Below are 72,089 nucleotides of genomic sequence, written 5' to 3' on the forward strand. Positions count from 1 at the left end.
GAAGGCCTCACAGATGGAAGCCAGTGGGGAAGCTGTCAGCCCTTGTCCTGGTGGTCTTCGAGAATGGGCCTGGCCTGGGTCCTGCCTTACTCTTTCTGACCATTTGGGACGGGGACATCATTGGAAGTCTGGATGTGGGGAGGTGGTTTTATGAGCAGAGAGAATCGGGCCTGTCTTCCTGAGCCCTGACCCAGAGTAGAAGCAGCAGAACATGCAGCTGAGTTGAGGAATGGGTTCCCTGTACCTGTGTCACCCACATCATCGAGAAGGACTTAAAGGCGGCTGAGGGATCCCCAGGATGGAATGGGACTTGTGGGTGGCAGCAGTAATCTTAGAGGAAATGTCCAAGACCACATGGGTCAATGATCACTTTGGCAAAAGTCAGTGTAGACTGATGACACTGAGGGCCACTGTTTTGACCCCTTGTAACCAAGTGGTGCCAGGTAACCCCACCTCTGCCCTCGCCACCTCCATACCGTGACTTCCAGGGAACAAGTTTATGTGTAGGCTCCTGCCATTTTCACAAGGTGAGAACTAAAAGCAGTTCTGTTAAGGAACAACGTATTTCTTTTCATATCTGATTTTGTGGAATAAAATTCACGCTTGCTACATGCTCGCTATATTCATGCTTTTAAAGATTCTGTTTTTTTTTTTTTTTTATGCTGACTTAGGAACAAAGCAGATATGCACAAGGACAACTTCTAGCCATATACTTGCAGATTCTCCTTTCTCCCGCCCTCCCATTTTACAGAAAAGGAAACTGAGGCCCCTTCAACTTCTGGTAGCACAAAGCAAAGTAAGGAAAGGGGTGTGCAAGACAGTGTGTTTGAAATGAGGTGAGGATCGGGGTGACTGTGGTTGTCTGTTAGTCTGGAACCCACACATTGTGCAAGCCACGGATCCCACCATCCAGGGAAGACTGCCTTTAGCTCATCCTTGGTGTGTAAGTAAGTCCAAGCTGGCCACCTTTGCTTCATTCCTGACCACCAGTCAACTTGTGGAACAGGTCCTCATCAAGCGTTTCATTCTGGTCCTTGGAGCGGGTGGACAAGAAAATGTAACCACCGATGTATTCATGCACGACTTTGCAATCTGCACTCAGGCAGGTGAACGCAATGGAGACGTTCTGGTCAAACTCGATCGCCACCTGGAAGGGAAGGCACAGGTAAGCTTAACCTCTGATCAGGAAACATGAAAAAGAAGCGGCTTTTCTTCCCAGAGCTGAGGACTGCTGAGGTGGCTGATAGATGCTCCCCCAACACCCCCCCCCCCAAAGACCACAAAAAAACCATCTTTTCCATTAAACACTTACAGAAAACATGTTTTTGCTCTCTTTGTGCTCTTGTGTTAGCCACTTTGCTGCACACCTGGCAAAACATCCTAACTCCCAACACACAGAGATACTTTCTATCTCTTGTTCAGATGCAGAACTTTCTAAGCACTCTCTGTGTCAAAGGGCAGAGTACTTTACAGACTTTTTTTTTTTTTTTAGGTGAGGCAATCCTTGGTTGACCTCACAGATTGCAAGGACTTTATCAGTTTACAATCCCTTATTTTTATTTTTATTTTTTTTACGCCTACAGCACCTTTACGGACTTTTTAATGGAGAATAAAAGACCCACCTGAAATTTCCTGTGGTCACTGCCCCTTACCCCTTCCCAGCTGAAAGTCATAAAGAAGAAACTGAGGCATTACCAGTTCTCAACCTTGGTTGTCCATTGCAATCACCTGCGGACCTTTAAATACTACTAATGCCCAGCAACCACCCTGGAAATTCAGCTTTAATTGGTCTTGGGAGTGGCCTGGGCAGTGGTACTTTAAAACTCTCCAGGTGATCCTCATATGCAACAAGGTTTTAAAGCCGCTCCCTTAAATATCATCTAATTTCAGACCTTCATTCTATAAATGGGTGCTGAGATAGTTAACAGCCCTACTGACAGGAATCCCTGGTTCTTAAAAAAAAGTTTGAGTCTCTTATCATGCCTTTATGTTGATGGTTTTCTATCGGAAAAAATGAAGAAACAAGGGAAGAGAGATTCCACACCAGCCACATCAGAATGTTTTAAATCAATAGGACACTAAGGTACCCCTAACGTCCCCTAAATTTCCCATGATGTAGCCTTGGTCTGAACTTGGTTCCCAGGGTGCAAGTGATGAGTGGCTGAGAATTTGAGGATTCCTACTCAAGAGGCCAAACTTTTTTCAGTTATCCCTGTGTACTTTAATTGCTCCTCAAGCAGTTTTTCCTTTCGGGGACTGGAATGCTCTCCAGGTGGGCAGTGGAGCCTCTGAGTCCTCCACCAGTTAGACCTTTTGGCAGCCAGTCAGATGAGGCCTTTCTTGGATTTATTTTGAGTGGCAGTTACGTCTCAGGTAGTTTCTGCTAAGTAATTATCAGCCTAAGTCTTACATAATCCTATGCTGAGTCAAAGGAAATTAATCAAAACGTTCAGCAGTTTCAGAGTCTGCATGGGAAGTCTGTATGGAGACTAAGCCAACTTGTGGGGTTAATTCAAAAGTACTTTTGGTCTGTACTTGTTAGGAAACTGCCCAGAATTGTATGTGATTATTTTAGCAGACAATTACCACATGCTTGTGGTTTCTGAGTTCTAAATATAAGAACAGCTTTTAAAATCAGAATAATCTGCAATTTTGAGGGGAACATGCATTTACAGGCTCGACACTGAATATATCCAAAACTTTCACTTTACCTGCCGGATTTCCCAATTTACATTCCACTGTTTCATATTTGTGAATCTCCATGTTGTAATTGGAATTCCAGTGGCTGCATCGATTCTAATCAACCTATTATATGAAACTCCAAGAATGTCATCTTTCTTGCTTCCTTTAAATCTGAAAAACAATTTTATTAATAGAAGCAACTGCTTCCTGTAACATGATGTTCATTCACATACAACTTCTTAAAGATAATATCAACCTTTCTAAATCATTTCCAAAGAATGGACAATGAGGGACTGACTTTCTACAGAAGGGCATTTCTGTTGTGATACAGAGAATAGAGAGGTTAAGGCTGTCCTGCGGACATTCTTTAAGTGAAATTTGACATCAGAAGAAATCAAAATAAGAGGAAGTCAAGTCGATTAATTCAAAATCAGCACCAACTGTGTATGTCAGGCACTGAGAATATAGTAGTGACCTAAAAGGAGAAAAAATTCCTGACTTCATGGAGCTCACAGATTTCAGAAAATCAATGTAATTTCTCTCTCTGGTTTTGCAAATACTGTTATCTTAAAATAACTGAATTTCCTTTTAATATTTCTTTTTCCACCTCGACTAAGATTCAAGGGTGTTGGCACTTTGAACAGAGGTATGGAAGATCTTTATGAGCAGCCAAAAGTTCTGGGCCATTGGTGAAAGGATAGCATTCTAAAATAAAAAAAAAAAAACCAGTTCTATGTTCTCGTCTAGGAGAGAATTAACTGGGCTCCAAAAAAGCTACTTAAAATGGAATGGAAAGTGAGAGAGGCAAGTGAACACTGCAATCACCTGACAAGGTAATAGGTGAGACCAAATTCAGGTAGAGACTGCCATGCCTGAATGAACTGCAGCTTGGCTTCGACCAGGGACATCTGGGACACGTTCTGGTGGGCTTCCAGAATCCGGGCTGCTAGCTAAACAGAAACAGGAGACATCAAACTCTCCTTAGCAATCATCCCGTTAGCTCCAGATTCCTGATGAGAAAAGTAAATGCAGGATCCAACTGCGGCTTTACAAAGACAATTCATTCTTGTTTGCATTGTCTCCCTCTCCTCCTCTCAGACGTGGAAATCGCTGGGGAGAAGCAAAAACAAGATCGGCCCACACAAAAGCTGCTGGGGTTCATGTAAATGAAGAGTTGTGGTTCCCTTTTTCAGGAGTCTGTGGAGTGTCCATGAACAATGTGTCTGCTTAAATCAGTTCATCTGTTTAACTTTTAAACCATGCTTACGGAAGCATAATTTAAAATTTTAATTTGTAGGGACTAAATCATTTTATTGTTAATTAAATTATATAAGGGCACAATGCCATGTTCTGTTAGCAGTAGTATAGTCACCTCTAAGGTAATTAACTTCTTAATGTCATCTAATACCGAGTCCATTTTCAAATTTCTCCATCAACTGATTTTTCATGATGACTGCCTTAATCATTTTAATGCCTCATTTTATTTCAGAAAATACAGGATTCACTGCAAATAATCACTCCAACAAGAACAGTAGTACCTGTTTAGACTTGTGTTTTTTTGCACACCGAGGTGACACAAAACATTCTGGGTTCATATCCATGTTTTCAAGACTGGAAGTCACTGAAGATGTTGAGTTCCGGTTTTTCATCCTCAGAAATGAGAGGATGTTCAGGACCTCTGGCTGGTAGGAGCTGTCTGCCATGGTTTTGCCCTTTGATGCCAAGATGCAGGCAGCCATCCATTGGGCATACTGATTCTCCTGCAGTAAACACCAGAGGGCTAAGAAGCAAGTTCAAGTGCAGAGCCATCCTGCTGAGAATAGGACTTGGGCTTTCATCTCTATAATAAAACACCACTGCCTTCCAAGAATGGGAAGATGGAAAGTGGCACATGTTCTGAGTGGCTCTTAATCACCTAACTTAACACCCAACAAAAGCGTTTGAGTCTCATACTGAGTTTCTAGATGATAAAGGGCTAGAGAACAGGAATGTCAGCTTTAATAAATTCCATGAATTTAAAGATGAACCAAGGACGTGTGCCAGGGAGCAAAGACAGGTTAAAAACCCAAACAATCAAAGAGCCTTCCTTGATATATATTTCCATTTTTATATCACGTCTGATCTCTATGACAGAAAAAAATGAAAAAAATCGTAAACTGATTTCCCCTATTATTTCTACCCTGGCTTATCTTCAGTCAAGATTCTAATCCCTCTGTAGGAATCAAGTCCACTGATGGGTCTTGAACCACCTACTGGTGGCTTCTATTGTTCTTTAATGTTCGTGCTGATTTTTTACCTCAGCTACCAAAGAGGAGTGGTCCCAGAAGCTGAGGGGAGGCAACTGAGAAACAGAATTCTTCAGAGCAACAGTAGGCGTGGTACATTCAATTACTGACTTCAATCTTCACCCTCCTGGTATCCAAACCCACTGCCGTGTAATTTTATAGTCCCTCCCACCAAGCCAGAGTATAATTTTCACTTCTGACTTTGGGCCCAGCTAGACTTGCTTTGGCCAATGGAATGTAGGTGGAAGTAGCAGTGCATCAACTGACTACAAGCCTAAGAGTCAAGAGGTCTCACGCACTTCCAGTCGCCCTCTTACACTTCTGCCATCACTATGAGAACAGTCTCCCAGGAAACCTGGGACCCATAATAAATACAGTGAGTTCAACCTGCAGCAAGGAGCCAAGCCTCAGCAGATCAGATTGAAGCAGATGTGCCCAGCTGACACCAGCCTGGATCATCCAACTCCCTGCCTACCTGCAGATGTTTCAGAAACAAATGCTTATTGATATACATCATTGTAATTTTTGTGGCTGTTCGTTACAAAGCAAGAGCTGACTGATACAACGGTGCTCTGATTTGTGAAAACACCTCAGATGGTTTGTCCTTAGGCTTACTAAAGGTGAAGTGAATGAACGTTTTTGTGGTTTTACTTACATGGTCACATCTCAAATACATTTCGTTCATGCCATCAGCGACAGGAATTAATAACTTGATTCCAAATTTTCTTCCTGCTACATTCACATCTGGCACAACTTCACAGCCTAAATAATAAAAGGCAGGGACACAACTGAGTTATGAAAAATCTGTTACATAAATATCAGGTGTGCATCTAAAATAAACACTTTGAACATAAGCCCCTCAGATTTGGTTCTGTTCTGGAAAATGCAGTAGCAAGCTGATAACATTAATTACAGGACAACTAATTAAGACTTAGGAACAATTAACATGCATAGAGAAAAATATTTTATGATTTTCTTAAATATATCAATTGAATTCATTTTTAAGGTTGTTTTGGCTATCCTAACCCATAGGAATGATTATGAATATGAACTAAAATAAATCAAAGCACAGGAAATTCTCTAATCATCACAATGATAAGGAAATTGAGTATACTGGTTAACAAAATGTTTCAATTCATACGGTTACCAGTAAACTCACAGTCACAGAAATTAGAACAGGCACTAAAGCAATACTGAATTAAACATAATTGTTCTGGAATTCAGAAAGCCTTTCAGGATCTTACAGTGCCTCATGTACTACACTTATGACACCAATTAGACTTGGGCACACAGGGAAAGAAGAGACTGCAGGAGGGAAACGAACACATTTACTGAACCACATTCTAGTTCCATGCTCCACGGGGAAGAGGAGCTGCCATTTCAAACACAGTGACACACTGGAATTCGACCTTGCTTCAGTGGGTAAGAATCCTGGCTTTCATGACAAGCCACAGCAAGATACAGAACCCTCTTACCTCTAAGATTTAGTTTTTCTACTGGTTCTCCTTGTTCAAGTTCCTTATTTTTAAAGTAGGCTATAGATGTGTCTTTAAAGACAAACCAGTATTGTTTGAAAGCTTTTAATATTAGCTTCTTGGGCCTGCAAATTAAAGTACAGTAAGCATTTAAACAGCCATTCAGAAATCTAAGACACATTGCAAATTTTAAATGGATCTAGATGCTTTTACAAATAACACATGCTTTATTTTTAAAAACAACTTGCAAATTGCCGACTCATTTCTAAGAACTAGAAATGGAGTTTTGCTATGACATATAGAAGTTAATACAAAAGCTCAGGAGTTAGACCACTTGGGGCCACATTCTGGCTCTGCTACTGCCTAAATGAGTGACCCATTGGAAAGATACTTCAACTGCCCAGGCCACATGCACTCTCTCTGAGCGATGGGGAGAGAAACAGCCTCCAACTCACAGGGCTCTTGTGAAGATGGAAAGAAGTAATCTCTGTAAAGTGCTTATCACAATACCTGGCACAACGGAAGTGCTCAATAAATTATTATGATGTATGTGAGAAACATCCGTGAATCTGGTGACATCTGAAATGTCCACAGGCTCTTTAGATCTGAAAAAGCTGTCCATATGGACAGCATGACCTTCAAGTTATCAGACATAAAAATCAGATATAAAAGTGAGCAACCTTTTCTGTGGTTTCCTCTTGATTCTTAATAGAAACCACCAGAGAATTCCCAGCGAGCCATGGAAATCACCCAAATCTACAGCGAATCTATACAGACTCTACTGCTATTAAAAATATTTTGGGGTAAGATCTCCAACAGTGAGATCTTTGCACTTTGGGCTAAACAAGGTCAGTGGGGCCATTGGCAGGACTCAGTTGGATCACTGAAAATAGAAAATGTGAGAGAGAGCTAGGGAGTAGGAAAGGGGTACAGATGGGCAGAGAAAATATGAGTTGCATGAGGTGCAGTGGAACAATCCTGGCCCTGGGGGTGGATCAGTCTACTCATGGCAGAGGAGTGGATTTCTGTATTAAAAAATGTAAGAGAGGGAGGTTGGTGTTAACATCACTCACATATAATTTTGGGCAAGTCTTTTAACACAGCAGTACTAGTTATCCCTTCGCTAAATATGTGTTATCCTTAACACAAGAATAAGGGAGAAGATGTTCATTAAAAAACCAATGTATTACAGGAAAATATTACATAAAAATTATAAAATAAACCGATATGAAGTTAACATTTCCAGGATTTAGAAAACTACTGCACAAAACTACCACAATAATATTCATCACGTTGAGACTTGTAGTTGATATTATTCTAAGGAATATATTTAAAAGGTTATTTGTCTAAGAATCAGATTATCCAAAATTAACAGTCCTTTCGAAATAAAATCTAAAGACTAAGCTTATAACCAAAGGTAGTAAGGTCTCAGTTGAGTCCTGGCATCTAAAGATTTCTATTGAGAATAAAGAATGAAATCCTGCTTCTCTGTTTTAACTGGATTTCGAAAGTATCGAAAGATCTCAAATTCCTTCTACTATCTTTTTCTAGTTTGGTTGAATCAGGCTGTTTCTATACATCCCCAAAGCTAACAGTTATTGCTTCTATTCCATGTTCCAGAGGCTGGGGCGGGAGAGGATAGGGGAAGGAGAGGTAGAGAAGATGGCTAGGCAGGAATGATGTACATAACAATGAGACAATTTCTTGAAACCTCCTGGAGCTCACAGTTTAAAGAGAGAAATGCAGAAAATAAATAAATACAATAAAATATGGTAAGTCACATAAAAAGAGTGTGGGAAGTGATGAATCACAGAGGACACAGCATTTAAACTAGAATGATGAATAAGAATTTGATTGGAGCAACAGGGAAAAAATTTTCAGAAGGTGGCAACTGCGCATGCAAAATGCAGTTACCTTGTTAACAAGAGTTGGGTAGAGCATTTCTTGAACATGGGGGAAGTGGTAGTTTCTATGGCCACAGCCTTTTTATGAGTGGGGGATGATGCAGATAAGAATGGCAAGGTACGGAGGGGTTAGGGTGGTACTGAATATCCTGCTAAGGAGTTGGACTTTATTTTCTAGAAGAATGGTTCTCAAACTCTAGTGTTCATCAGAATTAGAAAGGAGCTTGTTAGAGATACCCAAGCATGGCCCCCATCCCAGAGATTGAGATTCAGCAGGCCCAGGTAGGGTCCACGCATCTGCATCGTAAGTAAGTTTGTAAGTAAGCTTTCCTAAGGAGGTTCCCCAGAGTTTGAAAACACTGATCTAGACTAGTAATTTCCAAACTAAAAATGGGCACAACCTATCTTTAAAATACCTATCCCTTAATATATTTACAATAGTTTATTTGTGTTATTTGCGTATTTGTAACATATATTAAATACATTATAGAACTCACATAAACATGTAGATTAAAAAAGAATGAATGTGAAAGTTCAGTTTTTTAAAGAAGGGAGGATATTACTAAGTCACATAAATCCTTGTTGAGGAAGTATACTGTTGGCTGTGCTTACTAAATCACAACATTCCTATTTTAGTGCCATCTACCTGTCTGTGAAGATTTTCATTGACCCAAAGCTACTAATTTCCATCTTTCCTTAGGTCAATCCACCCATGCATATTAATCAGAATATGCTGCATTTTTATATTTTTAATAAATGGGTTTAAAACATACTACAACTCTTAATTTGGATAGTGTTTTCGAAAAATTCTGTTTCCAAGTTTGAAAGCTATGCCAATACTAGTGTTTTAATAGGCATTGTTATTATTGGCAAGACTTCGACAAAACATTTCCAAATAACTGTTTTCAAAATGCTCTCTTTAAGATGAAGTGCATTTATTATCTTCAAAGTAGCTGAATGCTTACTACTTATGGCCACTTATCTCAGAAGGTCATAAATTTGGAACACTTATTTTTTGAAAAAATGTATAACTGTATTTCAAGTACTTTTCTATTTGACAATCAGTGAGCCTTAATGTGGGACCAAAAATTTCTGTGGTTATTCTCCATCTCTTTAAAAAGTATAAGAAAGATTTGACTATAGTTTAAGAGTTTTGTATCTATAAAATGAATTTTATTCCAAATCTATTGTGCATTGTGTACATATGAATGGAACTTCTTTGCTACAGTAACTTTCCTGCTTGCCTACAGGAACTTGGCTAATGATACAACGAATGTACTTTATGTGTAGCCTCTCTCTAAAACCCTGTTGTGGAGCCATTTTATTTATTCCAAAGGACCTCTCCAACAGTGGTTACACCTTATGGTTTGGGCACAAATTGTTTTTGTTAAATATATAATTTACTAGTAGAACTGTATCATGTCTGGTTTATATTTAGAGGTTTGCAAAAAGTAGAATCTTGAAAAATTAGTTGGGCATAAAATTCTGGATTGAATGTTATCTTCTCTTAGCACTTTCAAGATATCTCCCAGTCAGTGAGAAGTCTGCTGCCCACCTAATTGTTTCTTTTGTAGAAAGTCTGATTTTTCTCTTTGATTTTAAAGACTTTCTCTTATCAGTGGTTGACTAGTACCAACATGTATAATTATACTGATTTATTTTTGTTGGGATTTGTTATTACTGAATTTCAGATTTTTGTCTTTAACAATTACATAAAATTTTCAAGCATTCCCTTTTAAATGCTTGCTTCTCCCCCATATTTTTTTTCCTGAAACTCCATTTCTACCTGAGTCCTCTCTTCAATTGTTTTTAAACTTGATGTTTAATGAACCTATCCAATATTAAATTTCTATGACTATGTTTTTCATTTCTAGAATTTCTAATTTGTTCCTTTTCAATATTGCCTGTGCTCTTTCATTATGATTTTTATTTTTTATTACTTAATAATTCTAAATATAGTCATTTATAGTTTCTTCAAATTTTTCTATTACCTAAAATTATTGAAACTGTTAATCCTCTTGTTGGTTGGGTCTGCTGTTTTTCCTTTATGGTAGTTCATGAACTCAAATGGTTAGTAATTTTTATTGGGAACTCTTTCTTTTTATTAAGGGAGTTATTGTTTTATGTAGAAGGCCCAGGCGTGCTAGATTATGAATATTTCCCTCCAAGGATTTTTGCAATTACATTTGCTAGGGCTTTATAGATTTTTTTTGGTCCTGGACCAGTTTCTATTTTACTTTTTCAGGATCCGTTTATTATATAAAACTCTAAATTTAGATCTACATCTGTGTGTGGTAGAAACCTTGCCTTTGATTGCTTGAGAGATTTTTCATTTTCCCACAGAGAACCCTATGCTAGGATGAACTTCCTTACTGCTTCCTTTGGCTGATGGGTAGTTTCTCTACTCCCTGGTAAACAGAGGAGGCAGCTCTTTTAGGTTTCTACCTTTAGACAAGAGTTTCAGTGCTAGCTCACTGCCTTACATGAAGGACATCCACCTTAAAGCTCCATCTTTGATCCCTGCATGGGGATCAAAGCCCCAGTCCCAAGCCATGAGAATCTATGTTCACAGCCCAACTCCCTCTGTGCAGCTGAGTCTTCGCTTGGAGAGCTAGGTTCCCTCTTTATTTCTTGCAAGCTGGGATTTCCCAGTCTCACTTCAAGATCAATTGTGTATTTACAATTCTTTGATTTTTATTTAATCCAAGACTCATATGTATTTATGAAAAAATTTGGATTTGGGTGAGATCAAATGCCGTGTTGTTGGAAACGGAAGTCCACTATTTATATAATAAATTCAATAGATTTTTTTCAGAAAAAAAACCGTTAAAGGAAAAAACCATTAAAAATCAAAGGGTTAGTTCAATTCCATTTTATCGATAAGGAAAGGAGGCTCAAGAAATGAAGGCCATGTTCAAGGTCCCACAACCACTAGGAACAGAGCTCCATTCTCCAATATCCTTCCTCCTCCCTTTCCTTCTCTTTACTTCTTTGCTTCCTCCCTCCTACCTTTCCTCCTTCCTTTCTTTCATGAACTATACTATGTATTAAATTCAATATCTTGAGACCTTCAGTAGGTAAAGTGTCCACTGGCCAAACATGAGAATGATTTTATAAATGTGAACATATCAATGACACTAAAGTGAGACAGATGTGGGTCTTAATTCCAGAATATCATCTCCTTCATTGAAAACATCTATAGGAAGAGAACTGTCATTATTTGGTTTGTGAAGAGCTGGATTTACTCTATACAGAGAATATGGCAACCTAGTTTCCTTGTAGAACAATTATCAATAATTTATACAGATGTATCTGTGGATTCAAATAACTATATTTTTTTCTGTAACTCTGGCTATAACAATATATGTGATTACAACTATTTATGCCATAAATGTTAAATTAATGACCCTATTGTTTGAGACCACATCCTAAGATTACATTAAAAAAAAAAAAATCTGTAGAAACCCAGTGACAAATATTGTTACCTTTGGACTCTTGTTTCTCATTTATACCTGACTGACTGTTCATTTTTTTCAAGTCTTTCTTTGTATTATGTGTTATCAAAAGCAACCTGTGTTTCTTTTCAAGCCAACCGACCTAGCGAAGTGTTGGTCTAAGAAAAGTCAACAGACCATAAAGTGGCATGGTATAAGTAACTGATAGAACTTCAGAGGGACCTTATTCCTTTCATGCTAACACACCTTGGTATCATCACAAACGTGGCAGTTTTTGCAAATGAAATGGAAAACTTCTTTCCTTTTTACCAGTTTTAGGTTGACCTGAGGTGACTAGGGAATTTATCAGAAACACTTTAACAGGCAAAAGGTGAATAACTGAAGTTATCTCGCTATAAGCCCAGGATCCAAGTTCTAGTGACAATTGATTTTTAAACTGTGAAAGAGCCTTGAAATGGTGTCAGAGTCCTGAGCCTCCCAGATGGACTGTAATAGAAACTCCAGTCTGGTATATATGTTCATTCTTGCTGACACCAGCCATGTTTACAACATGTTTACACCCATTTATGGAGCATGAATTATGAACCAGGTACCATGCTTGATGCTCCATATGCATTATTTTATCTGATCCTCCCAACAAACCCAAGAGGGGGTATATTGCCACTTTACAGATCAGGAAACTGAGGCTCAGATGTTTAAGGACAATGCCTGATGGGGTCACTGTCTACCTGATGCCAAAGCTAGTACTTTTACCTTTGAACCATGAACCTGCCCAATAAATGTTTAATTTAAACTCCTGGACTCTACCTACGAGGCTTTGTTATGACTAATCTTTTTCTCCTTTAAGGGTGACTTACCTAAATAATTTGAGAGTATCTGCAAGTTTAGGGATATCAGTAATGTCCTCCTAAGGAAAAACAGAAAACATTTCATAAGCAGTGATTAGACAGGTATGCTGACAATCTAAACCTGTATGGTCCAATACTGTAGGCACTTGCTACTTGCAGCTATTTAAATTTGAATTACTATTACGTACAATAAAAAAACTCAGCTCCTCAGTCATACCAGCCTCATATTCTGGGGCGGGGTAGGTGAGGGGAAGGCTGGGAGTGGGATGAAGCACATGCAGGGCTTCTGTGGTGGCTGCAAAGTTTTGCTTCTTGATTTGGGTGGTGACTTGGGTGATAATTTAACACTAATTTGTTAAACTGTACATTTTTTTTTCACTTTTCTCTATCTGTCATATAGCTCACAAATCAGAAAAAGATTAAAAATTTGACTAAGCATTCCTGTACCTGCCATTCGAGTCAAACACCTGAGTTAAAAACAAGTACTTTTATGTACAAACAAAATTATTTTATAACTTATACATCAGAGTAACTCCAGGCATATCTAGTTCACTGATTAAACTCTAAAAAGGAAGCGGGTTCAAAGTCCATTCTACAGGATAAGTTGGTGCTTATTTTCAAACTGAAAAGCCTATTGTTTGACATCAGAAAGTCTTGACATGAAAATATTGAGGGAGGGAGGAAGGTATTTTTATCTGTCTTAAGAAGGAACATTGTCTTACTGTATGTATTTAGTTATGGAAGTAAACAAAAGGAAACTAATCTCATGGGGGTTGTGTCTCCTATAAATGTGAGAAAGGGCTCTGAATCTCTAAAGAATCATGACATTTAGTTTGACTTATTTGCTTTTGTATGATACCAATTTCCTATTTTAAGGAATTTAATCATAAGAGAACACATATTAAATATATAAGGATATAGTGACTCATTTTTATCTATTACTTTGTAAAAATCCAATTACAATGGATCCACCCTTCTGATTCAATGTGATTAAGCTAATAATTACTCCCATGATTAAAGAGGTTAAACAAAAGAGTGGCACCCAACAAATGAATCAAACAGGAAGAACATTCCAATGATAAAGCTAACATTTAGCCACATTTCATGGATAAAGGGCAAGAAACGATAAACTCTTTGTTTTACTGGGTGTGTGTGTGTGTGTGTGTGTGTGTGTGTGTGTGTGTTTATTTCCTGAAGACAAAAGGGTTTAGGAACTTTTTATAATGTTCTAGAAAAAGGCCCTCAGTTCTGTCAACCTTGCCCAGTGGAAATGTATATCTAGGTAAATACATAATAAGGCTTTGTTTTCTGTAAAGTATTTTCTCTATTCTCACAACTAGACTTCAGGGACCAATTCCATACGGCATGTTAGTGAAATGGAGTCCTCAGCAGTCTTTCCCTCATACCATACCAACTCCTCCAGAGGGAGAAACTTGATACAAAAGTATTATCATTAGTAGTGATGAAAATATATTACAGTCCCTTACAGAGCTGACCTGAGAAAAGCTAGTCAGTTCTTGCTAGATTTAAACTTGTCAGATGACGGGTATGTTTTCTGTTTTCAAAATCAGACAAAATAGTTTCTTATTTCTAATTTTAAGAAAGCTCATCTATATTTGTCAATAAGTCAGAACAAAGCCACAATTCTAAGTAATTAGAAAAGTTCATACCAACGTGTTGTCTGCTTTTGCACCTTCTAGGGTCACTTCCAAATTAGAAAGTGCTGCTTCTACTTCATCGACCTCAGACTCATTTGTAAAATCATGTATTTCGGCTGATGATGATAGTTTGCTAATGTGATACTACAAAGAAATAGAGGTTTTAGAAATGTTATAAGCGTAAACGAGTCCATTAGCCAGTTCTTTTTCAGAGGCAACTCCCCTTGTAATACCAAACATCTATAAGGAAATCTTTAATTAATTCAGATTAAAATGACATTTTAATCTGAATCGTTCTGAGATTTATGGTTAGTCATGTTCAAACTCGGTTCCTCTCCATCAGTGGTTGAGCTTGTAGGGGGAAAGAGATAAGAACGGTTAAGACTAATACTTTACATAAGATGTACACGTGTGTGGGTTATGAGGAGCATTTTAAATTTTAATTTACTGCCCTCATTTCCAGCGCTTTCTTCAAAGAACAAAACACTAGGAAGAAAATGAAACTTGAAGCAGAACTCCCTCCAGAAAAAAGGTACTGAAGTTCACATACCTGCAGAGCTGCAAAGATCAACATTTCCTCCTCTGTGCAGTCGATTTCTTCTAGGACAATGGCCCACCTGGCTTGTTCATAGAGTTGGTTTATTCGGACAGCGTCGTACTACAGAAAGAAACAGGTGTGCATGTGTGTGTGTGTAATTTATATTCCACAATACAAAAATCTCAGAATGACTAAGGCCATTCCTTGTTAATCAGATGCAATAAACTCCAGTTCAGGTAACTGAAAGAAATACCCCTCTACTTTTCCACTGCCCCAGCATTTTTTATTCCTGAATTTAGAACTTCCTCAAAATATTTTTCGGAATTTAAGGGTCCACACTGACCCATCTTAGATTCCATTATTTTGCCTCTTTTTCATCACACTTTTTCTATTGGTAGGAAAAACAGGTAGTAAAAATGGTTTATGTAATAAGTAATATAAAGGAAAGGGATCCCCAAGCTGATCTGCAAACTCAGTGCAATCCTGATCAGAATGTGATAGAGATTCTTAAGTGCAACTCTATACAGGCTGATGTCTCTACGCAAGAGATAATGTTCAAATATCGTCAAAAACAAAGTTGGGAGAAATTTGTCCTCTCTAAAATAGAAACATATCACAAAGGTGGAATAACTAAAATGGTGTGGCATTGGTACAGTGATAGACAAAATATCCATAACACTATCTCTAGAAAAAGACCTATTTATGTATATAAATATAAAATAAAAATGGCACTTTCTATCGGTAGGGGAAGAAAGAATTTAACACTATAAATAGTCTTAAAAATGTCTAGCCATTTAGAAAACAAAAATTCCAACTCAAAAGACAATTTTACATCATTCAAGAAAATAAATTGCAGATAGCTCAAAGGATCTCAACATCCAAAACCACAATGAGATACCACTTCATACCCACTACGATGGCTCTAATTTAAAAGATAGATAATAACAAATGTTGGTGAGGATGTGGAAAAATTGGAACCCTTGTTCATTGTTGGTGGGAATGTAAAATGGTGCAGCCTCGGTGGGAAACAATTTGGCAGTTCCTCAAAAAGTTAAACATAGAATATGATCCAGCAATTCCAATTGTAAGAATATACTGAAAAAAATTAAAAAGAGGGATTCAAACAGATACTGTACACCAATGTTCATAGCAGCATCATTCACAATAGCTAAAAGGTAGAAACAACCTAAATGCTCATCAACAGATGAATCAGAAAACCAAAAAAAAAGTACACACACACACACACACACACACACACACACGCACACACAATGGAATATTATTCAGCCATAAAAAGGAAGGAAATTCTGATGTGTACTACAACATATATGAACCTTGAAGACATCATGCTAAGTGAAATAAGCCAGACACAAAAAGACAAATATTGTCTGATTCCACTTACATGAGGTATTTAGAAAAGGCAAATGCACAGAGACAGGAAGTAGAATAGAGGTTACCAGTGTCTGGGGGGAGGGGTTAAATGAGGAATTATTGTTTAATGGGTACAGAGTTTCTGTATAGAATGATGAAAAAGTTCTGGAAATAAATAGCAGTGATAGTTGCAGAATATGTGAATGTACTTAATGCCACTGAATTATGAACCTAAAAATGGAAAAAATGGCAAATGTTATATTGTGCATACCTTACCACAATAAAAAAAATCAAAATTGTACATGAATGTTCATAGCAGCATTATTCGTAATAGCCAAAAAGGAGGAACAATCTACATATCCATCAATAGATGAATGGATAATAAAATGTGGTATATACATATAATGGGATATTATTTGGCAATAAAATGAAATACTGGTACATGCTACAATATGGATGGACCTTGAAAGTATTATGCTAAGTGAAAGAAACTAGTCACAAAGTACTACATATTGCATAACTCCATTATATGAAATGTCTAGGATAGGCAAATCCACAGAGACAGGAAGTAGACTGATGGTTTCCTAGGGTTGTGAGGGTGGGAGGCAAATGGGGAGCAACTCCTAATAGATAATGAGTTTCTTGTTAAGATGATAAAAATATTCTGAAATTAGACAGGGGCATAGTTTGCACTACTCTATGAATACACTAAAAACCACTCACTTGTACATGTTATATAAGTAAAATGTATGGTATATGAATCATACCTCAAAAAAGTTATAAAGCATCTAAACATAACAACCAAAACTACTAGACAGAAACATGAGAGAACACTCTTTGTTGTCTTTGAAAGTGAAAAGCTTTTCTAAGCAAGAGAGGAAGCCTAAAAATTATGATGCATATGACTGACTTGATAATCGAAAATTAAGCATTTTTAATGGTGAAAAATACCCTATTGAAGATTATACTTTTATAAGACCACACACAGACTGGAAAATAACATTTGTAATAAATGTAAAAGATAATATCCACTATATACAAAGTGCTCCTATAAATCGGCATGAAAAAAACAATTCAAAAAAAAAATGGGGCAAATATATAAATAGGCAACTCATAGAAGAAAGCAAAATGGGCATGTAAACATTGGAAAGGATGTTCAGCTTCACTAATAAACAGAGGATTCAAACTGAAAACAGAGATGACAGAGTTTCTATTTTCCTATTAGATTTACCCACATTGTTTAAGGATTGATAATGACTGGTATTGGCGAGGATGTGGTACAATCGGCACTTTCACATATGAGGTTAGTCGGAAGGCAATTTGGCAGCATCTTTTAATGTCTTTTTGCCTTTTGATGAGCATATCTATGATTACTATACTAAAGAAATGCAAGCACTTATCAAAGATAATTATATAAGAATGTGCACCACATTTTTTGAAAGAGCGAAAATTGCAAGCATCCCAGGGTCCTGATAAATTATAGTTTAGCCTTTCCTTTGATTATTTTGTAGTCATAAAAAAAAAAAAGTCAAACATATATACACTGACATGAAAAGACGGCCAGGATATATTATGAAAAAGGAGCGAACACATGATCTCATTTGTATAGGGAAAAAAGATCTTGAAAATTTGTTCAAAAATGTTATAACTGAAAAAATCTGCAAGTATTGTTAATCATCAAGCTGTTATATGTGGCTGCTTCTTGGGGAAAAAAGTCATGGTAAAGAACTATTTTCCATTTTTACTCTATGTAATTCCTTTTTCTTTTATTAAAAAATTGTGGTAAAATACATATAAAATTTACCTTGTTAACCATTTTTTACGTGCACAGTTCAGTGGCATTCTACAGAACTCTTTTCATCTTGCAAAACTGAAACTCCGTATCTGTTAAACAATAACTCCTATGTTTGGTTTTCTTTCTTTTTTTTTTTCAACACCAAGTTTACATTTTACTATATCCTTTAAAAAATAAAAATGTTGAAGGAAATATGGAGGAGGAACAGAAAGATACAGTTCCTAAATGGACTTATCACAGGTTGGTTAGCATTAGTTTATTTTTCCTTTTGCGGGAACCTTATGTATATTAAAAAAGGTGATAGGGAATGTAAAAATACGAAGTAAGCCCAAACCGGCAAATAGCGTTACTATCAGGTTAAGTGGGCAATGGGACCTGTTGCACTGGCGTGCTCCTTCTCAGCATTTCTACAACACAAACCTAAGTGTGTAGCATTTAAGAGGCTAGAATATTATGAATCTTAAGGGGATCTGTCTTTGTTTTGTGAACTTTGCCAGGTGTCATGGAACACCTCAGGAGTTCACCCCAGAATCCTTCCAAAACAAATCAAAACACGACAAAGAGAACATTCACAGCAGCATTATTCATAACAGCTCCACCCTGGAAATAAGCCAATGTCCCCCAAGTCCAAATGGATAAATGAAACATGGTCCATCCACACAATGGGGCACCACTCGGCAGTACAAAGAAATGCACTACTGATACACGCATCAACACAGATGAACCTCAAAAACATTATGCTGAGTAAAAGAATCCAGACAAAAGATTATATACTGTATGACTCCATTTATATGAAATTTCTAGAGAAGACAAAACTGGAGACAGAAAGCAGGCCAGTGGTGGGGTGGGGCTGTGGCTGGGGCAGGGACTGACTACAAATGGGTACAAAGAAAATTTTGGGGGTGATGCAAGTGTTTTAAAACTGGATTGTAATGATGGTTGCACAACTGTATAAATTTACTACAAACCATATTGTAGGCCTACAATGGCTGAATTTATCATGTAAATTATACTGAAATCAAAAGACATGACAACTAAGAAACTACACAATGAATGCCAAAAACCCAGCAATTCCCCCAATAAAACCAAGCCCTGCTTTAATTCACAGTTGAAAGACAAAATCTAAATTTTATGTGCAGCTGCTGAAATTCGATTTGCGCTGTCTAGTCTGCCTGTCCCTCCATCCATTCACCTACCTGTTCACCTATCCACCCATCCATCCACCCATCCATCCACCGGTCTCTGTCTGCAATCAGACACAGCACTATAATCCTTGTCACAGGAGTTTTAGTAAGAGTAAGTTCAGTCACCAAATAAGGCTCTTTTCTCAAACACAGTCACTAGCAATTTAAAAATAAAAGCTTCCATGCCTGAACATACTTAGCTCCCCCACCCCCAGTCGAATAGAACAATAATTTGAAATAATATTCGTTAAATGAAAGTGACCTTCATTTACACATGGACGTTAGGAGAAGGACCGGATCTAGAACAAGCTGTCATAACCACATTCAGGATAAGCCCAGGCGCATTCTGAGGGACACTGGATTTCTCTGCAGCATCCTTAAAGAACTCTGGATACCCCCTTCGGAGGCTTGTCTGCATTCCCACTGAGGCTCTGGGACATCACAAGGTCCTAAGTCTTCCACAGGTCAGTCATTAATGAGCATCCTAATAGGTCTTCTCTCTGAGAACTCTTCAGTGGTTTCCGGGACTTAGTAGCAAGTGTTTGGCGAAGACCGGATACTCCTGCCCTCTCTGTGGCCCTAGATTTGCTTTGTCTTCTGGCTAATTGAAAACAGAAACCCCAAGCTAGAAGCACATGGCTCTGCCACCTCCAGTTCTTGAATCCATGTTTCTATCTAGTCTGTTCAGTCAACCCCTCCACCCGTTTCACCAACCAACAATGCAAACAAACAATAAGACCTACTTCCCACAGTTTTCAGGCGCTACTATTTAGATCTAATCACTTAAGACTCCCTATTAGCTGGACAGCAGTTTTCACCTTCTCTTACTAATATGCCTTTTCTCTACTGAACATTTAAAAATACAATGAACTATTGGAGTTATAAATTTTTCAATTTACATTTGAATGCATTTAAATGAGGCAAAAGAGTATATAATGAAGGAATTTATTTCGAATGAATTCTAAAGGGACAAAAGGTTAATATCCTACAATAAAAAGTCTTTTTCCCTTTTGTTTTCCACAAATAGTAGTTTCCCATGAACTGTTCTGTACCTTGCTCTTTTTTATTCAATAATGTATACCCTGACTATGTTCCACATCTAAAGAAAGCTGATTCATTCTTCTTAACAATACCACAACTCAGATGTACCATAATGGATTTAACTTGTTCCCCATTGATGGATGTTTAGGTGGTTTCCAACCTTTTCCTAAAACACACAGTGTAGTCATAACTGTTCTTGTGCATGGACATATCAATGCACATATGTGAGTGTAACTGTGGTATAAATAATGAGGGGTGGATTTGCTGGGTCACAGCTGTGTAGAGTTGTAATTTTGATGGATATCACTAAAGTGCCTTCCACAGAGGCTAGATGAATTTGTACTTTGACCTACTAGCAGTGCATGCCGGAGCCTGTTTTCCCACACTCTTGCCTCGATAGTATCTGAAACGTTTTGGTGTATGCCAACCTAAGGCTAAGAGCCATTGTAGTTTTGTTTCTATTAACTATGTGTTCATATTCTTTGCTCTGGGTTATTGGTCTTTTTTTATTAGTGATTTGTAGGAGCCCTTTATATATTGGTGGAAATCAGTCTTTTGTTTGTAGTACGTGTTGTAAAACTTTTTTTTTACTTTGTTTATAGGTGGGGTTTTTGTTTTTTGTGTTTTTTTTTTTTTTGGCCAGGCATAACATTTTCATTTTGAAAAAAGATTTTGGTTACTATAGTTCAATATAACTGTTTCATTTTGTAATCCTATGTATTTTATTTAATTAATTTGAAAACCTTATTCTAACATCCAGCAGTTTTGGGTTTTCGGCTGCTAGCTTAGTTTTTGGTACACAGCAGTTGCTCAATAAATAAATGAATAAAATAAGCAGGAGCACCAGTTTAAATAGGTAAGATTGGGCCAAATTATTCATTTATCAATCAGAAAATGCATAAGTATGTTTTACTTACCTATTATCAGAAAAAAATTAAAGGCAGCTTATTAGAATATATAGCATACAACAAGATAGCTTAAATTGACTAGGAATTATGCAAAGAAAGAATAAAGCTGAGTCAGGAATGAGGCTTAAAAATGAAATTCCAGAAAAATGTATAAATTTGGTTCTAGCAGACAATGCAAAGAAGGAAATCTGTTAGACAGATATATAATTCACAGTTCCCTTAAAAAATAAAAACGGTTATTTAGAAGAAGCAATACAGTAATTTCTCCTGAATGTTTTACCAAAGAAAAGCCAAAATTTGCTCTTTTGCTGTGATCCACTGGAAGTCATGCATATTAGAAACAAGTTAGGTCCACGTGCATTAAGTTGGATTTAAATCAAAGACTGAGCAGGATCTCTCAAGGAATGGCAAGGAATAAGGCTTATTTTGAAGAAGATGCCCATTAGGAAATCAATGGAAGCTGAGATGGGCCTTTGAAGACCAGACTTAAAATCAGGACCAAAGAGAAGATAGTGCCACAAGAGGCAGTAACACTGCTGTGGGTGAGAAAAGGGTCTGCACAGAAGAGGTGGCCTGAAGCAAGCCCTTCAAACGAGTGCCAGGCAGTAAAGGGAAGGGCAACAACAAGCACGAAACTAGAGGGGAACGATACGACAAACTCGCCCAGTGCACCAGAGAACCCGTGACCCAGTTTATATTTTTTACATTTAGCCATTTAACTGCTGACTCATAACTCTAGAAAAGGGCAAATGGGGGCGAGGAAGAGGCCGAAGATCAGGGGACTTATTTCACCACTCGATTGTCCCAGTAAACTTCCAGTGGGAGGTGTGCACTTAGAATGGGAGTTGGTGACCAGCTGGGTCTTTATTTATATAAAGGATTCCTCTTTCTTAGCACCAAAGACTTTCAGCACTGTGGAGTGGGGAGCGGTGGGTGGAGTCTGGTTCGTGCCATCATGGGGTTCTGGCTTATTCTGAGAACCTGCTCTTAACCTGGGTCCTGATGTCACCTTCCTTCCTAAGCACTACAGACTCTGGTCCCATTAGCCGCCCTCTGCTTGTCCCTTGGTTCTCAGGAACCAAGAGGGGGAGTGCGTGCCATGCTGGGCGTGAAGACTCTTAGGGACTCCGGCTCCCTCGGGCTGCTGACCATGCTTGTTAGAACCCAAAAGATGAAAATCCAGAGACCCATATGCAGAACTAAATAGAAAATTACATGTAATTAATCCTAATTTTGATGACTAAATGATTCGATACTAAACTTCTATGCATTCACATTTTAAAAAAAGAGAATAGACAGTGGCCAGGACATGAAAGCAACCGAAATGTCCTATGATAGATGACTAGATAAAGAAGCTGTGGTACATATATACAACGGAATATTACTCAGCCATAAGAAGAGATGAAATATTGCCATTCGCGAAAACATGGATGGACCTCAAGATAATCATGCTAAGTGAAATAAGCCAGACAGAAAAAGCTGAAAATCAAGTGATATCACTTATATGTGAGATATAAACCTAAAAGCAACAAAGGAGCAGGACAAACAAAGAGACTCATGGACATGGACTACAGACTAGTGGTTACCAGAGGACTATAGAGTAGTGGTTACTAGTGGGGTGGGGGAGGAGGAGGGAGGTAGATGGGGTAAAGGGAGCCAAATATAGTGGGGGAGAGGTAGCGTGAAGTGGGTAAAAGGGATCAAATATAGTAGCTGAAGAAAACTGGACTTTGGGTAGTAAACACACAATAGAATATATAGATGTCAAATGATAATGTATACCTGAAAATTATATAATTGTATTAACCAATGTTACCCCAATAAACTTTAAAAATAAAAATAAATTTAAAAAAAATAAAAAAAGAGAATAGAGAAAGAGTATCTTACTTTGGGATTCAAATCAAAGAAAGTGTAGTATTTAAATCGTAACAGCAACTGCTCATCTTCCTGAATGCCTTGTTCCATAAGAGAACGCGAGGAGTCTAACCAACTAGAAAACAATGGGACGAGCATTACAAGCCTATTAATTGTATACGTATATGTTATAATATTATACAATATGTTTATGTTATATGTATATATTCTATATGTTTTATATATAACATGTGTTATATATAACATGTTTATATTATATACGTACATACACATACCTTCTTGAACAAAGTCTGTGTAAGTAATATGAACAAAAACAAGTAAAGCAGAGGACTTGATAATAGCTTATACCTGCATTTTATCTTACAGCTTTCCCAATGCTTTATATATATATATACATTGACACTTTAAAGCAGCGGTCTCCAACCTTTTTGGCACCAGGGTCTGGTTCTCCTGTGAGAATCTAATGCATGACGATCTGAGGTGGAGCTGAGGCGGTGATGCTAGCGCTGGGGAGCGGCTGCAAATACCGATGAAGATTCACTTGCTCGCCAGCCACTCACCTGCTGTGCGGCCCCATTCCTAACAGACCCCTGCTATAAAGCAGCCCAGTGAAGGAGCCAGGGCAGGTTTTATTTTCTCAATTTTATAGATGATGAAACTGAGTCTTAGTGACATTAAGTGGTATATTTAAGGTCATGTGCCTCATGGTGGAGCCAGAAGAAGAATCTGCACTTGCTGATGGCCTGCTCCGCCTCTTCTCTACACCAGGTGGTCTGATCCAAAACTGACTCTTATTGTCTAGACATTTCTGTAATAACCCATGAAGACCAACTCACTTATAAATTGCTCTACATCCCATAAAATACACACTTTGCACACCTGTGGGGGTAAAAATTAGTATTCACTTACGGAAAACATTGAGTTACCCAAACGCATAAATGTTGTCACACTTTCAATGTACTAAGATGACCAAAAGCTGCATTTACCCCTTTTGTTGCTAAAATCAGTACTGACTTTTACTAAAGGTGTACAATCCCCAGGAATGCTAACTTAGAGACTTAAAAAACCCCTCCCCCATCTCTGCAGCATCTCTCTTACTACATCCACATCAGTTCACAGAGAAGCAAAGTGGAGGCACATCCTTACCCGGCGTTGAGCTTGGCTTTATCGACCAGAGACCGAGACTGGTACATATCGGCCAGTGCCTCTGGTGACTGTGGGGGTTGGCTGAAGGCAAGGATGCTGCAGTTTTGTTCAGTCAAGGGGCTGTCACTGAACCAAGTCATGGTGGATGATGCTGGAGTTCCATTCACAGGATCATATGTTGGAGTCATGGTTTTACTGTATAACCCAGGACTAACTGCAAGACAAAAGGGAGCACGTGTTATGACAGGGGATTCAAGGGGTGGGACTCTTTGGAGAAAGAAGTACTAACTCTGCTGATACTAAAATGGGTTTTGAATTTAAATGTTTGTAACATTTAAAATAATCAGATCGCTGATGACTACTGGGGAGAGAAGTTATACACAAGTAAACTCTTGCCTGAATATTGAGCTCCTGTAAGTTCGTAAGCTGTAAAATCTTCCCCAATCAATCTAGACAAATGCTTGGGACTATCTCCTTCTTAACAATTCAAAACTTTTCTATGTTAGTAGTGAGTTTGGGCAGTATTCGAAAACTGAAGATCATATGTACATAGTACATTTTGGGCAAATCCTTTAAAAGATGGCAGTAATTGCCAATATTAAGAACCCAGCTAATTGATGGTTTATAAATCATTTGGCTTTAATTTGTATAAGGGAAGTGCAAATAATCCCTTTTATTCTTTGCACTGGAATATACTATGCAAGAAAACCCTCATATGTTGCAAACAAGCTAGAGATTTATTTTTACATCAGAAGCAAAAGGTGATGCCTTTCTAGAATTTTTATCTGTTCTCGTTACATGACCAATGCAAAATTTAAATCGAATTCAGAAGAGTCACATAAAAGTAGAATCAGAAAAACAGAAGTATATTTGAGTGATCTAAATAATGTCTTTTCCCCCTCAACTTCACGGCCAGTTCTACTGTTTTTAATTCATCAGCAACATAATACATACAATTAAAATAATGAGCTATAAAATATACCTAAATTGTCAGTTCTAAAGTCAGTTGGATATCCCTTCCTCATCCCAGCAATCCTGAAATTTTAGTTCTCCTTCTTTGTTTTAGGGGAGAGAGAAGAAAGGAGGGAAGAAGAAGAAAGGCAGAGGAGAGGAGAGTCCTCCGGATTTAAGAATTTAAGAATTTCTTGGATTTGAGAATGAATTAAAACAAAATGCCTGTCATGAACCTTACCTGGTGGGCCTGAAATTGTTGGAGAACTCTCCAAGTTTAAAATATCTTCAATTATGGGCTCCTTATTATTTTTATCTCTTTTTTTCTTCTTTTTAAAGTAGTCGCCAGGAGGCTTTAACAAGGAAAGTTCTTCTGATCTTCTAATATCTAATAAATAAAAATAAAAATAAAGAATAAAATCAAAAAGTAAAAAAAAAAAAAAATCCTTCTAAGACTCAGAGTCACATTGGGCATTTGAAATTGTTTCTCAGGATATTTCTGAGAAGTAAATGGAGCTATGCATTCCTTTTTGAAGAAACAGAAGGTGAACAGAGACCCGCCCCTCCCCCCCACAGGGGGTATGTATGGGTCAAAGAGTGGAGAGAAATTCAGTCTAGTCGAATTTCTAGTTTAACTTATTGTGAAAATATTTCAAACATACCTAAAGCAAAGGGAACCGTATACTGCCCCCTTCATGGGCTCATCACCCACCTTAATCACCACCAGCATTTTGCTCTTCCTGTGTCATCTATTTACTACCAATTTTTCCCTCCCTCCTTTCTTTTTTCCCTTTTTTTCTCCCTCCCTATCTCTCCTTTCCTCGTTTAGCTTTTTAAACAACCAAGAACCCCATCGTTTTTCTTTATGGACCATAGACCCCGAGAGCCTTTTTCTTACACAACATCCAGTAACTGATTTCCTCCTTGTAGGAGACATTGTTGGCATCCTGCCCGTCTTTTCTTGGTCCTCACCATTTCAGTGCACTCTGACCTGATTTCCAGCGGCGGCTAGGACATGCATCTCTCTGCCCCAGGGCTTGCTCGGGATGCCAGAATCTGCACTGCCCAGATACAGATGCAACAGGCCACACAAGTTCAGAGGATTAACGCTCCCCAAGAGCAGCCCTCAGTGACTAAGGAGAGGATATATTAACGCCCCAGTTCCTTCATCCTCAGGGTAGGATAGCTCTGAGGCATGTCTATGCTGTCCTCCTAAGGTCCCCAGCTGCCTGCAGTGTTATCTGATTGGTGACACTCTCTTATTCGTGGCCTTCTTTCCCTAGACTCATATCCCCACTCTGAACCAGGGTTTCCTGGCATCATCTCCCAAGAAAACAAATATTTGTACTTGAATCCTTATCTCAGCATCTTCTTCTGAAGCACTCAAACTAAGAAGAAGACCCTAATTTTTCTTTATTAATCAAATATAATTATCATTGCCAAACAGAACTCCTGATAACCATTAACTTCACTGAGCTGCTAAGATCCCAGTTAAGAGCCAAGGAATGTGGATGTCAGAGTCTTGGGGCCACTTTCCTGGAGGTAAATGCACTGATTCCATAGGTTCTCCCACTTCTCAATTCAAACACTACTTCATGCTGAGACTGAGGCTGGCAGTTCAGCTCTATCCTCTCCCCAGTAACCAAGGATGTCTGATTGTCAAGTTGCAACATATATCTGTGACCATTCTAAATGCATAATTTATACACAAAACCTGAAGACAATGAAAATGTCCAGTGGAAGCATCAGAAACAGAACAAACAGAACAAACAAAACTAAAAACCTTATATCTCCAAGCCCAAGATTTGTCTTTCCTTTTCCTTAAGGGAAAAACTATTACATTGCTAAATTTAATTTAGCTTCAATTGATCAGATACAAAAAGCAAATCTTGGAAGTGCCAAGTTGAGCCTTTTAGACCTACCATAAAGATATAATCTGGAAAAGAAAATAAATAACATCTGACTGCTTCTGTTTATTTTGAAACCAAAAGATATGGTCCCAGGTCCCAGCTCCAATGCATGCTTCCAGTCCACTGTGGTATGTGGAGTCTATCATGTTATTTAGTCACTTACATTGTTTTCAAATCCTCATTGGAATAGTACTGCAATGCCCTGGCATTTGTTCACCATGCATCAGGGACACTATAGAACTTATATTCTATAATGGAAGGGTCATTCATTTGTCACTCAGCAGTTATTGAACAGCTAATGTGTGCCAGGCCTCATGCTGGACATACTCAAAAACTGGTTTCAAACTGTCATCACCTTATTTAAAACCATACCAGCCTCCTGTCTCCATTATTGGCACTCCCGAGCCTACATATACTATTATGCCTTTTTTCCTTTTTTTCTACCTTTTCCTTTTAACATTTTATTTTTTACATTTATTATTAATTTTCTGTCACTCTATGCTAGAATGTAAGGCTAAGGAGGGAAGGAATTTAGGACTTTTTTATTACTAACATATCCCTAGCATGCATTACAATGTTTGCCTAATCAATATGTATTAACGGAAGGAACAGGTGAGCAATTTATAGTTTAATGGGGAAGCTGGATCACTCATATTTTGTATATACTGTGTTCAAATGCTGGATGTTAGCCTTGGAACAAAAAAAATATACCTACATACTTTTAAAAATATAAAATAAGAACACGTTCACAATGCAGGGTTTGTTCCCATTATGGAAGAAATGGTTTGGGCAGTGTTATCTCTAATGGCTGTTAAACTCATGAGACACCATCTCACAAAGAATTAGTTTTCATTCCATAATTAACTGTACTTTTCTGCTTAAAATAAACACCACAAATGATTTTAGTGGACAGCTATTTACTAGAGCCAAGTGTTAGTGAAGCAATTAAACATTGCAACATCGTTATCTCAAAAACAATAAAGACACATTGGCTCTATGGTGACAATGATTTAATGGAACTCAGCCTAAAATATAGTGATGATTTTACTATGGCTTAGAAAAATGAATGTTTTTGAGGAAATTGTCACCAATTTGTCTCTTCTGTTTACAAACCTCTTTAGAAATTGTTTTAAGCTTTGTGGAAATGGAAATGAATCTGATTTATTTCAATAATGTTCTATTATGTTTAATTCCACTTAAATGACTCAAGTGCTCAGAACTGGGCTTGAAAAGTGTGCTTTCTAACAAGGCAGTATTTTGTAAAGCCAACCACTTGAGGTAGGCAGAAAGCACACTTCGTTTTCCTCCCGTCCTTTGCTAAGAGTCCAAAGGGCACAGAGGCCCCTCCAGGGTACTCACTCAAGGTTTTGCAGATGTCACTGACAGCTTTAAAAACCACAGCGGAGAAGCTGACTCGCAGTCTCACCGTCTTCACGTTTGGTAGGCGGAGGCGAAGCATTTTATGCTGAGGGGTGAAAAGCAGCTTTGCATCTGCTTGGACTCCACATTTGTCCAGAGTCCAGTGCGTTTTCAGAAGCCAGCAATGCTTTTGTTCCCACCAAAGGGCAAAGTCTGACCAGTCTTGGGCGATGTCTGCAAAAAACAGAAAAAACAATGAAGTGCAAGGAGAGGGAGCGCTCCAGGGACTTCCACTGTGTGCAAAAACTGAAACAAACAAGGGCTCTTTCATGCCCCTCCTTTACAACACAAAGTGCAACAATTCTTGGCTTCTCTTCAAAGTATCTAAGGTGAAGCAGGTGGAAAACAAACTGGACCTTACCATTGCTGGTATTTAAATATTATGGAAGGGACAAAAACAAACACATTTTGTTTACAATGAAATGCTGAAGTTCTTATCCCTACATCCCTTAGTGCCGTGGTCCTTTCTGGGAAGGCCAGCAACATGTGGCTTTGTTTAATCAAGATTATTTCTCTATTAGAAATGTATCTGTACACCACTGGATCAAATGGGAATATCACTAGCTCCCAATCCGAGTTCACATAGAAGTACTATAAAGCTGACTGTTCACTCTTTGCAGTAACCTCCAACTCTCATATCAATGCTGGCATACTCCAAGTTTCCCAAGTGTCTACATTAAAATCAGAGCTGAATATTTTCTTCATCAACATGAAACTTCCTTCTCCTTCAGTGTTGGCACCAAAGTTGAATCTTTTCCTTTTGTTAATATTGGAGCCAATAGTCAATCTTCTATCTTGCTACATTAAGAGCCACCAGAATTTTATTTACTTTTTAAAAAAAGATTGTTTTTCTCTTTCACTCTCTTTTTAAGTTGGAAAACCTTTCTCACAATGCTGTTAGTAGAAGAAGAAACATTGTAACTATTTTGGAAAGTCAATTATTTAGCAATTCCTCTCTGAGCTATATATACTAACTAAAAGTCATGTACTATAGCAGCCTTACCTTTAATAGCCCCCAAACAGAAATAACTCAAATGTTCATCAACAGGTAAATGGGTAAACTGTGGCATAATCATGCAATGGAATATTACACAACACGGAGGAGAAATGAATCAAAACTGTATGCAACAATATGGATAAATGTCACAGACATAATGTTGAGTGAAAGAACGCAGACAAGAGAATATCCTGTATAATTCCACTTTCATATAGTTCCAAAACAAATGAAATTATTCCTATGGTGTTAAATTAAAGACAGTGGTTACCCTTGGTGGGGCAGTGACCTGGAGAGGTCAGGTGTAGGACTTGGGTTGGGGAACAAGTAATGTTCTATTTCTTGAACCACCTGGGTGGTGGTTACATGACTTCAAATGTTCACTGAATTGTACGTTATGATAAGTGTACTCTTCTGTATATATATTATACTTCAATTGACTTGCTTAAAAAAAGCTTTACCTAGCGTAAATGAAAAGCCAACGTCCATGACCTTAGAAGATAAAAATAAATACAAAAAAACAGAACATTATTAAATTCCAGGTTGATCACGTTGACTCCTGATGTGAAGACTCTGACCCTGAAGACTTCTCTTTGTTTAAACAAGGAGAGTAGCAAATGGTGGGTAAGTGACAAAAGACACATCAACACCAAGCTGACTTTATTACTGAGCAATCAAATATTAACAGAGAATTGACGAAGTAGTCTACTGCCCTAGAAATAGTCTAAAATGACCCTAGATGTCACCAGTAGAATGGGCCCCATCCCTGTGGAAATACAGTATTATACCTACTGAGGAACTTTTGCTTGTCATGACAGACTCGAGTTTTTGCAAAGCTGTTCAGGTTCAGTTTGAGGCTCCTGCAGACCACTTTGTTTCTCTTTGACCTGTGGGGAGAGGGCTTACTCTCTGGCCCCATTACAAGAAGGATGATCAGAAAAACTCAGATGATCAGACAACCTAGATCAGTCATTGAGTGGTGATGAAACAGAGGTTTTCAAATACAGAGAAACCATAAAGAAACAGTAACTTACTGATCTGTTCTACTAACTTGAGCATCACTCCCCCAATATGCAGGTCTCCAGACACCCTCAGTGTGATGTCTTTCTGTTCCTCTTCATTTGGATGGTCAACTCGGACCACGAGCTCCCAAGAAGCAGATGAAAGGTCACTGGACGAGAGCATTGTGGCAAATGAAGGTGTCTGCTGCATAAAAAAGCAGACATAGATCAGAACACAAGAAGGAATATGGAGCTTGCCAGCAGGCCCTGCAGAACAAAACTTTTTTTTTTTTTTTTTTTTAAATATTAGCTTCCTCTTATAAAAAATCTGCAGGGCTCCCAGTGTCCCAGATATCAAATTCAGCATCTTAATTTTAGAGACAAAAAGTCTCATGAAAATGGTGTCAAGCTTTCAAAATTTATGTACTTTATCTTTTCACTCCCCCAAGTCTACTTAGTTATTTATTTTCTTTGCTAGCCCAATGCATCAATTTTCATTTTCCCTCTCTACTGATTTTCTCGATCGTCTCTGAACTATTCTAGCAATAGGCAACAAATAACAGCAATCCTTCATTATATCTCTTTTTTAAAAACCAACATTATTAAAGTATTATTTGCATAAATAAAACACAGACTTTAAGTGTCCCGTTGGACACATTTTGTTATATGCACATTATACTTAGATAAAATTGATTTTAAAAAAGGATGTCATTAAAATCTCTTTCTGTAATATATATACATATGTATTATTACATTCTTCTATAAATATTAATGACATCTTCTGGTATGAAAATTTAAAAAATAAAGCAATAACAAAATAATTTCTATTTTAGTGATATAATATGTAGTCTTATGTTAAATGCATGAGATAAGATCATTCATAATTATTGTCATGTTACCATTTTATATCATATAAAAGTTAATAAGTAAGAGCATCAATTAAGTTTTGGGACACATCTTTGGCAAAAGATTTAAAACAAGAGTGTCAGATACACAAAGCTTACTTTTCAAACTACAGACAAGAGTGAAAACTTCAAATCTATAGCTTTCCCCACCTTGGAGGGACTAGAATGAAAGAAGCTAAGCAGTATCAAATCAGAAATGTTTCTGGGGGTAATAGGAATGCTGGAATCCAAAACTAGCAGAACTTAAAATGTCGGATCTCTTATCTTTAAACAGAAAACAAATGATACTACCCTATCTTAACTATTTTAAGATTTAAAAGTAAAAATCAGTCATTTAAGTGATAACAAATCTTTTTCACTTTACTAGGTAAAGACAGTTTATGAGAAATTCACGTTTTCATAATGCCTACTTTAACAAAACATCAGTGCACTCAAATTCCTAAAAAACGGCTGACCTGGCAAAGTGCACACGAGTCCCCCACGGATCTTATTAGCACGCACATCCTAGTCAGCGGGTCCAGGTGGAGGTGGACACTTTGCATTCATAACAGGCTCCTAGCGATGCTGGTCTGTAGCTCACACTTCTGAGTGAAATATTAGCTCCAGGGCTCATTTCCTCCCTTCCACCCATCCAAATCAAGATTAAGCCGGTGACTATGGTGACATCTGAGGAACGCTATTTCTAATAATAAGTAATAATTAAACCACCAGTGTCATACCAGTTTTGTGGTCATTTGAAACTGTTTCCATGTATAAGTGAGCTTCAGAGAATCTTAAAATACACGAAATAGATAAAGACTGCACATCTGAACAGGCATAGGACAGACTTTGTTTGAATCAATTTAAAAGTTCAGAAGTAGCTCTTGATATTTTTATGACCAGAAAGACCTCAGTGATGTAACGCTTGTACCTCGCGATGCACACACGTGCACCTGGACACCTCGTGTATGGGCAGTGCCATGCAATGGTGACATTGGGCCTAGCTACTCGCCTCTCTGTCCTCACCAGCCTCAGCAATCATTTATTATGAAACTACCATGTGATGTACTCCGTGTTAACTGCTATCCTGGTGTTATCTCCATTCTTTCAGCAATCCCATTTAGAAATGAGGAAATGCAGGCTCAGAGAGGCTAGGTAAATTTTCTGAAGTCACACAGCAAGTTAGAAGGGAATCCAGGTTTTTCTAACTCCAAACTCTTAACCCCCACACTGGGACACATTATTGATAATGTTGTAATGCCAATATAAAGTTAAACTCTTAAAACCACATGAGCTAGACTCTCAGTAGCCTTTACTAAGCATTTCTACTAACATAATCCTTCCCAGTGAGGAGACAATAAAGATATGACCTTCGCAGACAAACTCATAACATGGCATTGAAGTGTTTGACCTTAAGATCTTAACAATATCTAACATGCTATGATTTGAGATTTATTTAAAATGTTTTGTACATAAAGAAAATAATCTGTCTTTTAAGGTGAGTCCTTAGTGCTTATTTCAGGAGCGATCCGACATAAGTTCTTTTTTTAACATGGGCAATCAAAACACTTCTCATTTAGGCAATAGATGGTGGTGATTCCCTTATAACTAAATCCGGGTTAAAATTAGACGATCTGGTTTCCCCACATTCCTCTCCTATCTTTTTGTGCCTTCATTTTTGAGTGAACCTCTCATCTGCAGCAAGTTGTTACTTGCTGAGCAGAGCAGCAAACTTCAACCAGGAAAGCGCATCTCAGAGACCAAGAAGCAAAGAACGCCAGCAGACCTGCCTTCCCTGGGTGAAGCCTATCCTTTACGAAAATGCAAGAATTAAAGTCAGAAACAGACAGCGAGACAGACACACATGGTGAGCAAGACGAGAGGAAGGCAGGCAGAAAAAAAGGAAGGAAGGAAGCAAGGAAGGAAGCAAGGAAGGAAGGAAGGGAGAAATAGCTGCAGATACTTTCTCTAGAAGAGAGTGAGCGTCCAAAGACCTGCCTTTTGCCAGCTCTACGAGGTCCAGGGGCCCCGGGAAGTATGGTGGATGATTAGAAACCTGACCCTTAGCTTCACGAAGACAGCACCCGCAGCTGGACAGTTTATTTTGCGCGGCGAGACGCGCGGGGCCAGAGAAGGTGGTGGCACGCCTAAGACATTATTTTTAATTTAACAGCCACTGAAGTGCAAGAGGCTACAGAAGGGAAGGGGGCAGGTGTCTCTTGAATCAGCGGTGCCCACCACAGCCTCCCTTGCCCGCCGGTCCGCCACCCCCGTAGCCCTATCCCCGAGCACCCACCTCCTTTCCCGGAGCCTGTGGCGTGCAGCCGAGCAGACCTGCACGTGGAACGCTGCGCCCCTAAAGACCAAGGCAGAGGCCACCCAGGCTGAGTCTGGGCGGGAGCTGGGGCTCTCACAGTGGCAGCTCCTGCTCCGCTGGGCTGCGGCGGGAGAGGGCTGCTGGCGGACGCCCGGGCGAGGGCGCCCAGGTATCTCCCGCCCAGGCGCAGCGCCCGCCCCCAACGAGACGCGGTGAGCGGTGTGCAGCGTCCCCGCCCTGCGTGGCCCCCAGAGGCACGGCCAAGGCCAGCGCCGCACGGCAGGCGAGGGCACGCCCTGCTCCAGGCCTGCTGGGTCTCGCTCTCCAGAGAGGAGACGCGCTCCGCAGCCTTTTTAAGGGCAAAGGGTGGTCGACGGGCTGCTACGTGGCTGGAGGGCTAGGGGAACCTGGGACGCAGCTCACCTCCAGCGCCCTTCTTGCGACCTCTCATCTCGCCCCCATCCCACACCCCTTAGACCTCTTCCAGTTTTTCCGGTTTCCTGAGGCCGGCTGGGGACGAGCCCAAGTGATTAAAGTGCTGCTACTTCCCCTGCCCTCCAGGTACACCCATCACTTACACCCCGGGGTGCGTCCAGGCCCGGAGACTCCCAGCTCCAGGCTAAAACTATCGCTTCCGTTTTAAAGAGCCTGGAAGACCTTTATAGCCAGGTGGAAGAAACAAAAGCAGTTCACCTCTGAGTAAGAGGGTGATGTAAACCCCAGAGGAAGGCGAGACGCCCAAAATGCGCACAATGGAAGACCCCGGGGCAACCCAAGGGCACACCCCACGCGGAAGTCTGGCATGGCTCACCTCAGATTCACCACCCAGCCACGCAGGTCACCTTCCTGTCGGATTCACTTCCAAAGAGAGTCAAACAGTGAGAGATCTTGGGCAGTTTACACAACCTCCCCAAGCCTCTTTTGCTTCTATTACACACATTTGTTGGGTGTTTATTATGCGCCAGGTCTGGAGCTGAGCTCAGTGGATACAGTGGTTATAAAACAGACATGGAAATGATAGTTTCCTCATTTGTTGGACGGGTAGAGGGATGGAATACTTGCCACCATTCCATGACAGAATTTCTTTTAACCAGTCTGTGGAGGAATTTCATGCAGTATAATACAAGTTTTTACCTATTTACATCAGATACATAAAGCCCGTGAGAATTTAAATACGAATTTAAAATGTTAGGTAATTTAGAATTGAAATCCTTGTTTTTCGCTTTAACATTACCATATTCAACTATTATTATAATTTTGAAAGTATTTTAAAAGGTCAGTTGAACAATCGTCAACAAATCTGGAATTTTATAATTAAAACAAAATAATAAAAAACTTTAAACTGAATTTCTTACTTTGGTAGAGTTTGTCAACTCTGGGAATGGGCTCAACTGCCATCTGGACCCACTTCCCTACCTGCCCAACGCAGAGCGAACAAATATGCCCTTATCTTGGGCAGAAAGTGTCTAACGGCTTGCTTTCTGGATACTGCTCAGGGCTGATTAGAACAATACCCGTTCTTCAAGATCTTGAGTGTGATCTTGAAATGGTAATGACTTTATTTATGCCAACTTGGTTTCTCATTTCCGTTGAAAACATCTGGGTTGTGCTAAAGAATCTAACTGGCTTTGAGCTTTTGCTTGGTCTAGGTTATTTTTTAAGCTTTTAATCGAAATTTTATATATTTATATTTATGTGCAAGAGCACAGATCATGAATACACAGCTGATCAATTTTCACATACTGAATACATCTGTGTAATGGGCGTCCAGACAGAGAAACAGGACATTACCAGTCCCCATGCGTTCCCTAGTTTCCCCCCTCCCCACCCCCACCAAGAGTAACCACTAGCCTGACTTCTAACTCCTTGAAAGCGTTTCGCTGAACTTTGTGTCTTATATAAAGCGCAATTGGATGAGACATACTATTTTGTGTCTGGCTTCTTTTGTTCAACATGATGTTTTTAAGTTTCATCTATTTCGTGTGCCCCAGGCTTTTTTGTTTGTTTTACTTACCTGGTTATCATTCTTGTGACACAGGGCCAACTCATCCTCCTAAGGCCCTGGGTTAGAAGTGGATTAAAAAGTGTATTTTGAACTTCAAAATTTCATACATACATAAACAAGCAATACACACCCTTTCTCCCTCTTAAAAAAACAGGAGAATCAATACTTGGAGTCAGTTATTTCATCAATTTACACATATCGATCACGTGATTAACTAGCTTATTTATTCATTTAGCCACTGTCTAACTGTGAACTAGACACTGTACTATGCGCTGAAAATACTCAGAGTGACTAGACACAGGCTTTATCTTCAGATCGTAACTCTGGAGATGTGGAATTCAAAAGAGGGGTATCTACTTCTGCCAGGTGTGTGGAGTGGTGGGGAGTATGCGAAAAAGCTTCGGAAAGAAGGTGATTTTTGAGACAGACTTTGAAGCATTGGCTGAGAACTTGATAGTTGCCTAAAAAACTGTTTTAAAGTATTTTTTAGTTAGCGAATATTTTTTATGCTTCAGTTAGCAGGGGTAGAGGGTAAAAAGGAGCTATATCTCCTGACCTCAAAAGTTTACATGTTCAAGGTGCAAATATTGCAACAGTTTCTATTACCAGATACCCATATACTGAGAAACTGATGTGATAATTAGTATCTTCAAAATATAAGTTAGTCATGTCTACATTATCATATGGGATATGAGTAGATTGGGCTCTATGAGAGATGTGGCCATGTTCTGTACTCATTGAACGGAAAAGGGAAATAGACAAGTTAGAAGGCCTTTGAAAGTCCTATTTAGTTTAACTTTTAAATATAAGTGACTTTCTTTCTCTATTATCTTCCCACTTCTACTGGATGAGCTCTCAAAATGAAAAAAATTCTGTATTAATTGAGAGAGAATGAGAAAGCTACTGGGAGGAGAAAAGAGATGGAGTTTTTCTTGATTGATGGTTTTTTGGACAAAATAGTGTGTTCTCCGATGTAAGTTTCTTTATTGAGTATGCAGCTTATAAACATGCTCCAAGTCTGGCAGCTGAGAAATGGCAACATGGGTGTTAATGGAGAACATGTTCTGCTCAGCGCAAAGAAGCAAGAGTGCACCTATTATAGCTACACCCTCCTTTCTAGCTGGATGGCTAACGAGCACTTCCTACGCCCAGGCAAGTTCTATAATTTTCTCCTTGCCAGGGTGGAGAGGGTGTGTCCTGATGTATGCACCAGCACTAGATGAAGAAAGGTGAAGGAGAGAGAAAAAAAAGTAAAAAGAAGGCCTCGCTAGAGGCCATGATGGAGTTACTGTTAAAAATGAGAGAGCAGGAAAGATGGCACCTTCCTTTCTTTCTCTCTCTCCCTCCTCCCCTCTTCTCTCCTCCTTTCTTACTTTACACCTATCTCAGTCAAAGGGTACAAAGGATTATACTTGATAGAGGATATACACTGATAATTGTCTTCTGTCTCTCCTGATTACAAAGTTTCTTTCCCTGGAGAAAACTGTTACTAGTTTCCCCTGGCACCTTCTAGAGATAGTTTGTGCATATAGATTATTTTTGCTTTTTGTGTAGGTGAAAGCATTCTATACATATTGTTTTGCATTCTTCTTTTCTCACTTTAGAATATCTTGGTTGTAGCAAACATCGATCATTTTCATGGCTGCCTACCATCCTTGGAAAATCCTCTTTATTTTTGTAGAGATTCATATGTTATTATCCCAGTCTAGAAATCAAAACTTAAATTCCCAACTCCCTTGCAGCTAAGGCACAGCCCTATGACCTAGACTATGTCACTCAGATATTCTCAGGTACAACTTTAATTTGGACATGAGTGAGATGCAGAGACAGGATATACTTGGAGTTTCTGATAGTCATGGGCAAGGATTGTTGATGAATTTTAAAATTAGTCAGTAAACTCTGCAATAGCATGAATGGACCCTAGAGGATATTATGCTGAGTGGAGTAAGTAAGACAAAGACAAATACCATATGATTTCGCTTACGTGTGGAATTGAAAGAAAAAAAATACACGAACAAACAAAACAGAAACAAACTCATAGATACAGAGAACATTTTGCTGGTTGCCAGATGGGGGAAAGGTTGAGGGGATGGGTGAGAGCGAGGAAGGGATTAAGATGTACAAATTGGTAGTTACAAAATAGTCATGGGGCTGTAAAGTATAGCATAAGGAATAGTTGATAACATTGTAATACTATGTATGGTGTCGAATGGGTACTAGATTTATGAGGGTGATCACATAAGCTATATGAAAGTCTAATCACTATGTTGTACACCTGAAATTAATATTGTACATCAACTGTAATTAAAAAATAAAAAGTTATTAAAAAATAAAATCAATGAGTAAAAATATGATGAGATTTAGGATATTTGTAGTCTCAAGGTATATCCCTGCAAAGTATTTATCAATTATACAGGGATAGATAATAACATTAGAGTGGAGAAAAGTGGCAGATATTGCCTTAACCAAGTGATCAAAATGAACATCATCTGTAAATAATGCATATTGACCTCACACACCTCCTCTTATGATGCACTGAGAAGAGCACAGCACCATTTCCATGGTGTTCTTGTCCAAAATGTATATAACCTCAATTTAAACATGAGAAAACGTCAGACAAATCCAAATGCGAGGACAATCTGCAAAACGAATATCTAATACTCTTCAAAAATGTCAAGGTCATGAGAGATAGAAAAACTAAGGAACTGCCTGCCTCTCAGATAAGAGAAGACCAAAGAGACATGACAACAAAAAGCCACGTGAGAGCCTGGATTGACTCCCAGAACAGGGGAAGGACATCGGTGGAAAAGCTTGCAAAATTTGAATATAGCAGCAGATAATAATGTAGTATCAGCATCAATTTCCTGACATGCTTGTGCCAGCTCATGCGGTGGAGCCACACTCTTTTTTCTTGTTTCAGCTCTGCTACGGGACAACCAGAGGAAAGAGACCCGTGCATAGTGCAGTGCAGCACAAGAAGCTCTAGCTCTGGGGCCACTTGGACGGGAGCTTGAATCTCAGCTCTGACACCAACTATGGGATGCCTCAGGACAGCCACTTAACACTTTTGAACCTCAGAAAAAAAATGTACAAATAGAATCTACCAGAATGAGTTGTTTGTAGATTTAAGATTATGATCTATGTGAGATACACACACACACACACACACACACGTATATATGTGTGTTTTGACATATTTTTCTTAGGAGCAATGGTTCGGTGTTGGCTAATTCAGTGTTCACGGCAACTTTATGGAACATAACTCCTATAAATGATGAGAATCAACTTTATACAATATGTCTGACTGCTAATTGTCCCAGTAGGAGAGCCGAAACGAGAAAGCAGAGTGCTGCTCCACCACATGCATTGGGCACAAGCATGTTAGAGGGGACTCACATTTTTTGTTGCCCACCACAAAAGTGTCATGAGTATTGATTTCAGAGTTGCACGTAAATTTTAGCTGGTAGGCGAATTCACAAATAGGGAATCTATGAAAACAAGGCTTGATTGTATAAAGATACAGATTTAATACCCAAAAGAAAGAGCTCAAAGAATTAGAAATGGTTGCCTCTGGAGAACAGGATGCTGGATGATAAGGAGTTATGCATGGAATCGCTGCTTTTCATCAAATACAAGTTTTATCCACAAATTTAAAATGAATAGTTTTTCAAAAATATTTTAAATCATTCCCTCTCCCACACCTTCTTTTCTCCTCCCACTGGGCTGGTGGGAAATCTAATCTATCATTATTGGGACTTTGCAATTGAAAATATTCGTGGCAGCGCTATTCACAATAGCCGAGATATAGAAGCAACCTAAATGCCCATCGACAGACAATTGCATAAAGATGTTATGGTTCATATATATAATGGAATATTACTCAGCCATAAAAAAGTTAAATCCTACCATTTGCAATGAAATGGGCCTAGAGGTTATTATGCTGAGTGAAATGAGTCAACCAGAGAAAGACAAATACCATATGTTTTCACTTATATGCAGAATCCAAGGAACAAAAAGAACAAACTAGTTGAAAACAGACTCACGAATGTAGAAGATAATCTGGTGATGGACAGAGGGGAGGGGATTAGGAGGCGGGGAGAAAGGCGTGAAGGGTTAAAGAAGTACAGATTAGGAGTTGAGAGATGGTCACTGAGATGGGGAGCACGGCACAGGGAATGCAGTCAGCAGTAAGGTACTGGCCATGTGGAGAGCCAGATGGGTGACAGAGTAATTGGGGGGATCGTTTTATAAACTATATAAATGTCTAGCCAATGTACTGAATACTTGCAACTAATAATAAAATAAAATAAAACACTAATAAAATAAAATAAAAATGCTTTATAAATTATTTTGTAAATATTGCTGTAAACAGAAGTTCCAGATGAGAGGCCCAGACAGTGAGAGCTGTGGGTTTCAGTGCAGGAGGTTTCCCGTTGATGGTGGGTTTGCTGAAGGCGCCTGGGAGAGGTGGACTTTTCAAAGGGGAGCACTAACGTCTCCACTTGGAAATCAGCTGCTGTCTGTCTTACATCAGCATCAAGAATGACAGCAGGAAGAATATTCATTGCAAATGAAGAGACCCATTCAAAAGCTCAGGGAGAAAAGGAGTTTATTGGTCATAACTAAGTCTAGAGGCATGGCTGGATCTGTGGTTTCACCAGAGCCCTGCCTCTTTCTCACCGTCTCTTGGCTCTGTTTTCCCCTGTGATGATGCCATTTTCAGGCTGACTCGACATGGGGAAGAGGATGACCTTTGCCATTCTCATTATGAACGCACAATTGGAAATGTTGAATAGCTCTGAGAAGATCCTGGGAAGGCTTCCCACCAGCCTAGCCTGGGGCACATGCCCCCTGCACGTGCCTGTTCCTGGGAGGGGGGATGAACCTCTAGTAAATCACATGGACTGAGGAAGATTCCTATGGAATGGAAGTTAGAAGCTTCTCCAGAAAAAAAAAAATTAGAAAAGTGCTGAGCAGACAAGAATTACGTCTGCGATAGCCTTGCTACTCAAAGTGTGGTCCAGGAATGTTTAAACAGTTGCTGCGATCATGACAATGGCACTCCTCTAGCCATGTCCATCCCATTGGCAAAGGAGTCCACTTCTAGACCCTTCTACACTTTACTTTGGGGACCGGAGGCTCAGTAATTCCCTGCGCAGATGGCCCCGAGCATGTTCTGGGGCCTGCATAGCCTCTGGACATTGACCACCCAGATTCCAATGGATTTCCAACCTGACCTGCGCGGTAGGCACTCAGGACAGAGAAGAGCAGTGCCTGGGACCACCTTTCCTTTCCAGGGTGGACCCACCATAAGTGTGTGCATTTCCAGGTTTGAGGGATTAGCTAAGGGACCTCATAGTATTTCCTCCAAATGCTGTCCCTCTTACTTCTTGCCCTTCCCTTCTTTCCTCATGGCCTTTGCACTACCTTTAAGGCACTTCGGGTTTGTCAGAGGAAGGAAAAAGGAATGATCCAAGTGGGAGAGAACTTGGAAGTAGTTTGTGAAGAACTGAGTGACCCCACCTCCAGGTCTCCAATATCATAACCTACTACAGTTCATGTTTTTCTTTGCCCCCAAGGACAAATATTCCTTACCTAGATTTGGTCATCTCTTACTTGCATGGTTTTTTACTTTGGTACCGAATCTCTAGTCAGCCTGTTAGAAAGATAAGAGTAGCCCAAATTATTTTCTTTACCTACTCTGTACCTGGGATTGGCTGGGGTGTATACACATGAGGCCATCATGCTGTGGAATGGAGCCAGGGGAGGGGAAAGTACCTGAACGCGGTGCCCACCTGGGCCTAATGGGATATCAATCTACAATAGGTGCTCAAAAATATTCAGTGAATGTGGCTCTCTGTGTTTGCTTCTGTCTGCGTCGCTCCCTGGTAGGTACTTGAGCTGCTTTACCAGAAGGTTACCACTAGATGTCACTGTTGTCATGTTTGCAAATCCTATACCCTTCATTTCCTCCCAGCCTTTCCCCACCTTGGTTTGATTTCATTTAGAACACAAATATGTCCGTTTTCAAGTTAGAGAGCAAATTTTCCTCTATAAATTATCAGAATCCTTGCTTTATTTCCATGTCGTCACTGACTTTTCATACCTTTGTTGTTTTCCTTGCTCATTTTGGGTATATGAAGTTACCTGTACATAGTAGGGTCTTAAAAAATTTGAATTGAATTGAGATGGGGAGTTTCTAGGGATTTGAGAAGGATAGTGTCCTACTTTAACTTACTGCAGTACTATTTATTTTTTAAAAATTAAGTAAATGCTTTGATTCTACCAGCATTCTTAACCAGATCCTAAGCCAAATTTGGTGTGAATTTGAAAAGGGAAAAAAAATCACTAACCTCTAATAAAAAAGTAGCATTTCCTTTGATTGTAAATGCACGCAACAAATCACAGTAGTTAAAGTACCTGGGACTATGCCACTCACCCACAGAAATCACAATTTTTCTTATCATATTATTGCAGATAATTTCAAAATATATATATCTATCTGCACTTCAAAATTAAAGTCATTACTGGATTAATTCTTAGATCTTATAATGTGTCAAAAGAGAAGTTCATATATTACTATATCATAATTTAAAAAAGTAGTTTGATAATCGTATTCAGGGAATTAATTTCTTTTATAGTCTTATGTATGTTATTTAATGTATTTAAAAAGCATTATTCTGAGAGGGGGTTCATATATTTTACCAGGATGGCTGTGGTTGGTAGAATAATACCCCTAAAGATGTCCACATCCTGACCTCCAGAACCTGTGAAATGTCATGGCAAAGGGAGAATTAGGATGCAGATAGAATGAAGGTGGCTCATCTGCTGACCTTAAAATGGGGACGTTAGCCTGGAGAATCCAGGTGAGCCCAGTGTAATCACAGGGGCCTTTATAAGCAAGAAAGAGAGAGAGAGAGAAGAGAGTTGGGGTCAGAGGGAGAGTGGAAGAAGTGATAACTGGAAGAGGCTGGAGTGATGTGCTTGCTACTTTCAAGACGGATGGGGCCTGCAAGCTGAGGGACTTGGGCAACCTCTAGAAACTGGAAAAGTCAGGGAAACAGACTCTCTCATGGAGGCTCCAGATTCTCTCATGGAGACTGCTGACACATTGATGTAGTCCTGTGAGACTCATTCCAACTTCTGGCCTCCAGAACTGTAAGAGAATAAAGTTGTATTGTTTTAAGCCACTGAGTTTACGGTAATTTTTTACAGCAACACTAGGGAACTAATATACTGACAGAGAGGTCTATGGCACAAAAAAAGTTAGAAGCCCCTGTATCTAGACTAATTATCAATTAAGGACAGTTCTATCTGTAGTGCGGGTGGGAGGTGGGGTGGTGGTGAATTAAGGAGTTGTCTACTGCTGTGTAACAAACTACCCAAACTGGAGAAGCTTAAACAATCAACATTTACTATCTTATAGTTTCTGTGGGTCAGGAATATGGGACTGACTTAGCTGTGTGGTTTTGGATCTGGGTCTCTCACGAGTCTATAGTCAGCTGAAGGCTGGACTGGGGAATCTGCTTCTAAGATGGTGCATTCACATTGCTGTAGGCAGGATGCCTCAGTTTCTTGCCATATGGTCCTCTTCACGGGCTGCTTGAGTGTTCCTACAATGTGGCGGCTGGCTTCCTTGAGAGTGGACGGTCTAAGAGAAAGAGTAAGGCAGAAGCCACTTGTTTTTTGTGATCCAGTCTCTGAAGTCACACCATCACATCCATCACATTCTATTCCTTTGAAGTGAAGAGGGAGGAATTAGGCTCCACCCCCAGTATCAAAGAATCTGGGGACATATTTTAAGCTACCACACATACTATTTGTCTGTCTCTTTGTTCCTTTAAAAAATTTCCATCAACAAATCCAATCTAAGAGCTGAAGCCAAGAAAATTTGGATAGTGTAAATGACTGACAAGACTATATATAGAAATTTTTATTTTAATTTAATTTATCTAATTCATTAAAGCCTTATTTTAATCAAATTAGCAGTTGAAATCTTAAGCCAAAGAAATAAAATCCTTTCTTGTAGAAATTCTGTCATTATCAACTTGGCCTGGAATAGCGTATTTTTTTTTTTTTAATAAACTTTTTATTTTGGAATAACTTTAGAATTACAGAAAAGTTACTAAGATAGTACAGCGAGATCTCATATGCCCTGCAACTAGTTTCCCCTGTTAATATCTGACATTACTAAGGTACATTTGTCACAACGAATGAACTAATATTGATACACTATTATTAAAGTCTATACTTATTTTAAATTTCCTTAGTTTTTACCTAATGCCTTTTTTTTTTTTTTTTTTTGGAGGAGTACATTTTTAGAGTAGGCTTCTTCTAGGTGTCTCTGGCAATGAGAACAAGTAGGTATAGAGGAGAGGACAAACACTCTGGAGATGGATTTGAATCTTGTCTGCATCACTTGCTACCTCAGGGTCCCCAGTCAAATTCTTCATCTCAGTTTCCTCACCTGTAAAATGGGAATGATAATACATCATAGTGATATTGTAAAGATTAAACAAATTTGTATATGCCAAGCACTTTAGATAAGATTTGGTACATTAGTCAATAGGAGATAGCTATTATTATTATTGAATTCAGAGTTTTGTGAGGTAATCTGACCCAGAAATGGTACTTCCTTTACAACATGGTAAGTGCATGGTCTCCATCAGTGCCTAGGAATGATTCCAAGGCCTTGTGCTGAAGTGACATAAATGGAGTCTTGAAGAATGGCAGGGATAGAGTGTGGGGACTGAGGGGCAAGGGCCCGAGAAATGAGAAGGTGTCCAGGCAGAGGGGTGGTGTGATGGGTGGCGTGGTGGTATGAATCAGCCTGGGAGCTTTGGAAAAGGGAAGCAGCTCAGTAAATGAGGTGGTGAGTGGCCAGGGGCTGCGTCCAGGGAGGCTCACATCCTGTGCTGGGGAACTTGGACTTTCCTATTTCCTGTGGGCAATGGGGAACCACTGAAGGATTTTTAACAGGGGAACAACTCAAATCAGATTGGCAAGCTGTAGAATGGATTTAACAGGGCAGCATATCAGAGATAGGCCATTTAATTTGGAGGCTTTTACAATGCAACAGGCGAAAGTCATTTTTAGTGAATGGAAACATATTAAAGGCATCTTTAGTAGGTAAAATTGACCAGACCTGGTGAATGCAGAAGACAATGGAGAGGAAGGCTATATTAGTTTCTTAGGGCAACTGTAACAATCACTACAAACTTGGTGGTTTGAAACAATGCAGATTTACTCTCTCACAGTCTGGAGGCTAGAGGTCGAAACCCAAGGTGTTAGCAGGGTCACGTTTCCTCTAAAGCTCTACAGAAGAATTCTTCCTTGCCTTTTCGAGTTTTAGGAAGGCTGCTGGAGTCCCTTAGCTAGTGCAAACATAACTCCAATCTCTGCCATCATCTTCGCATGACTTTCTTCTCCGCATCCCTTTGCTCTTTCCTCTTCTTATAAGGACACTAGTCATTGGCTCTAGGGCCTACCCTAAATCCAGATAACTTCCTCTGAGATCCGTAGCTAATTATATCTGCAGAGACTCTATTGCAAATAAGGCTATATTTAGTTGGGGTTCTGGGTTGAACATAAATTCGTGGGGTACACTATTCAACCCAATACAGAGATATTTAGGATGATAATTCATAAGAAGACAAAAAAAAAGCAAGACAGTAAAGAAGTCATTCACAAATGAGTGAAGAGTGAAATGGAGATGGGTTAATGTGGCAGTGAGAGCCTAGCTATTTCCTGAACTTTCCTTTTCTCCTGAGCATGTGGCTTGACTACAATTCCTAGTATTCCTTACAGTTGGGTATGTTCATGTGACTGATTTTTGTCCAATAGAAGGCGAATAGAAGTGATGTGTGTAACTCCCAGCCTGTATCACCTCCCACATATCACCAAATTCTTTTTGCCTCCTAGAAAGCTGACTGGAATGAAGACAACCCCTGAAGAACTTTTAGAGTCTAGAAGTCGAAGATGGCAGTGGCTAACCTTTCTATCCCCTCCCCCTGAATCATTGCTTTGAGGAGAGACACTTAATGATAGGAAACACTTGTTCTGGGATTTGCATAAATGGGAAATAAACTTATATTGCGTCATGGCATTAATATTTAGGGGTGATTCGTTACAGCCATTAGCTTACTCTGACAAATACAACCACTGTGGATTGATGATATTGCAGGAAATAGTCTCAAATGCAAGTGTATTTTTAGTTTTAAACTTCTGACATAAATTTGTAAAACCCTGGTAGACAACTTTGGCCTATTATGGACTATAATATGTAATATACAGCAAGCTACAATAGCTACAGAGATCACAGCTTAACAATTCTAAACCATTTTAAACAGCTTAGAAGTAGAGAGAGAAATAAAATGCAGAGGTTTTATGTTCAAGCCTAATATACTTCAACAAAAGATGAGACTTTAATTACATTAAATCTTCCTTGAACAGAAATTAAATTATAGAATGAAACTACTTTCTTTCAATAGCATAATAAATTTAATAAAGAGCACATAATGAAACAAACAAAAGATTTTTTTATCAGACCAAAAGTGATATCTCAATGCTTAATTTTGCTTTATAAGTAGAGAGGTACATATAGTTTTATCAAGATGTCTTGAGAAAGCTTTCAAGAAAGTTTACTTGATTACTTATTTTCAAATCTTAATTTTTTTAAAGGTAAGGAAACATTTTGTTTGTATTTAGAAATATATTAGATTAATTTAATATTTGGCCTAATCCTGTTGCTGTGCAAACCAGGCTACCACCATTAGGGGATTAGAGAAGCTGAGTATTGTCTATGGCCATGTGACCCTGAACAAGCCCTATCTTGTCTGATCTCGGAAGCTAAGCTGAGTCAGGCCTGGTTAGTACTTGGATGAGAGACCACCTAGGAAGACCAGGTGCTGTAGGCTTAAAAAATAAGGGATTGTAAACTGACAAGGTCTTTCCAATCTGTGAGGTCAACCAATGGTTGCCTCGCCTGGAAAAAAAAAAAAAGATAGAGAAGCTGGGTACCATGATTGGATACCCTCATGGAAAGGACGGTGATTGGGGATCACATTTTAAAGGTCATGATATGTAAGGCTAGGCAAAAGAGCGTAACACTGAATGAAGGTTCAATTTTCCCTGTAACCGGCAAGTAGCAGCAAGGTTGACAGAAAAGAAAAATGGAATATTAAAGCAGCAGATTGAATTACTAACAGGTAAAACCACGTTGGCCATATGGACTGAAGTAATATCTCTCCCAGGCTTTAATACACATGAACTATCAACTTGTAGTGTCTGTTGCCCCATCTGCCAGACTGAAGTGCCCCGCTGATACACCCACCACCGTAAAGGTATGGAAGTCTCAGGAGACAAGCTGTTTCCCTGACTCTCATTGTGAATCAACATGCTATGCTGTTGAGAACACTAAGGCCCATCATGCCTGGGAGAGGCATTGACTATGGGAATTTGCAATGGGACATCCCACTAGGGGGAGTGAGTTACTTCACATCCCTGGGCGAGAGGGGACTTACTCCATCTCCACTGGATCCCCTTGTCCTGCCACAAGCTGAACCTGTTGAAATAGACTATACCTGGAATGGAACACACACCATTGAAAGACAGTGTGTCCTGGTCTGGCAAATCCTGCCCCTAGCCTTTCTCCTCACATCTAACAGGGCTGCCTCCCTATAAGCCAACATGATGGTATGCACAGCCTAGGCAAGTTCCTAGACTTTGCAGCCACATGAAAATCTACGGATCAAGGCATAAGTGTAATTCTTACAAAAGGTGAAGACCTTCTGTGAGAATACAAGTTCCTACTAAATACCTGTGTTTTTGACCTTAGACTCCTGCTGCTCCTCTTGTGTCTGGTCACGGGATGGGCACCTGATGGAAACCCCTTTCTACAGTGGGCCCATTCAAATGCCCAGCAAAGGACTCAATCCACCTGCGGGGTAAGTGGTCAGCAGCCCCCCTAGCTGATCAGAATTGCCATGGTGGTGTCACCGCCCCAGGAAGGGGACTGGAAAGCTGTAAAGCAGCACATTAAGGAAGAGCAAGTAAGGACTAGTACTCTTAAGACATCTAATATTACAAAGACTGATCCAGAAACCTGGCCTGTGGCACATACTTTCAATAACCCTGTGCGTAGGGTTTCTTTTTCTGTCAATCAAACTACACAGGAAGCTCATCACGCTGCTGACTGGAAGGGTCCTAAAAATGCCACCAGATCCACGGTGGCTGTGCTCAGATTTGAGATGAGTTTGTCTAGCTCACCCTGGGCTATGGACACTTGAGCACATATGTACCCCTGTGTTGAGAACAGAAAAATGACTCAAAACAGAACCAACCAAATTATACCAGGAATGTGGGATGGATAACATTGGAACTCTGCAGTCATTCTGTCCCAGTCAAGGATAGTAACTGGTTTGGCAGTGACTGGTTGTGCCACCCAGGTGTTTATTGGGGAGTCCTGAATGGGACCCAATGGTTTCATGGCACAAATCTTTGGCCATGGCTTTCACCCTGGGTTTTCCCTGGGAACAGGGGAGAATCCACCCCATAGTTGCAAAAATTACCAATGTCTCTCTCCTTGAAGCCAGATGGGCAAGTTCTGCTTCCCACTGGTTGATCGTTTGGCCATCTCTGTTCCCTCTGTTGGTCTGGAGGACACTATAGCTCACATAGAAATCTTTACTAAATTCACCCAGCAAGTGTCTCCTTACTGAACACAATGACAGCTGGAAGAGTGTCTCCTTACTGAACACTGAAATGTCTCTATTAAGAAAAGCTCTCCGCCAAAATAGGATGGATTTGGATATTATTACTGCCTTGCAAGAAGGCACCTTTACCATTATCCAAACAGAATGTTACATGTTTGTATCTGATGAGTCTCCAAATGTATCATCTTTATTAAATCACATGAGGACACAAGTGCTCTGACCCCCAGCCTAGGAGACTTAATAAATCAATGTTTCACATCATGGGGCTCTTGGTAGAAAAATTGTTACTTATTTTGGAATTATTACCTTAATTTGTGTATTCTCTTCCATGTACCTAGGTTGTTGTTTTGGTTTCTGCCTCTAATGTACCCGGAAAGCCACCAAATGAGCTATCTCCATGTTAATGAAACCCCTTGTAGACTGCTCAGGGCATATTATGGAGAAGTGGGGCATGCAAGATTGTAAGAGCCTGTTACAAGAGGTGATGTGTTGGAGGAAGTCATTAAGAGGATGTGACCACTGGTTGACCCTCGCGCTGGACTCAGGCAATCAGAAGTGCCTCACCTCTCCCCTGTCCTTGGAATGTACGTTCTCTCCACCATTCCCATAGTGAGAGTCATTTTCAAGGACACAGTCTTGAGAGAACAATGTGTTGTTGAGACCATCTGGACAATATACTTGACCGAACTCCCTTAAGGCCTCTATATAAACTTTAAAGATTCTGGGGGGCAGATGCAGAGACCTACTTGTCTTGTAGCAAGTATTCCTTGCTCAATCTGGAGTGATTTGCGTTTTTCATTGGTCTTTCCTTGCCCTTCGTGTGTGGGGTCCTGTTTCTGAAACTCCCGAGGTTCAGAACTAATGTTAGGTACAAATGGGACACGGATCATGTCTTCAGCAGTCTCACGATACATTCAGGACAGATTCTGATATAGTTAAATAGCCTGGATAAGACTATAATGCTAGAAGTATCTAATCTGTTCTTTGAAAACTTGTAAGTATGTTACATTTGTGTTCCCCAAAATCTCATTTCTTTACTTTATAAGGCGATAACCTGTTTATTACATAGTAGCACTCAACTAGAGAATTTAGATATAGCCATAGCATTATCATTTTATTTTGGCCACTGAGGTTAGGGAAAAACAATCCAGAGACTAACGTAGTCACTGATAAACTTCTACATGTTTAAATCTTCCATTATCCCTAAGTCTCTAGGAGTTTTACGACTTTAATGAACAGTAAGGTTGCCTTCTTCTGTGTTTGTCAGGCATTGTTGTTGATGAAGTTCTAAAAAGCCAAAAAGAAGGCCAAGAAAGGCAAAGGAAAAACCCCTGAAAGACATGTCCCTGAACATGCGATGAATTAAAAAATCTCCCGAACACCTGAAGTTGACAGTATCCACACCACTTTTGCATTGCAAAATGAAGCAATATATTCTCCTTGCTCTTCTAAACCATTGCTATTCAAAGTGTGACTCCTAGACTAGCAGTATCATCACCTGGGAATGTGTTAGAGATGCAGAATTTGAGGCCCCATCCTGGATCTCCTGAATCATAATCTGTACTTAAATGAGATCCCTAGAGGATTCAATGGTATGTTAAATTTTCAAGGAATTGGTCCATTTAATCTAAGCTATCAAATTTGTTAGCATAGAGTTGTTTATAGTATTCCTTATTATCCTTTTAAGGTCCATAGGGGTCTATAAAGGTGACCCCTTTTTCATTTCTGATATTGGTAATCAGCTTTTGGTTTTGTTGATTTTCTCTTTTATTTTCCTATTACCAATTTTGTTGACTTTTGCCCCGATTTTAAAATTATTTACTTACCTTGCTTTAGTTTTGATTTTCTGTTCTTCCTTTAGTTTTCTAAGATTGGAAGCTTAGGTTACTGATATTAGATCGTTTGACGTTTCTAGTATATGTGTTTATGGCTGTAAATTTCCCTCTAAGCTCTGCTTTAGCTGCAGTCAACAAATTTTGATAAGTCACAGTTCAATTTTGATTTAGTTAATATTTTCTCAAGAAATTTCTCTTTGACCCATGAGTTATTTATAAGTGTGTTGTTTAATTTTCAAATATTTGGGGGATTTTCTGGCTATCTTTCTGTAATTAATTCCTAGTTTAATTTCATTTTGGTATGAGAACATATTTTTCATGACTTCTATTCCATTGAATTTGTTAAGGTATGATTTATGGCCTAGAACATTCCATGTGAGCTTGAGAAGAATGTGTATTTTATTGTTATTGAAAGGAGAGTATTCTACAAATGACAGTTTGAATTGATTGATAATGCTACTTAGGTCATCTATATGCTTACAAATGTGTTGAAGTATCCTACTGCATTATTGGATTTGCCTACTTCTCTTTGCAGTTCTATTAGATTTGCCTCATGTGTTTTGATGCTCTAGTATTAGGCCCATATACATTTAGAACTGTAATATCTTCTTAGAGAATTGATCTCTTTATCATTGTATAATAGCCTCTTTATCCTTGATAATTTTCCTTGTTCTAAAGTCTAAATTAATAACCCAATTCCAGGTTTCTTTTGATTAGTGATAGCACGGTATACCTTTTTCTATACCTTTACTTTTATCTGACTTTATATTTAAAGTGATTTCTTATAGGAAACGTGTAGTTAGGTTGTGTTTTATATCTGCTCTGACAATCTCTATCTTTTAATTGGTGTGTTTAGATCATTTATATTTAAAGTGATTATTGTTATTATTAGATTAATGCCTATAATCTTTGTAACTGTTTTTTAAATTAATTTTACTTTTTTTTTGGTTTGTTTGTTTCTCTCCCTACTCTTTCTCCATGTTCTCTGGTTTTAGTTGAGCATTAAAATTTTTTTTTTTTAACATTTTATTTGTTTTATTTTTTCTCCTCCCCTCTGGTACCCACTAGTCTATTGACCATGTCCATGAGTCTCTGTTTGTTTGTCCCGTTCATTTGTTGCTTTTAGGTTTATATCCCACATATAAGTGATATCAGGTGATTTTCAGACTTTTCTGTCTGTTTTTTTTTTTTTTTAGCTTAGTATGATTATTTCAAGGTCCATTCCTGTTGTTGAATATGGCAATATTTCATCTCTTCTTATGGCTGAGTAATATTCCATTGTATATATGTACCACAGCTTCTTTAGCCAATTATCTATCGTAGGACATTTCGGTTTAGTTGTGCATTTTATATGATTTCATTTTATCTCTTAACGTATCATTTACACTTCTTAAGAATATTTTTAGTAGTCATCTAGAGTTTACAGTATAGTTTTGAATAATTTAAGTACATTCAAACAACACTGTACTGCTTCTCATGTATTGCAGGTACCTTATAACAGACTTCCCAGTTTAATTTTCTCACACCTTATAACATTGCTGTCATTCATTTCTTTAATCCATTTTTCACCAAATATGTTGTTATTATTGCTTTAAACAAAGTTACATTTTAGATCTTTTCAGAATGAGAAAACAAAATATTTTACTTTACTTCATTTGTTCCTTCTCTAACATTTGTCCTTTATGTAGATCTAAGTTTCCGACATAATATTTCCTTTGCTTAAAGAATTCTAATATTTCTTGCTAGGAAGGTCTGCTGACAATAAATTCCTTAATTTCTTTTTTTTTTTTGGGGGGGGGGGTTGGTTCTGAGAAAGTCTTTATTGCTCCTTACTTTGGAAGGATAATTTCACTGAATATAGAATTTTGGGTTGGTAATTTTTACCCCCTAAATTAAAGACTTGACTCTTTTCTTGATTGTATGATTTCTGGTGAGAGATGCACTATAATTCTTATCTATATTTCATTATAAGTTAGGTTTTTCTTTTTCCTCCTCTGTCTTCCTTCAAAATTTTCTTTGTCTTTGGCTTTTCTACAGTTTGAATAAAACAGAACACATAATTTTTATTTCGTATTTATCCTATGTGATGTTTCTGAGCTTCCTAGATCTATGATTTGGTTTCTCTCTTTAATTTTGGAAAGTTCTTGGCCATTATTACTTCAAATATTTCCTTTTCTCCATTCTACTTTCCTTCCCCTTCTAGTATTCAATCATGTATATGTTATACCTTTTGAAATTGTCCCATAGTCATTGGCTATTTTGTTCTTTGTTCCTGCTCTCTTTTTTCTCTTCACATCTCAGTTCAAGAAGTTTCTATTAACCTATCTTCAAGCTCACTGATTCCTTCCTTGGCCCTATTGAAACTACTGTATAGTATAGTGCTATTTCTTTTACTGCGTTTTTTGTTTTTAGCATTTCCTTTTGACTTTTTTGTAAAGAGTCCTCATGTCTCTACTTTTATTACCCATCTTTAATGTTGTCCGCATTTTCTATTAGAGCCCTTAACATTTTAATCATAGTTACTTAAAATTTCCTGTCTGATAATTCCAATATCTGTGTTTTATCTGAGTCTGTTTCTCATAATTGCTTTGTTTCTTTAGATGATTGTTTTTTTTTCTTGCTTTTGTGTGTGTGTGTGTGTGTGTGTGTGTGTGTGTGTGCGCGCGTGCAAACATTGTAATTTTTTATTCAAAGCTGGACACGTTGTATTGGGTAACAGGAACTGAAATAAACACACCTTTAGCATGATGTTTTATGTTATTCAGGTTAGGATTTGGAGTGATTGATATTTGTTGTAGCTACAGGTACCAGAGGCTTCAATTTCTAGTGTCTTTGCTTTGTCTTTTCTCTTGGCTTTGGAGTGTCTCTGTTTTCATTCAGAAGGAGTCTGTGCCTTGCAACTCTTTAAGCTATAATCTGTTGTGTTTATACTGGAGCCTTATAGAGGTAGGTTGTGGTGAGGGGAGTTTTGCATGGTCTTGCCGTAGTCTCCGTCTTTTTGTGGGCTCGTGTCTCGGGGTTGTCCTTCAGTGGTACAGCACCCCCACCTATCCTGTCCCTATTCTCTTCCACGGCTGCAGCGCTCCCAATCTATTTTCTTGAAGCTCTGTTCCTTTGTTGACTATGTGTCCTCCCCACCCCCCGCTCCCACTCCCAAATAGATGAGAAAAGAGCTAGAGGGGCCAGAATAGGAGGAAGGCTCTTCCCTCACCTGAGATAAAGCTCTGGCAGTCTTCTTTGGAGAGTGGGCCCTTGTTGTTATGGAGAAGGCTCTGAGCATGTTTCCTCATCATTACTCTTCTCCTCTCTCCACCAAGGCCACCAGGAGATTCTCCTCAGATTCTCAATATGAGAAGCTGGTAGGGTTCCTGGTGGGAAACCTCATGAACGTGGAGGGGCTCCCATAACTGGAGCCTCATGAGTTTCTTACTCTTACGGAGCCCACACTCAGTTTCCAGCAATTCATCAAAATTGTCATTTAACTATTTTTACCAGTTTCTCCCTCTGGTGGCTCCTGCTTCAGGCAAGCAGATGTCAGTTGATGTGTTTCCCTGGATGTGTTTGTTTGTTTTTTTTTAATATTTTGAGGTGGTGGTTTGCCCTTGGGCTTCAGTTTTCTTATGACTTTTTCAAAAGTGTTGATTTTTAGTTTACCCAGTTTCAGTTTGTTATAAGAACAGGATGATGTCTTTCAAACTCTTCATGTGTCAGAGCTAAAATTGGAGTCACCTTAAAGTTTGAGAAGTGCATCAGATTAGACATTTAAGTCCTACATTGGGGGTGGTCTAATGGATTGCACTGGCTTGAAGACCTGGGTCTGGCTTGAAGGATTGAGTGCTCAGTGCCTCAAAAGACATCATTTCCTTACATGTTAAGTGGGAGAAATTCCACCTGCCCCAGAGTGCTGTGAGAAAACAAATGTGCCAGAAGAGGAGCGTTACAGAGTCTTTCTGTAGTGTTAAGGCAGCCACACTCCACTTCCTTGGAACCTGTGGCTCTAGTATGACAGAAGGAAGACTCAGCTTTCTGCAGAATTTGCTTCCTGTGATGTCCTGTGTCTCCCCTGACTTGTCCCCTTGTCAAGTAATCAGCCCCACATTTATGAAACATCAGCCTTGGACCTAGTTTCTCTCTCTCAGGCTTCTCTGTCTCCATCTCTGTCTCTGTCTCTGTCTCTGTCTCTGTCTCTGTCTCTCTCTCTCTCTCTCTCTCTCACACACACACACGCATGAATTCATACCCTGCCCCAGCACTGGCTGGCTTCCAGCCACATGTAACATGCATTTTGTCAGTTTAAAGGGGAGTCGACAGGAAACATTAGGAAAAAATACTCGTTTTGGGATCTGGGCTCATGAAATTCATTCCTGCTGGACATTCCCTGGACCCGAGAATGCCAACGTAATGCAATGCCACAAGCCTCCTCTCACTGCCCGACCTTTCCTCGCTCCATGCCTGAGGGCTTTGGAGAGCAGCTGCAGAAGACTTGTTGACCTCCAAAGTCAGCTCTTGAGAGCTGGCTGCCAGGGAATTCTCTCGAATGGGGCCTTCTAAGGGATGAACATATTTCCTGGTCCTAAAGCAGAGAAATTAGAAAGAGAAAGAGACATCGAAAGACATTCTGCTAAAAATAAGCCCCTTCTCTCTCCCCTAGCAGTGAAATAAAAATTCTCTTTTACTTGGGTATGTTTTATTCTTAAAAGTTTAATTTGACAGTTTTTTAAAAAACAAAGTGGAATAGGTCTCAAATTTGTAACAACAACAAAAAAATATTCACATTTTCTCATTTTCTATAAGCCTTCTCTCTACCCCTCTTTCCCCGCAATGAGTCTACTCCTTTAACCTCTGACAGAGTTTCTCACTACTCTTCTTGAACCACCTTTTCAAAAGCAATGACCTTTTAGGCCCCCAGGTGACCCAATCACCTCCATCTCTTTTATTCTCTGGGTTTGTGTCATTTTCCTGCTTACGCTACCTCAAGGCAGAAAAAGGCTGTATGATGCTCCAGCTGATGCCATTTAGGTGATCGGCAGACTCCATTTGGGTCCAGATGAGAACATGAAGCTATCTCTAGCTTCTCCACGTGATTTGGGAATAGGTATGGCCTCTTCAAGAATTTCCACTTTTGGGAGACTCTTGACCAACTTCCGGGGAGGAGTTGGGATAAGAACAGACACTGACATGATTCAACCACAATTATGGGTCTCACCAGTTTACTGCCTCTCTCAGAGAAAGCACCATGTGGAAGGAAATATGGATCTCTTGCCCTTTCTGCTTTACACACATATTCTGAAAATTCTCTTTCTCCTTTTCAGTCACTTTGCCTCTCATGGAGGTGGGTTGTCTTTATATAATCCTTTATATGATTTTCTGTTTAGGGCTCATCACTCTCTTGTTATAGGGTCCAGTGAGGGCCTCAATCACTCATCATTACTGAATTCACAGGGCCTAACACAATGTCTGGCACAGAGTAAATTTTCAAATATTTGGTGGCATTACTTTAATCTTCACAACAGCCCTATGGGCAGACTATTGTTATACCCCTTTTACAGATGAAGAAACTGATACTTTAAACAACTCACTCAAGTCTGCCAACTGGGCATTCAGATTTGAGTGATTGATTCTTAAGCCCGTACTTTCGTTTGGCATAGAATAAATCCTCCTGCTAGGTGAGGGAGTGAGAAAGAAAATGAACACACCATGCAATCTTATGAGAACTTCACAAGAAGCAAAAGGAAGAAACATGCTTGAGGGAGCTATAAATGGAGGTTAAAAAATATATTTCAGGCAAGAACTCTCTGAAAGGCAATTTCTAATGGCAAGCACTGGCTCTGGAACACATTTGGTTGGACCAGTCACGTTATTATTTATTTTGGCAAATCAGAGTTAGAAACTTTCCTCTTTTGGCAGCCATTAGATTTATGAAAAAAATTTATAAATGGATCTAAAGATTTGACCATTTATTTCAATTAAATGTTTTAGTTTATTTATTTATTTTTGGTTAAAAATGTGAGTTAACCATCTATTTCAAATCTGACATTACAATTGTTAAAATATTAATCTGCCAGCTAGAATTTAATATTTTACCTGAGGGAAGGGTGGGCACTGTCATTTTTTGAGCATGCATTATATGCTGGGTGCTTCACATGGAACCCGTGATAACATCTTTGAAGACAGGTTGTGTCTCTTCCCTTGCTTTACTGTCTCCTACAGCGTCCCCAAATGGCTGGTGTTGAGAGGTCCAAGGTCTGTGCTGGTTTGTGCCTTTTTGAATCCTAGGCAAATCTTCCTAAGGGCACCATTTTCTTTTGAGTTAAATGAAAGGGGGTGGGTTAGATGGTCATTAAGGATTCTTCTGGGTTAAAAGTTCAGTGAGTCCATGACTCCAGATGGGTGTTCTGGTCTCTGTTTTATAGTCCTCTCTCTTTAGGAATAATGTAAGGGCCAGGGAGAGAGAGAGTCAAAGCCACTGTTCAGCCAACACCTGCACAGCCTGTTTGACAGGTGGGCCCTGAGAATAAACAGTCTCTATGTGTGTTGGCCAAGTGCTGAGCCTGCAGCCTGCAGCTGGCCTCCTTGGCTCCTGTCGACCCCTTGGCTGCCGCGTCAGTCTTTGGACTCTGAGTCTCCAGCAACTGTTCAATCGTTTGCTTTTCCTCCTTCTAAGAGACAGTCAAGGGTGTTGGGGGGCTTGTTACTTTGGGAGGTCTGCCACATTTACAAATGCCTTGTAACCCCTATTGAGTGACAGATTTATTTGACAATTTTTGATAAGTGGGTTGTTTGTGACTTGCTGACGGAAGGAATTATTTGTAATTCCAACTTGAAAGGCTGACCATCTGAGAGCAATGACTGAGTGAGTGTGCGTATTAAAAGGTCATTCATCGTTGCTTAACATCCTGTCATATATCATCTTCTGATCCCTCTGTTTTTATTGTTTTGATCTTTAAAAAAATCTTTTTTAAATGTGAGAGCTGGAAATTGGGAAATGACAGAACTATTTATGGTCTCTGTAAGCAGCTGGCCCATTTCAGTGACAAATGTTATAAACATGTTGTGTTAAAATCCCAGTCCTTTGCTCTTGATTTTAATGACTTGGAATTCATTGAACTTGAGGCACCCTGGATTCTGTTTCCTGCTGAGATTTGGTAATGGTGACATTCTGACTTGGCAGAGTGAGCATCACTCTGCTGAGTCACGGTTCTCTTAACTTCGTCCAGGTCTCCACAAACCTACGAACTAGAATTTGGTCACTTTGCAGGTGTCTGGAACTGTTCCCAGTGCCTTTTGCTAAATAAAAAAGAGCGACTATAAACTTGTTGCTTTAAAGAAATGCAAAGCACTTTCTTCTTTCCCACCAGGGTCCCACCTCTGATGGCTTGGTTGTTTAATGTTCAGTACTATTAAAAATCGGTTCTGTGGTTAGTTGAACATTTGAGAGAGCAGTAGAGCTCTAATCACTGTATGTGAAATTTTCTCATTTGATCCTCACAATATCCATCAGATGTAATTGCTATTACTGTTCCTATTTTCAGGTGAGGACTGGTTAGCTAACTTGACTGAAGTCATTCAGCTAGTAAGTGGCAGAGCCAAGATGTGAACCCAGGGAGGTCTGACGCCAGGACCTGAGCTGTTATTATCCATGATTCATTGTCAGTTAAAATGACTCTAGTTCTTGGTCACTTACATCAGTAAGCCACCTAGGAGACGTGTCAAACTGGTCATGGTGGGAGATGGGGAGCTGTGGCAGGAACCAATCAAATGAAAGAAGGGAGCTACTCAGAACGAATTCTTCCAAGTTATTGGAAAACAAACCAACCAATGAAAAATATCAGGGAGAACTCACCAATATATAATATAATTTTTACAAACAAAAACTCAACTCTTTGGGGTTCAAAGACTCCAAAATAATACAAATACCTTATTCCTAGGAAAAAATGAACAAAGAGAAAACATGAGATTTCAAAGATAGAAGCCAGGACATGGGCAAAGACCAAAACTGTGACCGTTCTTTTCTTGAAAATTATAAACTTTTATCGAAATGTATTTGAAAAGGCCTAGGGCAAACAAGGGCTGAGGAATGAACAATGGAAAGGTACTGATGAAAAATGGGCACATCAGTTCATGGGTTTACCAAAAGCAGCTAAAGGCACCACATCTCGTGTATATACTTACTCAAAATGTGCAATATTTAAAAATACACCCCAAAAGCATGGAAGTAATGATAGAAACTTTATTAAAAAAATTTTAATGCATAGTCATAAGAAATAATGCTTTCCATAATTAAAGCAGGACCCTTTGTGGTTACAGAAGAAAGAAAAGAGCTCTGCAACTTCTGTTTTTTTTTTTTTTTTTTTTTTTTAACTCTGTGGTATGTCTTGAACAGCCTTTCATGTTACTACATAGAGATCTATCTGATTCCTTTTAATATTCAGCAGTGTGGATGTTTGGTTATATTGTTAACACCCTAGCAATGGACCATTGCGGTGGATTACATCTTTTGCTGGTACAAAAAAATGTCGCAAAGAATATCTTTGTGCATGCCTCCTATGGTGGTTAACAGCCTTCACGAGAGCCTGCTTCAGGAAACAGAACTGACTGACACTTGCTGATGACACACCTCTGCATCCATCACAGCCAGACCATGCTGCCACCAGGCTGCTCCCGGCCAATGACTGAGTATGGCAGGGGTATTATGCCTGCTTGATGTGTGACTCCAGGGCAACTTTGGCTGAGAGCCTCCCTAATGATTTGGCTTAAATTTTTTCAGAATTGCTCTGTGGTTTGGAGATCTTCCTATACAATCCTTCCTTTTTTCCTTTCTCAGATGTCAAATCTGCATCATAATCTGAAAGGTCTGCCTGCCTCTCCTGTCGCCTTCCCCTCCCCCGCCTTTTTTTTTTTTTTGCAAACGTTTACCCCAATAGATCTCTTGCGTTCCAATCTTGTCTTGGCATCTGCTTCTCAGGAGACTCAAACTGATCTACCTCCTGAACACATTGGCAAGTATTTCTCTAAGAAAAAATCAGAAATAAAAATTTTGGGCCCTGAGGTATGTATGTATTTATATATCTGTCTATGTATTTATTTAACTTTGTATTGGTATAATATAAATTTTAAAAGTTCACATATCATAACTTAGCAGCTAAGGAATTTCACGAATTGAGCACACCCATGAAGCCAGCACTCAGATTAGAAACGGAACACTCATCAGCCATTTACAAGCCTCTTCATGCCCCTGCCAGCCATTTTCCACCTCCCCAAGGCCATCTGACTTCTAACACCAAAGATTTGTTTTGCCTGTTCTTGAGATTTATGTAAATAAAATCATATAGTGTATTCTTTAGTGTCTAGCCTCTTTCTCTCACTATTATGTTTGTGAGATTAATACACATCATTTATCATCACTGCTGTATAATATTCCAGTGTACGAATAGACCACCATTTATCCACTTTGTTATTTATTATAACCATAATTTCAAGTATGGGATCCTAAAACAATGCTGAAATGAACAATCTTGTACAATTCTTTTGGTGAACATATGTGTGTTTCTGTTAAGTATATATCTAGAAGCAGAATTGCTGGCACACGGGGTGAGCATATGTTCAGCTTTAGTAGATGCTGCCAAACAGTTTTCCAAATAATAATATATTATTATAATCAGCATATAAATGGTATAATAAATATAAATATATTTATTTTTTTAAAACAAATATAAATCTTTAGTAATCTAGAAGGCGACTGGAGTACCAGTTTATACTCCCTCTAGCAGTAGACGAGAGTTCTGGTTGCTTTTCTTATTCACAAACACTTAGTAATATATGTCTTTTATTTTAGCCTTTCTGGTGGTTATGTCTAAAACTATGCTGCATTATGGTTTTAGTATGCTTTGATCTGATGAGTAATAATGTTAAGCATCTTTTAATGTATTTATTAGCCATTTGAATATCCTTTTCAGTAAAGTGCTTGTTTAAATCTTTTGCCCAATTTTCTGTTAGAGTGTCTACATTTTTTTTGTATTTATTTAGAGTTCTTTCTATATTCCAGAGATGAGGGTATGCGTATTTTAATTTTAATAGAAATGGCTAATTTTAATAGAAATGGCTAAATTATTTTAGCATGGCTGAAATAATTTAAATGCCAAGATGACTGCCTTTTGTGTTCCTCCAGAGGCCATGTACCAAGTTACGTTAAATTAATGCAGGTTTTCAAGGAAATCCCTCGCTTGCATGGTTACTTCACCCTAGTTTCTTTCTTCGCTCAATGAAGGCAGTTCCTATCTCCTTTCCTTTTAAATTGTGAGCATAGGATAAAAATAATTTTTGCTAAATTGTTCTCTCTGGGGATCAGAAACCAAAAGACCAAGCATCCTACCAGTACCTCTGGAGATAACCATCCCTTGTAACATCTAAGGAGGGATATCTGGTTTTCAGCTGGAGCGAGGCCATGGTGATTTATTCTCTGAGTTATTTTGCTCAGTGAGCCAACAATATTAACATGGGAGCTTTCCTTTTTCTAGTGCTTGCTCATTTATATTTTCATGCTACTTTTAAGGCATCAAAACATGTGTCATCAATAACAGTATAGAAGGTGAATGAGTAAAATTAATTGAGCTTGCATTTCTGATGTTAAATCTTACCTCTGGAAGAAGTTTCTGGAACAGAGAGCAGCTTGAGATGGGAGGCTTAGCAGGGCAGGATTGCTTCCTTAGGGATGAAGACTTGCCTGTCCAATCTTTAGTGTTATTACTTGAAAACAAAACTATTTGTATCAGTCAGGGTTCAACCAGGAGAGAGAAAGCACACAGTAATTTGAACCTGGAAAATCTAATATGGAGAATTATTAACTATAACAGAAGATGGAAGTAAGGAGGGATCGGTGAGTAAGAAGTAAAGAGAACTCTAAAGAATTAAAAAAGAGCAGATATAAGGAGTAATCATCACTGCTAGGGCAGAGATAGTACACTCAGGAAGGAGGTCTTCCTTCTCTTGGGGCGGATCCAAACCTTGTCAGGAGGACAAGGCTGTGGCTCCCTGGATGGTGAGTAAGTTCGCTGAGGCGCTGTGCCAGTGGAACTTGCTGGAGATCTGCCGTCTGGTTTGTTGGGGGACCTGTGCATAGAGAGGTGCCTCAGCAGTGTCAAGGAAGCTGCTGGACCCTGGCTACTGTTGGTTGCTGCATGCTGGAGGAATCATTCACTTCAGAAGCCAGACAATGGAGCAACTACATGCTTCAAGAGCTGGGAAGAGAGAAAAAAAACCTCTTCCTCTTACAGTGGCCCTCTGGTGCCCTCACTAACAAGGCTTAATATCCTGCCAGCTGGCAAAGGATAAATATTTATAGGGTCCAGCTCTATTTTTACAGAGCAGGCAATGAATAATGAATTTGGTACTAAGAGCCCCTAAACTGATAACTGGTGCATTATTTTTTGTGATTACAGATACTGTAGTGTTTTTTTTTTTTTAAGTCTGCAACAAGGAGACCGTGTTACATCTCTGGTAGGTTGCTTGCTGCCATTAGAGTTTTCTCCTGTTGTATCATTTGTGCCATGTTTGTTTTCTCATTTTATTAGCCTCTCTGTGTTCGTTTCTATGTGTCAGGGATATTTGTTTTGTCTTCAGCCTTGGCCAGATGGCCTAAAGTGGAAGGTGTCTTGTGTGGCCCAGCGGCGCATTCTCCCCGATCCCGTATATGTTGGGGGCTCTGGACATGGTCATTGTGTGAGTTGTGTGTGATTTTCTGTTGTCGCCAAGACTTTATTGTTTTTATGTACTTGTTGCAACCACCTTTTGTGTGTACTGCTAATGGAGCTAGTCAGGAGTTGCTCCGTTGTGGTCTGGTGCCAGCCTCCGGATGCATTAGTTTTGTGGCGTCTTGGGAGGCCACAGCAGGCCAAGGTCAGCCACTGCTTTTGATTGCTCAGGAGTACCCGGTGGGAACTACAAAGTGATCAGCAGATGATTGTTGCCTATGCTGAATCTATAGGTAAATGGAAGAGATAATGCTGTAGGCAGTGGTGCGGTTATCCCCTGTCCCTGACTTATGGCAGTTTGGCAGAAAGACCAGTGCTTCTCCAGGTCTGACACTGCCTGTCAGTTGCCCATAAGTCTCTGAAACTGGAAGAACCTCTGTGTGTTGGGTGGTGCAGAGACCCCAGGAGTCTCCTGGGTCTACTGAGTAAATTTCTCCCTGCTACTACAGTGTCAGGTTAAATGCCAGCGCTGTCTCTGTGACTCCCTGTACAAGTTTCCAATCACAGCAAGGTCAGCTGCCCATCCTGGGCCTGAATGTGCCACCCCAGGTAAGGGGCAGCTGCCTATCACCATGAGGAGGGCATTTTGTGTTTTGGATGGGGCAGAAACTTAGGGAGTCAATGGCTGTCAGGCCGATAGCTTCAGTTTTCTGCGATTTCTGTGTCTGCACATTTCTGCAGTAGTCACAGATCACATGTAGGCAAGCTGCTGTCTGGGGCAGTCCTACAGACCCCTGTGATATTGCAGTTTGTAAAGTCAGCAGTGGTTGGCCCACAACTGTTCCCCCTGAAATGCGCTCACTGCGCTAGCCAAGGTCTGTCGCCTGCACAGAATGCTCAACCCCAGAGCCAAGCAGGGCAAGGAGGTTGCCTGTCAGTGGGCTGTAGGTACGTTGTGGCTTGAGTGAAGTGAGATGTCAGGGAGGCAAGGGCCATCAGGCTAATATAGCCTCAGTTTTGCTACAGGTTCTGTGCCCTGGCATTCCCGCTGTAGTCACAGATCATGGTGAGACCAGCTGCCATCTGGGGTGGTCCCACAGACCCCTCCTCTCTCCAGATGCAATATTGCAATTTTGCAGGCAGCAGAAGTCTGCCTGTAACTGATTTCCGTGCAGTATACACCCACCCTGTGTTAGCCAAAGTTTGTTGCCTGTGTGGATTGGGAGACTTGGGGTCGGAGGTGAGAAAGGGAAGAGGGACAGGGCGGCAGTTCACTGTCAATGAGCCTCCTGGGGCAATTTGTGGGTAGGGTGGGGCAGGGTCTCACGAGACAATGGCAATCAGATCAATACAGCCTCACTGTTGCTAAAACTTTGGTAACCATTCGTGTGTTCCTGCAGAAGTCCCAGATCACACCAAGACCAGCTACTGTCTGGGACTGGCCCACAGATCCCGGAGATCTGCCCAAGTTCGTGGTGGCTGCAGTGATCTGCTGAAACTATCTTTGAAATGTGCACTCACAGTGCTGGCTGCCAGCTGTGAATGTTTGGCCCTGACTCTGTACAGGGTGTGACAGCCATTCTGCAACAAAAGTCCTGGGTAATCTGCAGGTTGGGTGGGGCAGGCTGATCCCCTCAGGCCAGCGCTTCCTAATGGTCCTGTGGGAGGGGTCTGCACAATCAAGCTGGTGCGATTTGTAGATTGCCAGGTAGGGGGGCAAGACTAAGGCACAATGGTGGCTGCTCCTCCAGTCCTCGTTCTGATGCCGGGTGATGCAGACTTTCTCATATGAATCTTGCCTGAGCCTCTTACCCACTGCCAGTGTCCCGGGTGAGTGTCCGCAGCTCAGAAAGCCATTGTACCAGTCCTTCGAAGGGGTGTCTAGTCTCCTGTCTCACCCAGACGACTGGAATCCCGTCTGGTTTTTACAGTCAGAGTTATTGGAATCTCCTCTTCCCTGGGCAGGGACCCTGGGCTGGGGAGCTCCCAAATGAGGCCCGGACCCCACTCTCCTTCAGGTGAGCCACTGCAACCTCTCTCTCCCTCCCGGTGATCCTCCACTATTCTCAGGTGCAGGTCCAGCCCAGTTCCTGACTTTGTCTCTCCTACTGGCTTTGATGTGCCTCCTTCTTTGTATTTTCAGATGTAAAAGTTACGATCAGCTGGACTTCAGGTGATTCTCCATGTTAATTATTTTATAATTTGGTTGTAACTTCAATGCGGATCTGGGAGAAGGTGAACTCTGCTTTTACCTAGTCCGCCATCTTCTGCCAGCCTCTTCCCATCTTCTTTTAGTCTGTATATTTCTGCTCATCAATCATTTTCATGTTGGAAGTTTCCCTTAAAGGCCTGGTGATTCTTGACTGTAGTAAGAGGGTGACTCAGAATGTTAAGGACTGTTGACTCAGGTGTATTTCCCTGTGGGGTGATCTGCCTGGGACATTTTACTGGGGAATCCCTAGATCTCAGTATCTCTAGGTCTGTTTTTCTTCTTGAGATGGTTTATTTTCTGAAAATTGCGTTGATTTTATGGTAACCAAATATATTTAAATCTGATTCCAGTTCTCCGGCCCAGGTGGGTGTGCACCTGTCTGCCGGCACCTTTGCTGCTGAGAGGAGAAAGGAAGTCAGGGCTCGTACTCTGTCCCATGCAGACTTTCTCTCAACTCCGCCATTTTCATTATGGTGCCTCATCTTTGGCTGGGCCTGGATTTTCCCAGTTTCATCTTCTTTAGAAATTAAACTGCTAACTCTCTGTCGTAGTCTCTTTTTCTGTTTTTTGTTTTTTTTCTGGTCTCATGCCTTAAAAATCCCATTACTATTGTATCAGTGAGGTTCTGGTCAGCAGCCTCAACATTTCTGCTATTTTCCTTCTAGGAGGTGCCTTGGTTGTATAGCAGTCAGCTTTTCTGGGGACCTACCTTAGTTTTCCAGAATTCTCAAGGTGAAATTTCCATTTGTTTCCTTTAGAGAAACTTTTAAAACTGATGTCTAGCTGAATTGTACCTCATTCTCTCTCCCTCTTGCCAGATTAATGTCAAATAAGGACAAAAGTGGTTTGAGAGTCTTTGGCTATTAAGTAGAGCTAACACTTGTGCTGAGTGAAACCCACCACAACCAACGATCCATTTTCTTGGGTAGCGTGGTCTTTAAATCATGAACTACTCAGAAGTTACAAGAAATATCAGGGCACAAAGTCAGAGTTTTCCCAAGTTGTGTCTGTCTAAAGTGTTTTGTGAGTATAGGAACTTACTTTGTCAATAGTTTCGTCTGTTTTCCCCATTAAGCTATTAAGATATGTGTAGCCCCTGAAGGCCTTCTTTCAACATCTAAACACATTAGAGCCTGTAGGTCCTAGTCATGCAATCTTGACTGCTTTCCGTCAGTACCTTGCTCTGGAAGAGCAGGAGAATAAAAAGTTAAAATTTCAACCACTGAGCTACCGATTCCCTGTTCTCCCTATAAATATCTTTCAAAATGTTTGCCAGATCATTATGGTGGCCAATCAAAAACCACCTTCCCTATAATGAATTCTTGTGTATGCATTGTATTTTTCTACATTAAAAATTGCTTTATGTTGATTTAAGAATACTGCATGCTTCTTGGAAACACTAAAACAATATGTAAATTAAAGTTTCCTGGGATATCGCCTATCTCCCTGGAGATGATCACATTTAACATTTTAGGATGGCCTGCTCTGTACCTTGGCTATGTATTGTTTATAATAAAAGAATCTAACTAAGTTCCCTAGTTAGCACAGTGTCAAGGACAATTCGAGGACAATACATTTTGTTGGGCTGAACTGAAAGTTTGGAGGAGTGAGGCAAACTCAGCAAGGTATAAGAAGTTGAGAGATAAAAATGGGCAGGTGTGTTGGTATCAGAGAAATCTGGCAATAGATGTCAGGAAATAAAAGAGGGGTTTTGGGACCACTGGGGCTAACAGCAGGACCAAGAGCTATTATTATATCTCACCCTTCCCCCACCAACACCCTTATGCATGTTTCATTGTCCAATAGTTAGCGATGATTTTAACTTGTGTGTTTTGACATCTAAAACCACATAGGATTTCCCCATTATCTGCTGGTCATAATAATCACTTTAGTTCCGGTCATAATAATCACTTTAGTTGTACATTTTGGAGTCAATTTAATGTGGAATTACTCACACTTATAAAATGCTCAGTGTTTGTTGCTCGTAAACATTTAAAAAAGCATTTTATATGTTTGTTTATTCTTTCAACAAATATTTATTGAGTACTTACACTATTCTGGCTACAGACATCCTTTCTGCACTCATGGAGCTTAAAATCTAGTGAGGAAACACACAAAATATATAATCGCCCAAATAAAAATATAGGGATAAATCTGAAGGAACTGTATAGAGTACTGAGAAAACAGAGATGACCTTTACTTTAGAATTACAGTGACATTTAATTTGAAACTGAAGAATTAGTAGCTTGGAGATATATAAATTTAGGAACATTCCAGGCTGAAGGAACAGCAGTGCAAGTCTCAAGGGGAGAGACTTAACACATTCAAAGGAAACCCGGGGTGGCTGGTGCATGGTGTGTAGGATGGTGAGGGAGGCTGAAGCAGTGAGTGGGGCCAGACCTTATAAGGAATAGACCTGAGCAGCATGGCTCCCAGGTCCTTAGCATGATCCACTGGGTAACCGGGGCTGTTGTTTATAGAGATGAGGCATATTGGTTGGGGAGAGATCAATAATTCAACTTTGGACAGGCTTAGTTTGACATCTAAGCAGAGATATCAAATAGGTGGTTGGACATAAGGATCTAGAGTCCCTACAGAGGTCTGGAAGTGTGATGTGTGAGTACCCAGTGCATTTAGAAGATGTTAAAGGCCATGGGAAGGAATAAGGGGGCCTGCACTGAGAATTTAGGGTGCCAAGATAATAGGGTCAAGGAAAGACCCCTGAGGAACTAGAACCCTTAAAATTCTGTTAGAGGAGGACCCAGCAGAAGAGAATGAGAATTGAAAGCTAGAGAAGTAGGAGGTAGACCAGGTTATCACTGAAGGACAGGTACAACTGTGGCAAATGATGGTAAGGATCAAGTAAGATGAAGATTAAGAATTGACCATCAGATAGGACAACATGGAGGCCCTTGGTGACTTACCAAGAGTCCTTCTAGTGAGGGCAGAGGCTGATTAAAATGGGCTAAGGAATGAGAGGTGAGGAAGTTGTGACAGCAAGTGTAGATAACACTTGAAAAGTTTGCCTGGAGAGAGAGAGGGCGGGGGAGGGGGAAGGAGAGGGATTGAGAGAGCACATGCAGTAATGCAATAGCCAAAGGAAGTGAAGAGAGAGTTTGTTTTCAAGATGGTAGACTACAACATATTTTACTAGAGTATGTTTTACTGTTGAAGAAAAGGCCGTAGGAAGGGAGAGATTGACATTGCGAAGAAAGAGAGGAGTGAAGGTGGTATGAGGACCCCAGAAGGCAGGAGGGCTGCAAAACCCCTAGGGAGTGATGTCTGATTTTTCTAACCAGGAGAAGAGGATAATTAGGGAGAATTAGGCTATGCACAGATGATGTTGCTGCAACCTGATCTCTGTTTCTTCTATAAAATTTCGATACCAAGCATCCTTCTCTCAGACGAGGCCAAGAAATGAGGAAATTGAGTGCAGTGACTTGGTAAAGCACAATAAAATCACTCAGCTTTTTATTCCTTCAAAAAGTTTTAAATTTTCATAAAAATTGAGAGAACCTCCCTGTTGTTTTGTTCTAGCTAGTTTCATTCATTTATGCTTTTAATCTAGCTAGAAATGTGCATGGATCGATTCTCTGTTGACTGAGCCAGTGAGCAGGCTTTCGGTCAAGCCTGAGGCTTCACCCTCCCCTGGCCTGGCTCCTGACCTTCTCTGTTGCCTCCTCCCTCCTAGGACTGTACTGCTGGCATCCTCTGGCTTTGCTTTCGGGTTCGCTCCAGCTTGGCTAAAGGAGTACCAAGCTTTGTTGTGAATCCTTGCTAATTATTTCTTGAGAACTTGTAAATAAAGAAATTTAGATTTCCTTTTGAGAGTTAAAGTCTAAAACCAGAGCAGAGATGTGCAAAGGTATTGGGGAGAAATGGGGGAGCTCCCAGTAGGCAACACTGGGCAACTGGAATATTTTAATGACTAGCTAATGACTAAAGGGGCATCAGTCAGTTATGAAGAGTAGAAAAAGGAGAATAACAGAGACCAGTGTTGGCAGTGCTCATCCCAGGTCTGTCCCACAGGTGGGGAGCTTTAGTTAATAGATTTTCAATGTTTTAATCTCACCAGCAAAGTAGTTGGTAAAGTGGGATGTATGCAAACGAGGCTAGCCCAGTGGTTCTCAAATTTGGAACTTGGGAAACTTAAAGGGCCAGTCTTCTCCTATTTCAACCAGCCTGATACTATGGCTGTTTTGTTAGCAATCCAGGTGATTCTGATGCCCATCAAAGTGTGAGAACCACTGCTCCAGTCAACTGATTTGAAGCGTTGTAAGACCCTCCCTCCAGTGGGACCCAGCATGCTCTAAAGACAGTTGGTCCCTCTAACTTCCCTTGTTCTGATTCCACTGTCACCGAACAACTTTCTGATGGGCTTTGTGAATATATCTGCTGACAGGTAAAGAATGCAATGATCCTATGGACTCCTGCCTTTTCATTCCCATGACAATGATTTCTTATCGTCCAGTGAGAAGGTGTCCTTGAGCTTGGTTAGTGAGTCTATCTCTGGGACAGCGGCCCTCACCCTTGGCCACCCAGCACTTGCTGTGGCTCCGGCACCTCTGCACTGACTCTCCTGGTTAGCGCTAGGGCTGCTGAGCTGCTCGTTTTAACTCTGTGCTGCTGGTCTCGAGGTTCGAAAGAAGGAAAGAGTTTCTAGGTAGCCTTGCAGAACAGAGGAAAATGTGAAAAGCTTTGCCAAAGAAGGCCTCCCAGGAACTTTTTTTTTTATGAGGCAGTAAAACTTTCAGCTAGAATAAGGAGATAGAGAAGGGGGGGCGGGCATGAGGAGAGAGAGAGAGAACATTGAATAAGAGCTATCTAGTCTTTAAAACTCGATGATGAGTCAGTTTTTAGCATTACGAAGATCAAATTAGGCCAGGAAGGGAGCAGTCCTCCTTTCAGTTGACTACAATGAAAAAATATCAGAATATAATTTCTGTAGCGGAAATTAAGTCTCAGACTTATTGCTTCTGATTCTAAGTAGAACTGTAAAAATCAGGCAGTCTGAGAAGTCAGCATTGATGGGATAAAATTGGGCACGTACGAAATGTTCTCTGAGTGCTGGGACTGGAACACCTTGCTCTCCGAAGTTTATCTTCCAAGATTTTTTTACTCCTGTGCTGTAGTGGCTATGATTCTATCTAAAATGAGAATGATGGCAGTTTACAAGGCTTTCGACACATTAGGAGCTCAGGCTCGAGACTATGGCGTTTTTCTCCTTCGGTGAGAAATGCGAATTGTAGGAGTCAGTGAAGAGAGTTTGTCCTTTGTGCTTAGTGGAAAAGACTGTTTTCCAGCAGAGGGCATCCTTACGTAATGAATTTCTCTTTACCTTCAGTGGTATTTGCAGTTACTGATGTGTATTAGGGAACCGAGTTTGCTTCTAAAGGGTTTCAGTTCAGCTTGTTTGGGGCAAGTCATTTATATATAAAGTGTTTAAGTGTAAAGAAGATTTGTCCCATTATTTTTCTTAGTTGGGTATGTAATAAGTTGTAGCAGATCATAAAATACTTTAACTAAATTTCTGCTGATTTTATTTACTAATAAATTTGACAAATATTGACTGAATACCTCCTGTGTGCAAGGCATGGGGGTGAGGGTGGGTCTGAGTCCCACCTTCCTGGGAAAGAATTATAATACAGAAAAAGGATAAGATATAAATGTAGGAAGTTAAAATATAAGACAAAAATAGACATATATTCTTGTTTCAAATGCTTCCTTGTTAGAAGCACTGATTTCTCTAATATTAATTATTGGTGGGCTTTAGAAATCTTTCCATTTCCTGTTGTGGATGGCAGCCAGAATATTCAAGTTGTTTTCAAATCTTTTAGCCTCTGCCAAAATTGATTTGTTCAGGCCTCTTTTCTTCCTACTTTTGAAATCCAGCTATATTTTAAGAGGAAATTAATCTGTACATTGCAATTCCACTCGTAATTTTTAAAATAGATTATTTGGAAAGACTCATCCATTGTCTCGGTTTCCTCTAAGGTCTTTCCATTTCTAGTTAAAAGGAGGAAATCTTGGTTGAAATTCGCAAGTAGCAGAGGCGTTTAACCTCTTCCTATCAGAGTGCTGGCAATGGAAGATTTGTTGAAAGTGCGTGGGTTGAACGATATGCTGTAGGCTTGAGATCAGGCCACAGGCTCCGGGTGATTCATTTGATCACCACAGGCCAATATCAACAGATGAGAAACAAGACACTCTCCAAGTTCAAATGCTTTTTCCAGGATGGGACCTCTCGGACCCACAAGGAGAACCTGAACTGGCAGTTTCAGAAGCTTGTTATCCTGATAGTATAGTGCAGCCAGGTAGATGTGAATATGGAAATGCTTTTCATTTTGGGTTCCACATCCTGTAAAAGCTCTAGAAGCAGTACCTGAAACACAACTGTAACACAAGGGGCTAAGTGCTCAAATTTAAAACATATTTGTAGGTTTGGGCTCCTCCAGAGGAAAGATAGGTGTACGCTCAGTGACCACACTTTCTGTAATTCTCCTGCTGTAGGAGACACCAGACTGGCCCAGGGTGCCAGGGGAGAGTGCCATTCTGGAGGCTGGTTGAGTTTCTCTGTCCTCAGGTCTACTTTCAGTGACAATATCTGTGGCGCACATTTTATTCAGGTATCAGGTGGCTATGTGCTTTTATTCATTCTGGTCCCAAAGGGTGAATCTTGTTAAATCCAAGCCATTCATGGTTATTTCATTCTCTTTCCACTGAGTGGTTTAAGAATGGCATGTGACCCAATTCTAGTCAGTGGCATCTAGGGAGTCTGCTGCAGGGCATCCGGATATGTTTTCTTTGATCTTAAAAGGAGAGAAAAGAAAAATATATGTTTATATTCCTATCTGTGGGTACTGTTGAGTGAGAATGAGACATGGAGCTTCAGCAATTATTTTGTGATCATAAGATGCTAATTGATCTCAAATTCTGAGGGTTTCGAAGTCGTCGAATTACCCAGCCCTGGAGGCCCCCAACCAATCAGATGTTCTGCTTTTAGTTATGTAAAATAAAAAGTTCATATTAATTTAAACAATCTTTAGTTCTACCTGTGGCTATTTGTGAGAACACATTCTAGATATCTATAAAGCCAGACTTGATACAAGTTAATTTCTACTGACCAAATAATATTGAGAACATAGAATAGGAAAAAGTAATCGATACTCTCCATTCTTTTTTTCTGTTATAAAGAGAAGAATGGGCTGTTAATAATTTGTAAAATATTTTGTTTTGGCTTACATCTCTGGTTTATTGAATGGGCCTAACTCAGTGGAAGCAAAAACAGGAAACGAATTTATTTTTCTTCATCGACTTCAAACATTCTCAGTTACATTTCCCTTGCCTCCTCTCCTCTGATGACAGCTTTTTGTTCACTTTCAGCTGTAAGAACAGTCTCATTTTTGTGTTATAAAATATAATGCAAGTTAAGTCAATACTTTTAATCTTGCATTCAGTTAAAAATATGTTCTTTTCCAACAGCTCAGGCCTGAAGACTCAAGATTGGGGTCTGGAAAAGGGGAAGGAGTGAAGGTTTATTCTTTCACCATCCTAGTCTTGCATCCTGTTTTTCTTTTTTTACTTTGTTGTTGCCCAGTGTGGTTCTCTTGGCTGATACCTGCTGGCCACCATTTCCCCTGTATGGCTGGTGTTCAAATACCGGCTCTTCTGTGGGATACATTTATGGATTCCTTAAAACCTTCACTGGGGAAATCTTATACTTTGTATTCCTGGAGCTGCTGGTTCTCTCTTTGCTTGACCTTCTGGGACCCATCTTAAGCTCCTGCCCTCCCTCTCCCAACTATATATCCCAACACTGCTTCTCCCTCATCCCAAAAGGCTGTTCTCTTATTGGGGTATCACAAGATGTCTTGAGCGTGGCTATCATCTATCACATCTCCTTAATCAATCTACTCATGCATTTTCATTCCACTAAAAGAAGACTTGCAACTTGACTAATACTGACCTCTTTCTCTTCATGTTGCTCATTGCA

General features: G+C 39.7%; 1 protein-coding gene and 1 pseudogene across 3 annotated transcripts; one reads left to right on the plus strand and one right to left on the minus strand.

The window, feature by feature from the left end:
* Nucleotides 1–629: 629 nt before the first annotated feature.
* FERMT1 (fermitin family member 1) lies at nt 630–33,791 on the minus strand. 3 transcript variants are annotated; one of them, XM_016149644.2, is made up of 15 exons: nt 33,621–33,791; nt 30,474–30,642; nt 28,386–28,619; nt 25,358–25,504; nt 24,166–24,379; nt 23,032–23,134; nt 14,858–14,965; nt 14,320–14,451; nt 12,659–12,708; nt 6,443–6,567; nt 5,623–5,729; nt 4,221–4,442; nt 3,508–3,632; nt 2,712–2,853; nt 630–1,147 (listed from the first exon to the last, which is right to left on the minus strand). In XM_016149644.2, the coding sequence occupies exons 2-15, from the start codon at nt 30,622–30,624 to the stop codon at nt 974–976; spliced, it is 2,034 nt and encodes a 677-aa protein (XP_016005130.1). In that variant the 5' UTR covers nt 30,625–30,642; nt 33,621–33,791; the 3' UTR covers nt 630–973. The 3 variants fall into 3 exon arrangements, with proteins under 3 accessions (XP_016005130.1, XP_016004293.1, XP_016005949.1); XM_016148807.2 differs by having other exon boundaries at nt 30,474–30,645; XM_016150463.2 differs by lacking the exon at nt 33,621–33,791 and having other exon boundaries at nt 30,491–30,592.
* Nucleotides 33,792–46,443: 12,652 nt separating this feature from the next.
* On the plus strand, nt 46,444–46,562 carry LOC118610087 (annotated as a pseudogene).
* Nucleotides 46,563–72,089: the final 25,527 nt, after the last annotated feature.

The sequence above is a fragment of the Rousettus aegyptiacus genome, unplaced genomic scaffold, assembly GCF_014176215.1.
Source record: "Rousettus aegyptiacus isolate mRouAeg1 unplaced genomic scaffold, mRouAeg1.p scaffold_m13_p_12, whole genome shotgun sequence".
NCBI classification, from domain to species: domain Eukaryota; kingdom Metazoa; phylum Chordata; class Mammalia; order Chiroptera; family Pteropodidae; genus Rousettus; species Rousettus aegyptiacus.

Bases quoted from the DNA above. Each gene is read 5' to 3' on its own strand.
- FERMT1 (XM_016149644.2), bottom strand. From the start codon at position 30,624: ATGCTCTCGTCCAGTGACCTTTCATCTGCTTCTTGGGAGCTCGTGGTC. The intron at 6,568-12,658 runs GTAAGTCACCCT...TTTAATTTGCAG, and splicing joins GATACTCTCAAATTATTTAG to GCCCAAGAAGCTAATATTAA. The intron at 3,633-4,220 runs GTACTACTGTTC...GTTTCTGTTTAG, and splicing joins AAAAACACAAGTCTAAACAG to CTAGCAGCCCGGATTCTGGA.